The sequence below is a fragment of the Hylobates moloch genome, unplaced genomic scaffold (genome assembly GCF_009828535.3).
Source record: "Hylobates moloch isolate HMO894 unplaced genomic scaffold, HMol_V3 SCAFFOLD_8, whole genome shotgun sequence".
In the NCBI taxonomy this organism is placed as follows: domain Eukaryota; kingdom Metazoa; phylum Chordata; class Mammalia; order Primates; family Hylobatidae; genus Hylobates; species Hylobates moloch.
In genome coordinates, this window is record NW_026652283.1 from 117,607,072 (window position 1) to 117,661,734 (window position 54,663).

The following is a 54,663-nucleotide window of genomic DNA, read 5'->3' on the forward strand; positions in this document are numbered from 1 at the left end:
TTTCAAACTCCTGGCCTCAGGTGGTCTGCCTGCCTCAAGCCTCCTAAAGTGCTGGGATTACAGGCGTGAGCCACCGGGCCCGGCCTGTATTTTTTATCAGCCACAAATCCAGCAACAACCTGAGGATTCAGCTCATAAAATAGGCCTGGTGTCTTGGTGATCTCACATAACCAAGATGCTATCCCGTGGAGAACTGCATCCCCCTAGATGCCCTCCAGTCTTGGTTTGGGCTGGAGTCAGAGCCTGTATACAGTATTTTGAATTTGGTTTGCATTGCTGGTCAGGAACTCTAGTGCTTTGCATAGCCCTGGTTTTGAATCATGTTACAGCAGTTCTTGGTGTAGAGGTAACTAGAAGAACCAGCAATGATTCCACTGTCCTGCCAAGGGTACAGTACTCCCCTTCCCAACTGAGGTGGCATGGGGCTAGCTCTTCCCCAAAGCACTGAAGTTTGGCTTCTGATGTGACTCAGAAGTTAGGAACCAGAAGCTACATCAAATAAGCTCTGAAAATCTGAGGAGCATTGTTGGAAAGGTTTGTTATGCTCATCATGGCACTTAAGAGATGCTTAACAAAGGATACCAAAGCCACAAATTCATAACCACTTAATCTTCCAGTTTCAACTAGAATATATTCATAACCTCAATAAAGTTCTACCTGCTCCCAAACTGAGTTGATTCATTCCATGTGCACTGTCTCCCTCACCTCCATCCTATAGGCACCTGCAACTCCCTCCCTGCTTCTGCATGGAGCCAGCGGGGATGTGCTGGTGAGTGACAAGGAATTTCTGGGGCCTCTCGACATCAGCTTAAGGCTTTGTTAGAAACACCTGCTGGCTGGGTGTGGTGGCTCACGCCTGTAATCCTAGCACTTTGGGAGGCCGAGGCGGGTGCATCACCTGAGGTCAGGAGTTCGAGACCAGCCTGACCAACATGGAGAAACCCCGTTTCTACTAAAAATACAAAATTAGCCGGGCGTGGAGGCGCATGCCTGTAATCCTAGTTACTTGGGAGGCTGAGGCAGAAGAATTGCTTGAACCCAGGAGGCGGAGGTTGCGGTGAGTCGAGATAGCGCCATCGTACTCCAGCCTGGATGACTGAGCGAAATCTCCATCTCAAAAAAAAAAAAGAAACACCTGCCTTGCAGTGTTTGTGATTGGGAAAGAGCTCAGTGTTTTAATACACCTCAGATCACCCCATGGATCGTCACTTTGTTACCTCGGTTCAATAGTTTCTCCTGGATTCTTGTCACTTTGTTACCTCGGTTCAATAGTTTCTCCTGGATTCTTGTCCAAGTGACATGACAGGTGGAGGTAACAATGCCTTCTCAGTCTTTACCTAGACGCTCCAGAGCGAATCACTCCAGAACAGAAATTAGAGTATAGGTAGGCAGCCCAACCTTTGCATTTAAAAAAATTTTTTTGAGATGGGAGTCTCGAGATCTTGGCTCACTGCAACCTCTGCCTCCTGGGTTCAAGCGATTCTCCTGCCTCAGCCTCCGGAGTAGCTGGGATTAACAGGCACCACAGCTGGGATGCCACCACACCTGGCTAATTTTTGTAGTTTTAGTAGAGATGGGGTTTCACCATGTTGGCCAGGCTGGTCTCAAACTCCTGACTTCAAGTGATCCACCTGCCTTGGCCTCCCAAAGTGCTAGGATTATAGGCATGAGCCACTGTGCCCGGCTGCCACTCCTTTTAAAGAAAGCAGTAATTTGCCCTATTGAATGTGCCTCAGCCATACTCAGGTGGTCCACAGACCAAGAGCACCGCCGTCACCTGAGAGCCTGTTAGAAATGCTCATCAGACTGTGAGAGGGCCAGACCTCTGACCCAGCATATGCATCTCCCAAGACCCCAGGTAGTTTCTCAGGTACATTCAAGCTCAGAATACCTTTCCAACTGCTCCCTGATTAGAAAACTGCCATAGAGCAGCACATCAAAAAGCTTATCCACCATGATCAAGTGGGCTTCATCCCTGGGATGCAAGGCTGGTTCAACATAAGCAAATCAATAAATGTAATCCAGCATATAAACAGAACCAAAGACAAAAATCACATGATTATCTCAATAGATGCAGAAAAGGCCTTTGACAAAATTCAACAACCTTCATGCTAAAAACTCTCAATAAATTAGGTATTGATGGGACGTATCTCAAAATACGAGCTATCTATGACAAACCCACAGCCAATGTCATACTGAATGGGCAAAAACTGGAAGCATTCCCTTAGAAAACTGGCACAAGACAGGGATGCCCTCTCTCACCTCTCCTATTCAACACAGTGTTGGAAGTTCTGGCCAGGGTAATTAGGCAGGAGAAGGAAATAAAGGGTATTAGGAAAAGAGGAAGTCAAATTGTCCCTGTTTGCAGCTGACATGATTGTATATGTAGAAAACCCCATTGTCTCAGCCCAAAATCTCCTTAAGCTGATTAGCAACTTCAGCAAAGTCTCAGGATACAAAATCAATGTACAAAAATCACAAGCATTCTTACACACCAATAACATACAGAGAGCCAAATCATGAGTCAACTCCCATTCACAATTGCTTCAAAGAAAGTAAAATACCTGGGAATCCAACTTAAAAGGGATGTGAAGGACCTCTTCAAGGAGAACTACAAACCACTGCTCAATGAAATAAAAGAGGATACAAACAAATGGAAGAACATTCCAGGCTCATGGGTGGGAAGAATCAATATTGTGAAAATGGCCATACTGCCCAAGGTAATTTATAGATTCAATGCCATCCCCATCAAGCTACCAATGACTTTCTTCACAGAATTGGAAAAAACTAAAGTTCATATGGAACCAAAAAAAGAGCCCACATTGCCAAGTCAATCCTAAGCCAAAAGAACAAAGCTGGAGGCATCATGCTACCTGACTTCAAAATATACCACAAGGCTACAGTAACCAAAACAGCATGGTACTGGTACCAAAACAGAGACATAGATCAATGGAACAGAACAGAGCCCTCAGAAATAATGCCACATATCTACAATCATCTGATCTTTGACAAACCTGACAAAAACAAGAAATGGGGAAAGGATTCCCTATTTAATAAATGGTGCTGGGAAAACTGGCTAGCCATATGTAGAAAGCTGAAACTGGATCCCTTCCTTACACCTTATACAAGAATTCATTCAAGATGGATTCAAGCCTTACATGTTAGACCTAAAACCATAAAAACCCTAGAAGAAAACCTAGGCAATACCATTCAGGACATAGGCATGGCAAGGACTTCATGTCTAAAACACCAAAAACAATGGCAACAAAAGCCAAAATTGACAAATGGGATCTAATTAAACTAAAGAGCTTCTGCACAGCAAAATAAACTACCAACAGAGTGAACAGGCAACCTACAGAATGGGAGAAAATTTTCACAACCTACTCACCTGACAAAGGGCTAATATCCAGAATCTACAATGAACTCAAACAAATTTACAAGAAAAAAACAAACAACCCCATCAAAAAGTGGCCGAAGGACATGAACAGACACTTCTCAAAAGAAGACATTTATGCAGCCAAAAAACACATGAAAAAATGCTCATCATCACTGGCCATCAGAGAAATGCAAATCAAAACCACAATGAGATACCATCTCACACCAGTTAGAATGGCCATCATTAAAAAGTCAGGAAACAACAGGTGCTGGGGAGGATGTGGAGAAATGGGAACACTTTTACACTCTTGGTGGGACTGTAAACTAGTTCAACCATTGTGGAAGTCAGTGTGGCAATTCCTCAGGGATCTAGAACTAGATATACCATTTGACCCAGCCATCCCATTACTGGGTATATACCCAAAGGACTATAAATCATGCTGCTATAAAGACACATGCACACGTGTGTTTATTGCGGCACTATTCACAAAGCAAATACTTGGAACCAACCCAAATGTCCAACAACGATAGACTGGATTAAGAAAATGTGGCACATATACACCATGGAATACTATGCAGCCATAAAAAATGAGTTCATGTCCTTTGCAGGGACATGGATGAAACTGGAAAACATCATTCTCAGTAAACTATCGCAAGGACAAAAAACCAAACACCGCATGTTCTCACTCATAGGTGGGAAATGAACAATGAGAACTCCTGGACACAGGAAGGGGAACATCACACACCGGGGACTGTTGTGGGGTTGGGGGAGGGGGGAGGGACAGCATTAGGAGAGATACCTAATGTTAAATGACGAGTTAATGGGTGCAGCACACCAACATGGCACATGGATACATATGTAACAAACCTGCACATTGTGCACAAGTGCCCTAAAACTTAAAGTATAATAACAACAAAAAAAAACCAATAAACAAAAAATAGTAACATTTCAAAAAAAAACCTTAAAAAAAAAAAGAAAACTGCCTGAGAATTTAGGAATGCAAGCTCTTGGGCACCCCATCAGACCTACTGTGTCAACGTCTCTGGTCCCAGCAATCTGGCAATTCTGATATGAAGTCTGAGTACCACAGCCTTAGAACTCTGTTTCCAAAACTGCTAATAACCTAGAATGCTTCTTAACATGCCTGAGTCACTCTCTTCCTCCTATACACACCCCTGAGCCCCTGGGAAATGGCTCAGTAGATGGAAGAAGGGGCCCTCCCGGCACTTGCCTACAGGGATCCAGAAGTTCCCATATGGAGACGTCAACCTCTTGCTCCCAACCATTCTAATTGTTTATGGTCCTAGATTCAGATGGGTCAGAGGCTCCTCTGAAGAAAACTTAAAATATTCCACCATTAGGTAGGAACCAAATAGACTGTATGCCAGAGATGCTATAAAATTATATTAGAAGTGGGGAGTAGAGGGTAGTGTTGCTAGAGTTAGCAAACAAATACAAGATGGCCAACTACTTTTGAATTTTCAGATACATAAGTTTTTTGTTTTTTGAGACAGAGTCTCACTCTGTCACCCAGGCTGGAGTGCAATGGCGTGATCTCGGCTCACTGCAACCTCTGCCTCCTGGGTTCAAGCAATTCTTGTGCCTTGGCCTCCTGAGTAGCTGGGGCTACAGGCATGTTCCAAGCCCGGCTAATTTTTGCATTTTTAGTAGAGATGGGGTTTCACCATGTTGGCCAGGCTGGTCTCTAATTCCTGACCTCAGGTCATCCGCCCCCCTCGCCCCCTCAGAGTGCTGGGATTACAGGCGTGAGCCACCATGCCAAGCCATGCAAGCAATTTTTTTAGTCTAAACATATCCCATGCTATATTTAGAGTGTAATTCTACTAAAAAATAAGATTGTTGCCAGGGTACGGTGGTTCACACCTGTAATCCCAGTACTTTGGGAGGCCGAGGTAGGTGGATCACCTGAGGTCCGGAGTTTGAGACCAGCCTGACAAACATGGCAAAACTCCATCTCTACTAAAAATACGAAAATTAGCCAGGCATGGTGGCATGTGCTTGTAGTCCCAGCTACTCTGGAGGCTGAGGCAGGAGAATCGCTTGAACCCAGGAGGCAGAGGTTGCATTGAGGTCAGATTGTGCCACTGCACCCTAGCCTGGGCAACAGAGCGAGACTCCATCTCGAAAAAATAAAATTGTTTATCTGAAATTCAAGTTTAGCTGAGCATCCTGTTTTATGTTTTTCTTTTTTCTTATAGAATGATATTTGATATTTTATGTTTATATTGAGACAGGGTCTTGCTCTGTCATCCAGGCTGGAGTGCAGTGGCACAAGCATAGCTCATTGCAGCCTCAACCTCTTGAGCTCAAGGGATCCTCCTGCCTCAGCCCCAACACCCTCCAAGTAGCTGAGACCACAGGTGTGAACCACCATGCCCAGCATCCCGTATTTTATTTGGCAACCTTAGTAGAAGACACTGAGAAGGAAAAGAAGCTTTCAAAGAGCTTCAGAATGGAATGACAGCGAATACCTTTGTACAAGTCAGTGAGTAGAAAAATGTACATAGCTTTATAGATAGAAAAAATCTGAGATCACCCAAACCACACAGCTCAGGAAGTGGTCCCACAGGAAATGACCGAGTCAGGAGAGAAGATTTCCGCAGGCCCCAATGAGACCAAATCCCTTTCAAAGGTTCTGTCTTACGTGAACTTTGGCAGAATTACATCTTAGATTTCAACACACAGATTTGTAACAACCTACCCTGAAATCTCAAACCAAGTTTTGAGGCTTTAATTCCTTGGAAAATACTGTTGAGTCTAGCTCAGTGGTCCCCAAGCTTTTTGGCACCAGGGACCAGTTTCACAAAGACAATTTTCCCAAGGACAGAGGGAGGGGAATGGTTTTGGGATGAAACTGCCACCTCAGATCATCAGGGATTAGATTCTCATAAGGAGCATGCAACCCAGATCCCTCACACGCACAGTCACACCTATGAGAATCCAACGCCGAGTGGAGCTCAGGTGGTAATGTTCACTCACCCGCTGCTCACCTCCTGCTGTGACGCCCGGTAACTATTTAACAGGCCACGGAACAGAAGGTTTAGTGCCGGTCCTAGGCCAGGGGGTTGGGGACCCCTGGTCTGGCTGTATTCCATGTGGCAAGTTATCTCGGCTGGTGACAAATGTCTGCAGGGCTAAGCTGAAGTCTCCCTGGACCCAAACTGATTTTGATGTCAGTGGTCACAGCAATAAAGTGTGTTTACAACAATGCAAATCCAACATTGCAGCTCGAAACAACTCAAATTCAATGATTAAGCCACCATCCACCATGGGCTACAGAACAGTAGACTTTATGAGTACCAGTAGCATTAAAGGCTTCTAGAAAGTACCGAATGCCCTAGTACACCGAGTCTCAACTCGAGGGTCCACAGGCCTCCTTGCCGCATTGAGCTCCTCAGTGAGAGCACATCACAAGCTCTGCTGCACTGGGGTAGAGAGGAAGGTGAAGCCCCCAGCAGAAGTACTGTTCTGCCCCCCAAGCCAATCACGTGAAGACAGCTTTTGCCTTTCTTAAGACCTGAATATATAAACTGGTAATTTTAAAAACCAAAACTGCTGGGGGAAAAAATTAATTTTTTTTTATTTATTTTTTATTTTTTTACAATTTTTTTCTTTTTTTTTGAGATGGAGTCTCGCTCTGTTGCCCAGACTGGAGTGCAGTGGCGCAACCTCAGCTCACTGCAGGCTCCGCCTGCTGGGTTCAAGCCATTCTCCTGCCTCAGCCTCCTGAGTAGCTGGGACTACAGGCACCCGCCACCACGCCTCGCTAATTGTTTTTTATTTTTAGTAGAGACGGGGTTTCACCGTGTTAGCCAGGATGGTCTCGATCCCCTGACCTCGTGATCCGCCTGCCTCGGCCTCCCAAAGTGCTGGGATTACAGGCGTGAACCACCACGCTGGACCATCAACTCCATTCTTGAGCTCCAGTCTTTTCCAAAGTCAGGCAGGCTTTCAAGTCAACTGTACTTGACAAATGCAGAACAATTAAATTCTTTATTATAAAAATCTCAAAAATGTCCACCTTTACTGGAGGCCAGTCTTCTAAAATGGGGTCAAAGGCAATCCTGCTGTTTCTCTCTGAAAGCTAAACTCCCTTTAAATGAGAATACGAGAATACCCAGAATTTTATTCCCAGCCTTTGTGTGCAAAAGGCAGTTTGCATACTTAGGAAACATCTAACTGTTACCTAAACCATAAATATTTCTATGTACTCCATTCAACCCAATTAAAGAAAACAAAATGATGAGAAAAATAGGAGCCGAACAGAAAGAAAATTCACATCATTTTCTACTATTATGAACATTCAAATGTTGCTTCAAATTAAATACTTTTAATTATCATTCTGGCCAGGATCACACTAAATAGGATCTCATGACAGTCACATATACAGCCACTTCACCTAAACCGTGGCAAAGAATGCTCTGCCATGAGCCACAAGCAGCACAGTGATCACCACCCACAAGGACAGGTTGCTGGGGTGAGGCATCCTTTCATGTTTAGATTCTTCTCACCTGCATTTCACTTTCCTAAAGGTCCCAGCCACACAGAGTTCTTTTAGGGATTAAAGTAGGAGGAAAAAAATAAAGAGAAGTCAACATCCATCCTTAAAGAAAAAAAGTAAATCCATTTTATGGTGGACTTCAGCTACGGACAAATTTGGGATCAATGTTCTCCAGTCTGAACATAGTCTTCTGTTACCTGGGAGAGTGTGGTCAGGTACTGCCAGCTCAGAGCAGCCAAGAGCATGACAAACGACAGGTAGATGGGGGAGTAGTGGCTTCGGGAGATCAGCTGACAGTTGGGAAGATTCTGCGTCCGGATGGTGGAGATGATCTGCCTTGTTTTACTAGAAGATGGGTCTGAGTCGGGGATTCTATGATAAATCTGTTAAAGACACAGGAAAAAATGGTAAGTGCTATGTGCTTTACATTTTCCGTGGCTACTTACAACAACCTTCCACTGGCAGGTATTTTATACCCATTTCACCAATGAGGAAAGCGAGGCTCAGAGAACATGAAAGTAACTTACCCAAAGCCATCCCAATGATAAGGTGGGGATGTCAGCCCCAGCTCATCGCAAAGCCTGTCTTCCTGAGCAAACGGGAGGCATAGATGTGCATACTGCACCCAGAGGCCCTGGAGAACAGCGGCTGAGCCACATTGATCTTCACATCCCCAGCACCTCACAGTGCCAGGCCCAATAAACGTCAGCATAGTTCACGCAGACCAGCACAGACTAACATGAAGAAAGGGAAATGCTGGAAAGACTGGGCAAAAGCAGCTTAAAACAAGATGGAACACGCGGTACAGACCATAGCTTGACAAAGGAGGATGGAAACAGAAGCACGGAGCCCTATGAGCCAACCTGGAGACCTCCCTGTGCCTGCCTCCCCACTCCTCCACAAGCCTCTGAAGTATGTGCAGAATCCATCTCTTCCCATACATCCCTAGAATTACTGCCTGAGGTTAGGACCTCAGTGCCTCTCAGATGGCTATCTCAGGTCTCCAAAGTGAGTTTGAGTCTAAGCTTGAATTCCCAAATCTACCTGTCTGCTCTACACTGTCACCAACGAGATCTCAAACCTCTGCTTGATGCCTCAGTGGCACCAGCCCTATTACCTGCAGAATAAAGCCTGAGCTCTGTCATGTGTAGCGCAAGGCCACCCATGGTCCAGGCCTACTGCACCTGTCTAGTGTCATCAGCCCTTGCCCACCTCCCTCTCTACAGTCTAGTAACAATTGCTGGGCCAGGCACAGTGGCTCATGTTTGGAATCCCAGCACTTAGGGAGGCTGAGGCAGGTTGACTGCTTAAGCTCAGGCGTTTAAGACCAGCCTGGACGACACAGTGAAACCCTGTTTCTACAAAATGTACGAAAATTAGCCGGGCATCGTGGCATGTGCCTGTGCTCCCAGCTACTTGGGGACTGGGGTGGGAGGATCACTTGAGCCAGGGAGGGGGAGGCTGCAGTGATCCGAGATGCGATGCTGCTGCACACCTCTGTTCCAGTCTCATACCACTCCTTCTCTCTGGAATGCGCCTCCCACATCCCTTCAACTGGCTCCTACCTAGACCCCCAAGTCTCAACTTCAAGATTATGCCTTCTAGAAAATGTCTGCACCTCCAGGTTTAGCCAGGAGCCACCCTGTTGAACATATTCTTACCTTTCCACTTACGTGGAAATAGACCATCTGTCGTTTTCACCCTGACTACACCGCACCTACTACTTATTCACCTTTTTATCTCCAGCCTAGCCCTGTGCTGGCACACAGCAAGCCTACATGCCTGGCTAATTTTTGTATTTTTAATACAGACAGGGTTTCGCCATGTTGGTCAGGCTGGTCTCAAACTACAGACCTCAAGTGATCCACCCACCTCAGCCTCCCAAAGTGCTGGGATTACAGGCGTGAGCCACTCCACCCAGCCAAGACTTTTAAATATAGGCATCGATAAAGTAAAATACATAGTGATGAGATAATTATATTAGAAGTCATCCTCCTGCCTGCCCATGTTGCTTTACTGCTTGTCTTAGCCTTCCGCCTAAAAGCAGAACCTGAGGCAAAAGCTTGCATGCAGCCATCTATTTGGAAACAAGAGTGGAGAAATGAAACAGAAGGCAGGAAGGCCTATCAAGGGTGTGTTGAGTTGGCTTGATCTTGAGGGACCTTCAAGGAGCCTTATGAAAGGGAGCCCTGTGGAGCAGCGGGATGGCCCCGGGTTGTGGGTACCCACGTGCCAGGCAGTTCCTGCAGCTCGTCAGAAGCCCAAGGGCAGGAAGTGAGACATCTCTGGAGCAGAAGGCAAGGTCCAGCCCTACTTGAGACTGGTTGCTACAGCAGTGGCCAAAGGCCAAGATGAGTGGCACTGACACACAGGGTCTCACGCACTACTGTTGTAAATGACCTGACTGCCCTGATGCCATCAAAAGCCATATAATGGGCATTCACTACAATGACCCTGAGAATAGTTTATAAGGTAAGTAATGGTTTTGGTGTATAGTAGATTTTTTTTTTTTTTTTTTTTGAGATGGAGTCTCGCTCTGTCCCCCAGGCTAGAGTGCAGTCATGCAATCTTGGCTGACTGCAGCCTCTGCTTCCCAGGTTCACGCGATTGTCCTGCCTCAGCCTCCCGAGTAGCTGGAATTACGGGCACCTGCCACCATGCCCAACTTTTGTATTTTTTTAGTAGAGACAGGGTTTCGATCACATTAAGTCTGGCTGGTCTCGAACTCCTGACCTCAAGTGATCCGCCTGCCTCAGCCTCCCAAAGTGCTGAGATTAGAGGCATAAGCCACCATGCTCGGTGACATTTCACTTTTGAAAATTTAAGACTTACCTTCTCGGAGCAACTGTACAAGCAATGTACAAATAAAGGATGATAACATCAGCACCAAACTACACACTTATTCATTCCTGGGTTAATTCTGTGGCTCCTCTAACTGTATTTCTTCATTTTACTTTCTCATCTACTTGTATTTTGTTATCCTGTTGTACTTAGAACCATAAGCCGTTTTCTATCCTTTTGGGAAAAAAGATTTACTTACTTGGAATCAATCGCTGACACCCAAGTGAATAAACACAACAAACAAACAAAAACCCTTTTAGAGAACTCCAAGAGCACTTTCACATGCCCCTCCAGGAGACGAGTAAGGTGAATAAATGAAGAGAAATCTTGGTTGTGATGGTCCCTGGTAATACAGACACTCAAAACTTTTGAGTCCTTTGTTGATCATTTCTAATATATAAGCATGACAGCACAACGGGAAGAGCTGCAGTCACTGGTACTCAGACGTGGACTTAACCTACAACACAGCCGGTAAGGCCAAAGGGACCTTCTAGATGCTTCGTTGCTAGCCCAAACCCCACTCTCCATTTACCTGAAGGCTCACAGTAGGTTTTTGCAAACTCAATTATTCAGGTCTTAAAAACCTACCAGCCTCAGTCAAGGCGTTACATCTGCTTGTCAAGGTCAGGTCATAGCACACTTTTCATCTACATGCCCGGCACAGAGTTGAAGCCAAATACTTGCCGGGTTTGAGAAAGGGCCTTACTCTGTTGCCCAGGCTGGAGTGCAGTGGTGCCATCTGACATCACTGCAACTTCCACCTCCTAAGTTCAAGCGATTCTCATGTCTCAGGCTCCCGAATAGCTGGGATTACAAGTGTGCACCACCACGCCTGGCTAAATGTTGTATTTTTAGTAGAGACAGGGTTTTGCCATATTGGCCAGGCTGGTCTCGAACTCCTGACCTCAAGTGATCTGCTTGCCTCAGCCTCCCAAAAGTGTTAGGATTACAGGCATGAGCCACAGTGCCGGGCCTGATGATTAAATGACACAGGCTCCTATAAATGTTTACTGGACTGAAATAAGCTCTTGTGCAATGCTGTGCTACAGCAGCTCCTCTGTGAGTCCATGTGGTACTTCCAGGTCTCAGCAGTTCTACTTACAACAGCAGAATATGGAATCAGCTTGATAATCATTTAAAATTCTCGTCTATGAACATCTAAACTTCCATTAAAGCAAAAACATCATTTGGGAAAAAAAAGGCAGATTCTGATTCGATAGGTTTGGGTGGGGGTTGGATGTCTAACAGGCTCCCAGGTGATTCCTGGCAGCTGCTGGCTGGGGACCATCCTTGAACAGCGAGGCACCTGGGGCTCAAACAGCCTGATGATTCTCTGACTTCACCACAGGAGGGCACAGGAAGTGTGCAGAGACACGAACAAGATTCTCCCTGCCAAGGAATTCACCTTGGCAGAGAGGGGAATGGGGGTTTCTGGCTGTTTGGCTGAGCATTTATTTCTATCCCAAAATAGCAGGTTGATCTTCTCCCCAGCTGACAGCATGCAGCCTGGTTTGAAGCGGAGGCTGCTCCAGAGTAGGGTGAGGGCCCTGCAGAACACGGCCACCTGCTCGGGAAGACCTGACTGAGCATTGGAGACGCATGAGGAGGTCCCCTGGCAAGTCCCTTCCAGGTGCATGCTCGCCACAACACTAAGTCCAGAGATCGGACAGAGTCAGCGTTTCTTCCTTTCTTACTACAAAGGACAGACTTGGTCAGCAAGGAGAAATAGGATCAATGTTAATATGTGCACACCAGCAAGAGGCCAGACGAATTGTGGCTTCATACAAAATGTTTTCATTTAAAACTTTACTTGTAAAATGTCGTTACTGCTGAAACTAAAACCATTAACAGGTTCTACTGCTTAAGACTTAGAAATCTTCAAAGATTTCTCTAAATCAACTTAAGTATTAATATTAACATTTCTTCCCAAATGCATTGAGTTTTACTAGAATAACTTTAAACAAAACAACTGATGCCCTAAGTCAGAAGTCAGCAAACCTCTTATTCAAGGGCCAAAAAATATTTTTAGCTTTACAAGTCATCCCCTGTTGCAGCTCCTCAACTCAGCCGTTACATTGCAAGCAGCCACAGAAGACAGAAGCCAATGGGTGTGGCTGTGTTCTGATAAAAATTTATTCACAAAAACAGGGCTCAGCCAACTGCAGGTTGTCCACCTTTGCCCTCAAACTATGAATTACAACCAGGATTTAATTCCAATAGTTAAGGAAAAACCAAATAAATCTGAATTTTAATATACTAATGGAATTGGCCACAAAGTGTTTAAAAATTGGTTTCTAAAACTAGTGATCAGAATAAAACTGCAAAACCAAAACACTCTGAACTACTTACTACATAAAATGTTTCTAATTTATATAAAATGAATAAATAGTGCTTAATATGGCAGGATTCCATTAAGAAAGGGTAGTTGAACCCCTTAGAATTGGGGTTAACATCATGGATTCTGATGTCAGACAGACCTGGGTTCAAATTATGACCCTAGCCATGAGACTAGGGCCTCAAGTTTCCCTGAGATTACTCCTACCCAAATACTCGGTCACTACCCCAGGCACATAGCTCAAAATCAGTCCTGGCTACATGGCAAACTGGAGAGTCTCATGGGCAGCAATTTTTTTGGTCACTGGCTGAATACTTCCATCTAGTGACTACAAAACTTTAGGATTTTTAAAAGTGATTTGGTCTTCCCTTAGACTTCTATAGGTGCCTCTGATAGAAGTTCTGGACATCAGCATTTCTGTGTCAGATAGAAGGTAGGGAGGAAACATAAGAAGAATGTGCAATATGCAAGATAAATCAGAAATAGCTATTTTGTATAATTCTATTTAGATGAAAACACTGTTACAAACCACATTCCTGTAAACGCATAACAAGGGGACTAGGCGGATGTACAAAACCATGAACAGTGGTAACCTCTGGGGAGAGAGCTCAGGCAAAGGAAAAATGATGAGGGTCTTGTATGTTTTTATAAAGTCTACAGTGTTTCAATCTCAACAGGATCACACCTGAGTATCACAGCATCATCCTGGGCCTCTACTCACCAGATGCCAGTAGCACGAGACTCCTGCCAGTTAGGACAATCAAAAATGTCTCCAGACACTGGCCAATGTCCTCTGGGGGGCGAGGAGCAAATGACCTCCATTTACAAACCACTGCTCTAGGGCCTAGAGATTACTAGAGATTACAGAGACATTTGGTCTCTAAGAAATAATTTTTTTTTTTTTTTTTTTTTTGAGACAAAGTCTCACTCTGTCACCCAGGCTAGAGTGCAATGATGAAATTACATAGCTCACTGTAGCCTCGACCTCCCAGGCTCATGTGATCCACCGGCCTCAGCCTCCTGAGTAGCTGGGACCACAGGCGTGCACCACCCATGACAATTTTTAAATTTTTTGTAAAAATGGGGTCTTGCTATGTCGCCCAGGCTGGTCTTGAACTCCCGGCCTCAAGTGATCCTCCCACCTTGGTCTCCCAAAGTGCTGGGATTTCAGGAGTGAGCTACTGTGCCTGGCCAGAAATAAACTTTTTGAACCTAGTCAAATATTAGAGATTTGACCTGAAAAGGTATGTTTTCTTTTTTGAGACGGAGTCTTGCTCTGTCGCCCAGGCTGGAGTGCAGTGGCGCAATCTCGGCTCACTGCAAGCTCTGCCTCGCGGGTTCACGCCATTCTCCTGCCTCAGCCTCCCGAGTAGCTGGGACTACAGGCACCCGCCACCACGCCCGGCTAATTTTTTTTTTTTGCATTTTTAGTACAGACGGGGTTTCACCGTGGTCTCGATCTCCTGACCTCGTGATCCACCCGCCTCGGCCTCCCAAAGTGCTGGGATTACAAGCGTGAGCCACCACGCCCGGCCGTATGTTTTCTTTTTATAGGATGGTTTTGGTATTTGAAAAGAAATTTTCCAAAAAAAATTTAGGAAATAATTGCAACTTGATGGCTTTCCTTGGCCTAAATTCCCTACTGTGATTTTTCAACTGAGGCCTGTGGCATAAGCAAAGTACCAGACTAGGTGTCAGAACACATGGACAGGAGCCAGAGATCCACTCAATCACGCACTGCATCAGCACAAACAAGCTTCAACCTCACATTCCTCACCAGGAACAAGACGCTTGGTTGGCCTCCTGCATCATCTTGCAGCTCAAAATCTATGACTCTACTCAGGGGCTCCATCCTACAGCCTTGTTCAATTTATCTCCTCTCACCAGGGTACTACACAGCAGTGAGCAATCTGCTCGACTCCTGTGCATAGATTTTTTTTCCCTATAAAGGATATCAATTCGTGTCTCTTTAGGCCATAGGACAGAGCATGTTTAGATATTAGATGAAATATTGACATTACTAAATCATGAAAGTAGCTACAAATTATCCAAGTAGTTAAATAAAAACCCACCTCTTCCATATACTGATATATGATGGCTTTGACAGCTGGCATATTGGTGGCATCCATCATCAGGGTCACTGCTTGCCCTTTCCGAATCTTCACTGCCCCTTTGAACACCTGCTGGTTATTGTAACAGGCAGCCAAAGTGGCAATGGCCATCACCTACAGAGAAGAAGAAGAGAGGGGAAAAAAGAAGAGATGACGTTGTAAGCTATCATTATCACAAAAAGGTAAGAAAGCCTTCTGTTGAAAGGGTAACTGCTAACTGCTAATCAACTAAAATGTAATTAACCAAGAAAAAATACCCACGAAGAAAGTACGTCAAGATTTTTACCTTCCCCACTCCTCCCTTTCTCTACAACACGCAGAATTAAGCAGTCTAAAACAATTCTATAGTTTAGCCACAGAAGTTCCATTTTATTTGGAAAAAGCAAACACGAGTAAATCCAACATTTTCCATGCTAGAGCAATGGATTATCAGATCTGAAATATGTATTTCAAAATAATATATGGAAAGAATTTTCTATTGTACTTGTTTTTCTATTTTTTCCTACAACAAACATAATCATTACATATTTAAAACTAATGCCAGGGGGAGAACAACAGAAGGGGATTAATTTCCTGTGCTGAAAGGTAAAGTATTTCTAGGTAAATGGAAACATAAGACAGGGATATAGATTTTACTTTCACCCACCATTTGAAGTTGGTCATTAGAACAAGATCAAACCAAGTTCCCAAATCAGTTAAATGCTGTTACTTTGTTCACTTATTTGCAGTAGTTTCTGAAATACTTGGTAAAGGCAACTAAAAAGTGTAAGTTCCTAGCATACTGAGGGGCTAGGTCTACAGAACCAGGTTCTTTTTATCCTGGGTCTAGGAAAAGGACAGCAATAATTAGGTGCTTAATGAAGACTTTTAATGGTAACAGCTTCACCCATGTTTTACCCAGCACTCCCCATAAATCTAGGCCAAAGACCTTGACTTAACTGTGAGGATAAGAACCTAACTAGTTTAGGATAGCTGTAGAAAAGAGGAAATCCAGAAAGAAGGTTCTGAAAAGAAGCAGGCTTAACCTCAAGGCTCAGCTGAGAGGGGTGCTATGAAACTCCCAGCACAATAAACTGGAGTCATCTCTTTTTAAGGAATCATATCTTTGAACACATTACAGCAAAATCCACCCTTACTCCTACCCCACTCCCTTTAGCCCCATATCCACCCAGAGGAGCCCCGTTCCCTACCTGTGGAATAGCACAGAAGTTAAACACACTCTGGTTTCTGAGTCTCGAAAGGTAGGTGATGACATCTGGGATGTGGTGCAGTGCATTGGTTATAAGTTCATTTAGGCACTGCACAGCCAAGTCAATATTCTCCGGCTTAGTAAAATCCCCTAACTTCTTAACATACCTGCTCCAAACCTAGACAGATAAGATTAAGGAACAGGTCAGCGTGTGCATAGGGGAGAATTTACAAACAATATTAATATTAAAGGGTCTTTGTGCATAAGAACTATGATACAGGCTGGGCGCAGTGGCTCACACCTGTAATCCCAGCACATTGGGAGGCCGAGGAGGGTGGATCATGAGGTCAGGAGTTAAAGACCAGCCTGGCCAAGGTGGTGAAACCCTGTCTCTACTAAAAATACTAAAGTTAGCAGGGCGCGGTGGCAGGCGCCTGTAATCCCTGCTACTCAGGAGGGTTAGACAGAAGAATCGCTTGAACCTAGGGGGCGGAGGTTGCAGTGAGTCGAGATCCCGCCACTGCACTCCAGCCTGGGTGAAAGAGACTCGGTCTTGAAAAAAAAAAAAAACTATGATATACAGTAAAGTCTCTTAGCTGCAGACTCATCTTTCACCAAGATCAAGTTCACTTTAAGCTCCATGCAATAGCTATTTCTGACTAGCAGTAAGGGTCCAGTTGCAACCTAGGAGTGAGTTATGTATTGGGAAGCATGTCCCTAGGGACAATTAGGTGCAACACTGGACCACTTGGACGAACTCAGACTAAAGAGGCTCCTGTTAGAGCTATTGGTCTACTTCTGAAAAAAAAATAACCCAATATACAAAAACAGTTATAATTGCACTGCAGACTAAAGAGTAAACATTCTAAAGATGGCCAGGCCTCCAAATAATGACTAATATTATATTCCTACTCTGGTAAGAATGCTGCTGAAAGGCATACCTGGGAAATGGGCTGAGTCTATCCTCTAAGTGTATTACCTCCCTGAATCCTGGTAACTTGAAAGTAAAATAAAACCTTTAATTCTAACAGTGGGATTCAGCGTGATGATTTTTAATGATATTATTTAGAGGATTCTCTGAAGCTAGCAAAAGTTCTGGAAAGATAGTGTTGATGGTTATAGAACATCATTAATGTACTTAATGCCACTGAATGACACACTTAAAAATAGTTAAAATGGCAAATTCTCTATTATGTACATTTATTAAAAATAATAAAATGTTAAGTATATATACATACAGTTAAAAGAGATAAACAAGAAGAGCTGGTGAAACTAGAACTCTCACACTGCTGACGGGAATGTAAAATGGTGGAGCGACCTTGGAAAAGCGTCTGGCAGCTCCTCACAAGGTTCGAGCTGCTGTACGAACCAGCAATTCCACTTCTCAGTATAGACCCAAGAAACAGGAAAACACACATCCACACAAAACCTTATATGCAAATGTACACAGTACTATTCACCATAGCCAAAAAGAGGGAAAGAACCCAAATATCCTTCAACTGATGAATGGATAAACGTGGTCTATCCACACAGTGGAATATTACTGGGCAATAAAAAGGAATAAAGCACTGATGCAATGCCCCAGCATGGAAGAGCCCTGAAAACACACTAGCAAAATAAGCCAATCACCTACGAACACATATGGCATGATTCAACTACTATAAAACGCCCAGAACCTTTACTAAGCATTCTGTGCTAGCAGTTCATCTCATTTTATACACACCACCACCCTGTGGTAGAAATGATTCTATTTTACAGATAAAGGAAGTGAATGAGAAGAGCAGGGCTCTGCTCCCGTGTGTGCAGGACGCTGTGGCTCATGCTCATGAATCACATGTCCGTGGCTGATGTTCTGTCTGGGAGACAATGGAACAGTCGTCAGGTGCTGCCCTAGGAGCCAGGAGACTGAGACTCCACTTCCAAGGCAGCCACTGCCTCACTGTGCATCCCCAGACAATCTCCTTCCCTTCTCTGAGCCCTGTCGTCTGCAAAAGCGGGGTAGACAAGAGTGGTTTCTCAACCCTGGCTGCACACGAGTCACCTAGGAAACTTAAAAGGCCATGTCTGAGCTCAGGGTAGTGTTTTGGTTTTGTTTTGTTGTTGTTGTTTTTTTGTTTTTTTGAGACAAGGGTCTTGCTCTGTCACCCAGGCTGCTAGAATGCAGTGGTGTGATCATGGTTCACTGCAGCCTTGAACTCCTGGGCTCAGGCAATCCTCCTGCCTCAGCCTCCCAAGGAGCGAGAACTATAGGGGCTGTCACTATACCCAGCTAATTTTTAATTTTTTTTTTCTTTTTTAAATGGAGTGTCGCATCAGCCTCCCAAGTAGCTGGCACTACAGGCGCATGCCACCACACTTGGCTAATTTTTGTAATTTTAGTAGAGACGGAGTTTTGCCATGTTGGCCAGGCTGGTCTCAAGCACCTGACCTCAACTGATCCACTCACCTGGGCTTCCCAAAGTGCTGGGATTATAGGTGGGAGTCACTGTGCCTGGCCAGTTTTTACTTTTTTTTTTTTTTTTTAAAGAGATAAGGTCTCACTACGTTGTCCAGGCTGGTCTCAATATCCTGGCTTCAGTGATCTTCACGCCTTGGCCTCCCAGTGTTGAGATTACAGGCGTGAGCCACCTCGCCCAGCCCCCAGGGTAGTTTAAATGTGAATTTTTCTTAGGAGTAAGACTCAGCATCTTTTCAGATTTTTAATAATCACCTGTGTGTCTCTTCCTGTGAACTATCTGTTCTTATCTCCTTACCCATTTTTCTATGGGGCAGTTCGTCTTTTTCTTAACTTTTAGAACTTATTTTTATATTAGGAATATGAACCCTTTATCTGCTCTACGAATTGCAAATATTGTTTCCCTCTTTGTCACTTCTTTTTTCTTGAGATGGTTTCATTCTGCCACCTAGGCTGGAGTGCAGTGGTGTGATTATAACTCAATACAACCTTGAGCTCTTGGGCTCAAGGGATCCTTGTGCCTCAGCCTCCCGAATAGCTAGGAATACAGGTGCATGCCAACATGCCCAGTTAATTTTTTAAATTTAGTTTTATTTTTTCTACTTAATTTTTATTTTTGCTCTCTTTCAGCAGAATCATTTTCTAACAATTTTTTATAGACATGGTGTCTTGCTGTGTTGCTCAGGCTGGTCTTGAACTCCTGGCCTCAGCACTGGGATTACAAGTATGAGACACCACACTTGGCCTCACCCGTCTTTTTAAAATTTTAAAGTACTTGGCTGCGGGAAACAATTTTATGGAAAGCAAAAGGTAAATGCTGGAATAAATTCAGGAAACAGTGATAAACTTTTCTAGTTTCCTTCTGAACAAAATCAGTATCAAAACTTCTGTTGCCTGTCCATGTTTTAATTAAGTTAAAGATCGACCCTTGTCCCTTATTACAGACACCTGGAGTTTTTGTCTACCTGGCATCCCTTTCCCCTTCTTGCCACGGAATTCTTTGGGGGAAATCCAATGTGTGTGTACTGTGCAGATATAATCCAGGTGAGGCCAGAGAACTCAGCTGTAGAGCAATAGTAACTGATTCAGGGCTGAGCAGAACCAAGCCCCTCCTGTGTTTTTTTTTGTGAGACGGAATCTCACTGTCGCCCAGGCTGGAGTGCAGTGGCACGATCTGAGCTCACTGCAATCTCTGCTTCCTGGGTTCAAGCGATTCTCCTGCCTCAGACTCCCAGGTAGCTGGGATTACAGGCGCATGCCACCATGCCCGACTAATTTTTGTATTTTTTGGTAAAGACAGGGTTTCACCATGTTGGCCAGGCTGGTCTCAAACTCCTGACCTCAGGTGATCCGCCCACCTTGGCCTCCCAAAGTGTTGGGATTACAGGCGGAAGCCACTGCGCCAGGCCAAACAAAGCCCTTCCTAAGAACTTTTTGTTAAGCTAGTGCACATGGGTTATCATATCCACCACTTGGAGAAAGACTGTCTGAAAGAAAGCAAGGACAGCAAGGCATGAATATACTGATTACATGGTATAAATCGTGGGATTCAGCCAGTCTACCTGAAGCCAACTCATCCCAACCTATCCTATTTTCCATAACCCCTTATGTTGCCTGGGGGAGGTCTGAGTTGTTTTTCTGTCACTCGCAACCACAAGAGGTAAATGATTTTTCAGAGAATGTCTAAAGTTATTTTCCCCCAAAATACCCTGAATCTGTTACCTCTTGAGGCCAAAACTCTCTTCCTTCTTGCTGGTCTTCCAGATAGTCACGAATGATGTTTGTTTTCTGCAGAAACAGGCCCATAGAGTTGGCACGTTCTGTATCTTCACCAACTAAGGGGTCTTCAAATTCTGAGGCCGAGAAAAGACGGGAAAGGCCAATTCCTACCAGCCCAGCAACATAGTGGCAGTACTGTAAGAGATGATTTTTAAAGTACTTTAATAATGGAATTTTTACTGAAAGGGACACACTAGAGATCATTAGCTACAAAAAAGCAGGTTCGAAACAGAATGGGCAAGAATGCATTTTGATTTTAAAATACAAACATACATACCAGGATTTAAAAAACATCCAAGAAGGATGCGCTCAAAAGATTTAACAGCAGTCTCTGGCTGATGGGAATGTGATGTTTTTATTTTTTACTTGTATTTTTCTAAATTTCTACAATGCACATGTACTGCTACTGTAATAAAAAGCTATTAAAAAAACTAGTAAACTTTTTTATTTTTTTTTTTGAGATGAACTCTCATATATGGCCCACGCTAGACTCAAACTCCTGGACCCAAGCAATCTTTCTGCCTCAGCTTCCTAAACAGCTGCAATTGTAGGCAAATACCACCGTGTCTAGCTTTACAATTTTTTTTTTTTTTTTTTTTTGAGATCAGGTCTCACTTTGTCACCCAGGCTGGAGTGCAGTGGCACAATCCTGACTCACTGCAACCTCTGCCTCTTGGGTTCAAGTGATTCTCCTGCCTCAGCCTCCTGAGTAGCTGGGATTAAAGCGCCCACCACCACATCCAGCTAATTTTTGTAGTTTTAGTAGAGACGGGGTTTCACCATGTTGGCCACGCTGCTCTTGAACTCCTGACCTCAACTGGTCTGCCCGCCTTGGCCTCCCAAAGTGCTGGGATTACCGGCCCAAGACACTGTGCCCGGCCTAGCTTTACAATAAACTTTTTGATACATAAAACTGTGAGAGAAGGCAACGATAAAAGATGGAATATTCTGGTAACAGGAACTAAGACAATACTAACTATAGTTTAATCTTTTTTTGACCAATCTGAAAACATTTGAAGATCTGCAGGCCCTCAAAATCATCATTATATGAAAGAACAAATAACTATTATATGTTCTTGACAATGTTTTAAGAACTCTGCACATTCAGACGGGCACGATGGCTCATGCCTGTAATCCCAGCACTTTGGGAGGCTGAGATGGGCGGATCACGAGGTCAGGAGATCCAGACCATCCTGGCTAACATGGTGAAACCCCGTCTCTACTAAAAATACAAAAAAATTAGCCGGCCTGCTGGCGGCTGCCTGTAGTCCTAGCTACTCAGAAGGCTGAGACAGGAGAATGGCGTGAACCAAGGACGTGGAGCTTCCAGTGAGCTGAGATCGCGCCACTGTACTCCAGCCTGGGTGACAGAGCGAGACTCCATCTCACAATAACAAAAACAACAGAAAAAACAGAACTCTACACATTCAATCCTCACAAACATTTTATCAGGTACATAGCATTATGATCTCCATTTCAGATGAGGAAACTGAGGCACCAAGAAATCAATTAACTTGCCCAACATTGCCCATGTGAGAAAAAAAATCAGCCAGGCACGGTGGCACATGCCAGTGGTCCCAATTACTCAGGAAGCTGAAGTAGGAGGGTCGCTTGAACCCAGGAAGGTTCAAGGGGCTGCCATGTCTGTGGCAGGGGCTAAGGGTTCAAAACTAGGTAGTCTGACCTAAGTGTCAGGCTTTAACAACGTTCCTAAAACTTCCGTGTTTTTTCTTTTTAGTTTTTCTTTTAGAGACAGCGAAACTTCCCCTCTCTCAAAAGAGATTTCAGTAAATGCAACTCTTGATTGTCAAATACTTTTTTTTCCATGACAGCAATTTGTCAAAAGCTATCCTCCTCTGAAAAGGGTATCCTAAGACAACTTAACGCAATATCCACATACAATAATTGTCTATTAGTTAACTTAAGGAGCAAAAGTAAAGAAGGTAAGCTCTGGAGTGTCATTAGGAAGGGTAAAAGTTAGGCAATGATCAAAGTTCACGCCTGTAATCCCAGAATTTTGGGAGGCTGTGGAGAGGGGATTGCTAGAGCCCAGGAGTTTTAGCGAGCCTGGCCAACAAAGCAACACCTCATCTCTGTAAAAAATTTTTAAAAGGCTGAGTGTGGTGGCTCACACCTGGGAGGCTAAGGCAGGTGAATCGCTTGAGCCCAGGAGCTCAAGACCAGCCTAGGCAACATGATGAAACCAAAAAATTACAAAAATTAGCCGGGCGTAGTGGTGTGCACCTATAGTCCCAGCTAATCAGGAGGCTGAGGTGAGAGGACTGCTTGAGCAGAGGAGGTCGAGGCTGCAGCGAGCCTTGATCATGCCACTGCGCTCCAGCCTGGGTGACAGAGCAAGACACTGTCTCGAAAATCATAAAAATTAAAATAAATTAGCCAGGCATGGTGGCAACATGCCTGTGGTCCCAGTTACTGAGAAGGCTGAGGCAAGGAAGACTGCTTGAGCCCAGAAGGTCAAGGCTGTCTTGTCTGTGCCAGTGCATTCCAGTCTGGGTGACAGAGTGAGACCCTGTCTCAAAAAAAAAAAGTAGTCTCTGACTGAAAGTAATACAAAGCCAGAGAATAATCAGGGGGCAGAATGAACAGGCGAAGAGAAAGCACTTGAAATTTGTTCTAGGAGAAAAGTAACATGAAAAGAGTAAAATCTTGCTCAAATTAGGTAGAAAGAAATTAGCTTTGGACAGCTATACAAAAATCTTAAAAAGAATTACTAGAATTTTTAAAAAAATTAGTACATCTATAGTACTACCCAAAAATATATTTTAAGATAATAGTTTTTTTGGTAGAAATACTCCTAAAATGGAGACTTATATAATTCATCTTCCTCCAAAGTAGAAGAAAAAAAATAACTCCTTGAAATATTTGGCTGGTGCAGTAGCTCATGCCTATAATCCCGATATTTGGGAGGCCGGAGTGGGAAGACTGTCTGATGCCAGGAGTTTGAGACTAGCCTGGGCAACATGGCAAAACCCTCTCTCTACAAAAAAAATACAAAAATGAGCCTGGTATGGTGGCATGCACTGTAGTTACAGCTACCCGGTAGGCTGAGGTAGGAGGATCACTTGAGCCCAGGAGGTTGAGGCTGCAGTGAGCCGTGATCACACCACTACACACCAGCCTGGATGACAGAGTAAGACTCTGTCTCAAAAAAAATTTTTTTTAATTCAATTTTATCTGATCAGAACTTCTATTCAACAACCTATAATTAAGTTTCCTGAATAAATCTGCACAACAGAAAATGAGTTACTATCATAACCAGTGCTGGTTCTTGGCCAGAACTTTTAACTTCAACTTTATTTTCTTTCAGATGGGGTCTTGCTCTGTCACCCAGGTTGGAGTGTAGTGGCACAATCATGGCTCACTGCAACCTTGAACTCTTGGGCTAAAGCAATCCTCCCACACCTCAGCCTCCAGAGTAGCTGGGACCACAGGCACATGCCACCAATGCCCCGCTAATTTTTTAATATTTTTGAAAGATGGGGTCTCGCTATGCTGCTTAGGCTTGTGTCTAACTCCTGGGCTCAAATGATCAAACTCCCACCTCAGCCTCCCCAAGTGCTTAGATTACAGGTAAACCATGGTTCCCAGCTAACTTCACCTTAAGCGCAGAAACTGATTTCCAGCACTCATTGTATGCTGTTAACTTGGGAAGCACAAACCAGCAGTTCCAAAGATATTGCTGTCAAGTTTTGAGGTTTGAAAAATTAAGAGTCCCAAAACCTTGGACCTACACTGACGTGGTGACTATGTAGCAGCATCTTTTTGGAGATCCTAATTTAAGCACAGTTAAAGGTATCAAATACATCAACACTTTAGATGTCTGAAATGTCTTTGCCTGCTAAATTTGACTGGCTTTAAAATAAATAAATAAAATGTCTTTGCTTCCACAGAAGTGATGAGTAACTCTTGCAAACACCATTCCTATGAAAAATAGGCAAGACTCCTAACCCTACCTTATGTTTTGATGTGTAGTTTAATCTTCATGGTCGATTACATCCCTTTGTCTAGATAAACACTTCTCTCCAGTCCCCTACTCCTAGCCTGGCCGATATCCTACGTAGCTGCTGGTTTGGAATTAACTCTGGAATAAAGTGTTTATGACGAGACATTCAACCTAAACAGATGAACTGTAAAACCAGAGAGGCTGGAAGTACTGGACAACTTTTCTGGTTCTGAGCTTCACTATGAGGAATGCCAGCTCTGTCTAATACGTCACACACAGACACTGTCTTATGAGACTAACCTTGTCCCACTCCTGTTCTGAGGTCACATGCTTATCCAAAAACTCTGCCATCCCAGTTCCCATTCTCCGGCAAATGTCGGCAATCACTGTTTGGTATTTCTCAGCCAGATTTCTAAACTCGAGGGAGATCTGAAATGCAAACCGTCAAAACAGAAATCACGAAATATGTACAGACATGGCACCAAAGATCACAAGGCAAACAATGGTGGAATTAAGGAATTAATTATGCCCCTGCAGTGGTTCATCTATAAGCCTAACTTAGGTCATACTTTTTTTTTTTTGAGATGGAGTCTCGCAATGTTGCCCAGGCTGCAGTGCAATGGCGCGATCTCAGCTCACTGCAAACTCTGCCTCCCAGGTTCAAATGATTCTCCTGCCTCAGCCTCTCCAGTAGCTGGGATTACAGGCATGCACCACGACGCCCAGCTACTTTTTGTATTTTTAGTAGAAATGGGATTTCACCATGTTGGCCAAGCTGGTCTCAAAGTCTTGACCTCATGATCCACCAGCCTTGGCCTCCCAAACTGCTGGGATTACAGGCATAAGCCACTGTGTCCGGCCTCATGTTTCTTATTTCATAAATTTTATAAATATTAAAACAGAAGGGTCTAAAAATGCTAATGTTTCTAGACTCAAAAGAAGATGCAAAGTCTCACTACACATTTCATCTTTCCAATGTATAATGAGATGCTTCAACACAAAGCTGGGTATAAAAATTTTTGGGAGAACAGCCTGATTAGACAAACCTCATTATGAGAAAGATTCATTTGTGCAAACATGGATCAAGCACTTCCTATGTAACAAGTATCATTCTAGGCACTGGGGATATACATCAGGGAAACAAACAAACTCAGACCCAGGGTTGCTTCCAAGATGCCCAAATAGGAACAGCTCTGGTCTACAGCTCCCAGCAAGATCAACGCACAAGACAGGTGATTTCTGCATTTCCAACTGAGGTACCTGGTTCATCTCATTGGCACTGGTTGGACAGTGGGTGCAGCCCATGGAGGGTGAGCTGAAGCAGGGCAGGGCGTCGCCTCATCCAGGAAGCGCAAGGGGTCAGGGGATTTCCCTTTCCTAGCCAAGGAAAGGCGTGAGTGACTGTACCTGGACGAACAGTATACTCTGCCCAAATACTGCACTTTTCCCACAGTCTTCACAACTGACAGACCAGGTGATTCCCTCCAGTACCTGGCTCAGTGGGTCCCACGCCCACAGAACCTTGCTTGCTGCTAGCCCAGCAGTCTGAGATCAAACTGGGATGCTGGAGCTTGGGGAGGGGAGGCGCCTCCCGCCACTGCTGAGGCTTCAGTAGGTGGTTCTATGCTCATAGTGTAAACAAAGCGGCAAGGAAGCTCGAACTGGGTAGAGCCCACTGCAGCTCAGCAAGGCCTACTGCCTCTCTAGATTCCACCTCTGGGGGCAGGGCATATCTAAACAAAAGGCAGCAGACAGCTTCTGCAGATTTAAATGTCCCTGCCTGACAGCTCTGAAGAGAGCAGTGGTTCTCCCAGCATGGTATTTGAACTCCAATAATGGACAGACTGCCTCCTCAAGTGGGTCCCTGAGCCCCATGTAGCCTGACTGGGAGACACTTCCCAGTAGGGGCCGACAGACACCTCATACAGGTGGGTGTCCTTCTTGGAGGAAGCTTCCAGAGGAAGGATCAGGCCACAATATTTGCTGTTCTGCAGCCTCCAATGGTGATACCCAGGTAAACAGGGTCTAGAGTGGACCTCCAGCAACTCCAACAGACCTGCAGCTGACAGGCCTCTCTGTTAGAAGGAAAACTAACAAACAAAGGAATAGCATCAATATCAACAAAAAGGACATCCACACCAAAACCCCATCTGTAGGTCACCAACATCAAAGACCAAAGGTAGATAAAACCACAAAGATGGGGAGAAACCAGAGCAGAAAGGCTGAAAATTCCAAAACCCAGAACGCCTCTTCTCCTCCAAAGGAACATAACTCCTCGCCAACAAAGGAACAAAACTGGATGGAGAATGAGTTTAACGAGTTGACAGAAGTAGGCTTCAGAAGGTCAGTAATACCAAACTTCTCCAAGCTAAAGGAGCACGTTCTGACCCATCGCAAGGAAACTTAAAACCTTGAAAAAAGGTGGGACAAATGGCTAACTAGAATAACCAGTGTAGAGAAGTGCTTAAATGACCTGATGGAGCTGAAAACCACAGTACAACAACTTCAAAAAGCATACACAGGCTTCAATAGCCGACTCGATCAAGCAGAAGAAAGGATATCAGTGATTGAAGATCAAATGAATGAAATAAAGCAAGAAGACAAGATTAGAGAAAAAAGAATAAAAAGAAACAAACAAAGCCTTCAATAAATGTGGGACTATGTGAAAAGACCAACTCTACGTTTGATTGTTGTACCTGAAAGAGAGGGGGAGAATGGAACCAAGTTAGAAAACACTCTTCAGGATATTATCCAGGAGAACTTCCCCAACCTAGCAAGGCAGGTCAACATTCAAATTCAGGAAATACAGAGAACACCACAGAGATACTCCTTGAGAAGCACAATCCCAAGATATATAATTGTCAGATTCACCAAGGTTGAAATGAAGGAAAAAATGTTAAGGGCAGCCAGAGAGAAGGTCCGGTTACCCACAATGGGAAGCCCATCAGACTAACAATGGATCTCTCAGCAGAAACCCTATAAGCCAGAAGAGACTGGGGGCCAATATTCAGCATTCCTGAAGAATAGAATTTTCAACCCAGAACCTCATATCCAGCCAAACTAAGCTTCATAAGTGAAGGAAAAATAAAATACTTTACAGACAAGCAAACGCTGAGTGATTTTGTCACCACCAGGCCTGCCCTAAAAGAGCTCCTGAAGGAAGCACTAAACATGGAAAGGAACAACTGGTACCAGCCACTGCAAAAACATGCCAAACTGTAAAGACCATCAATGCTATGAAGAAACTGCATCAATTAGTGGGCAAAATAACCAGCAAACATCATAATGACAGATCAAATTCAAACATAACAATATTAACCTTAAATGTAAGTGGGCTAAATGCCCCAATTAAAACACACAGACTGGCAAATTGGATAAAGAGTAAAGACCCATCAGTGTGCTGTATTCAGGAGACCCATCTCACGTGCAGAGACACACATAGGCTCAAAATAAACAGATGGAGGAAGATCTACCAAGCAAATGGAAAGCAAAAAATAGCAGGGATTGCAATCCTAGTCTCTGATAAAACAGACTTTAAACCAACAAAGATCAAAAGAGACAAAGAAGGCCACTACGTAACGGTAAAGGGATCATTTCAACAAGAAGAGCTAACTATCCTAAATATATATGTACCCAATACAGGAGCACCTAGATTCATAAAGCAAGTCCTTAGAGACCTACAAAGAGACTTGGACTCACACACAATAATAGTGAGAGACTTTAACACCCCACTGTCAATATTAGACGGATCAACGAGACAGAAGGTTAACAAGGATATCCAGGACTTGAACTCAGCTCTGGACCAAGCAGACCTAATAGACATCTACAAAACTCTCCACCACAAATCAACAGAACATACATTCTTCTCAGCACCGCATCGCACTTATTCTAAAATTGGCCACATAATTGGAAGTAAAACACTCCTCAGCAAATGTAAAAGAACAGAAATTATAACAAACTGTCTCTCAGACCACAGTGCAATCAAATTAGAACTCAGGATTAATAAACTCCTTGAAAACCACAAATCTACATGGAAACTGAACAACCTGCACCTGAATGACTACTGGGTACATAAGGAAATGAAAGCAGAAATAAAGATGTTCTTTGAAACCAATGAGAACAAAGACACAACATACTAGAATCTCTGGGACACATTTAAAGCAGTGTGTAGAGGGAAATTTATAGCACTAAATGCCCACAAGAGAAAGCAGGAAAGATCTAAAATTGACACCTTAACATCACAAGTAAAAGAACTAGAGAAGCAAGAGCAAACACATTCAAAAGCTAGCAGAAGGCAAGAAATGACTAAGATCAGAGCAGAACTGAAAGAGATAGAGACACAAAAAACCCTTCAATAAAAATCAATGAATCCAGGGGCTGGTTTTTTGAAAAGACCAACAAAATTGATAGACCACTAGCAAGACTAATAAAGAAGAAAAAAAGAATCAAATAGATGCAATAAAAAATGATAAAGGGGATATCACTACCAATCCCACAGAAATACAAACTACCACTGGAGAATACTATAAACACTTCTATGCAAATAAACTAGAAAATCTAGAAGAAACGGATAAATTCCTGGACACAAACACCCTCCCAAGACTAAACCTGGAAGAGGCTGCATCTCTGAATAGACCAATAACAGGTTCTGAAATTGAGGGAATAATTAATAGCCTACCAACCAAAAAAAGTCCAGGAACACAGATTCACAGCCGAATTCTACCAGAGGTACAAGGAGGAGCTGGACCATTCCTTCTGAAACTATTCCAATCAATAGAAAAAGAGGGAATCCTCCCTAACTCATTTTATGAGGCCAGCATCATCCTGATACCAAAGCCTGGCAGACAAACAATAAAAAAAGAGAAATTCAGGCCAATATCCCTGATGAACATCGATGCGAAAATCCTCCATAAAATACGGGCAAATCAAATCCAGCAGCACATCAAAAAGCTTATCCACCAGGATCAAGTCAGCTTCATCACTGGGATGCAAGGCTGTTCAACATACACAAATCAATAAACATCATCCATCACATAAACAGAACCAATGACAAAAACCACATGATTATCTCAATAGATGCACCAAAGGCCTTTGACAAAATTCAAGTTTTTCATGTCAAAAACTCTCAGTAAACTAGATATTGATTGAACGTATCTCAAAATAATGAGCTATTTATGACAAACCCAAAGCCAGCATCACACTGAATAGGCAAAAACTGGAAGCATTCCTTTTGAAAACCTGCACAAGACAAGGATGCTGTCTCTCGCCACTCCTATTCAACACAGTATTGGAAGTTCTGGCCAGGACAATCAGGCAAGAGAAAGAAATAAAGGGTATTCAATTAGGAACAGAGGAAGTCAAATTGCCTGTTTGCAGATGACATGATTGTATATTTAGAAAACCCCATAGTCGCAGCCCAAAATCTCCTTAAGCTGATAAGCAACTTCAGCAAAGTCTCAGGATACAAAATCAATGTGCAAAAATCGCAAGCATTCCTATACACCAATGACAGACAAACAGAGAGCCAAATCATGAGTCAACTCCCATTCACAATCACTACAAAGAGAATAAAACACCTAGGAATCCAACTTACAAGGGATGTGAAGGACCTCTTCAAGGAGAACTACAAACCACTGCTCAATGAAATACAAGAGGACATAAACAAATGGAAGAACATTCCATGCTCATGGATAGGAAGAATATCGTAAAAATGGCTATATGCCTAAGGTAATTTACAGATTCAATGCTATCCCCATCAAGCTACCACTGACTTTCTTCACAGAATTGGGAAAAACTACTTTAAATTGCATATGGAACCAAAAAAGAGCCTGCATAGCCAAGATAATCCTAAGCAAAAAGAGTAAAGCTGGAGGCATCATGCTACCTGACTTCAAACTATACTACAAGGCTACAGTAACCAAAACAGCATGGTACTGGTACCAAAACAGATATATACACCAATGGAACAGAACAGAGGCCTCAGAAATAACACTACACATCTACAGCCATCTGATCTTTGACAAATCTGACAAAAACAAGCAATGGAGAAAGGATTCCCTATTTAATAAATGGTGCTGGGAAACCTGGCTAGCCATATGTAGAAAGCTGAAACTGGATCCCTTCCTTACACCTTATACAAAAATTAACTCAAGATGGACTGAAGACTTAAATATAAGACCTAAAACCATAAAAACCCTAGAAGAAAACATAGACAATACCATTCAGGACATAAGCATGGGCAAAGACTTCATGACTAAAACACCAAAAGCAATGGCGACAAAAGCCAAACTAGACAAATGGGATCTAATTAAATTAAAGAGCTTCTGCACAGCAATAGAAACTATCATCAGAGTAAACAGGCAACCTACAGAATAGGAGAAAATTTTTGCTATCTATCTAGTATCCAGAATCTACAAAGAACTTAAAAAAATTTACAAGAAAAAAAAGCAACCCCATCAAAAAGTGGGCAAAGAGTATCAACAGACACTTCTCAAAGGAAGACATTTATACAGCCAACAAACATGAAAAAATCTCATCACCACTGGTCATCAGAGAAATGCAAATCAACAACCACAATGAGATACCATCTCAAGCCAATTAGAATGGCAATCATTTAAAAACTCAGGAAACAACAGATGTTGGAGAGGATGTGGAGAAACAGGAATACATTTACACTGTTGGTAGGAGTGTAAATTAGTTCAACCATTGTGGAAGACAGTGTGGTGATTCCTCAAGGATCTAGAACTAGAAATACCATTTGACCCAGCAATCCCATTACTGGATATATACCTAAAAGGATTATAACTCGTGCTACTATGAAGACACAAGCACAGGTATGTTTATTACGGCACTATTCGCAATAGCAAAGACCTGGAACCAACCCAAAAGTCCATCAATAATGGACTGAATAAAGAAAATGCGGCACATATACACCATGGAATACTATGCAGCCATAAAAAAGGATGAGTTCATGTCCTTTGCAGGGACATGGATGAAGCTGCAAACCATCATTCTCGCAAAGCATCACAAGGACAGAAAACCAAACACCGCATGTTCTCAGTCATAAGTGGGAGTTGAACAACGAGAACACATAGACACAGGGAGGGGAACATCACATACTGGGGCCTGTTGTGGGTTGGGGGGCCAGGGAGGGATAGCACTAGGAGAAATACCTAATGTAAATGATGAGTTGATGGGTGCAGCAAACCAACATGGCACATGTATACCTATGTAACAAACCTGCACATTGTGCACATGTACCATAGGAGTATAATAAAAAAAAGAAAAAACTCAGACCCTTGAAGAGCTTAGATTCTAGTGAGCAGATCTGCCAACCATTTTATCTCATTAGTTACCCAATTTATATTATGAAGCTATAGAGTCTCTCTCACTATTAAGGCTATACTTTTAAATTCATTAAACAACTCAATATGAGGCATGCTGCCCAATACTTTTTCCATAGTCCAAGCCCTAATGTAGGAAAGTTGAATTGATGTTTTTAAAATTTATCGTTACTGCCCAAACATCTTGTTTTAAGTTCAAAGAATTGTTTATAGTTAGCAAAATACAATATAAAAACACCATGGGAAGTCTTAAAACACGAGAGCCTACACATAATACTGCAAACAGTGAAGAGATTTGGTTAAACATTGAAGTGTGCAATATACTCGGTCTGTTTACAGGAAAGTTAGAAAAACTTCCTCGGAAAACACCTAAAATTAAGGGCCCAGAGGAAAACCAGGTGGCCGGCTGATTGCAACGCACCAGGAATTCACATAATTTAGGATTTCTGATTAACATCAACTGTCAACACCCCCATGTCCCTCCCCCGCCCAAAAAAACCCCCATACAATCAATCTGGTCTTTCCAGAAATCTTTCCAAAAAGTTGTTCTTTGCAGAACAGCTGTTCAAACCAATGCCAAAAGGTAATTCCTTCTTGTGGCTGAAACAAACTAGTGATTTTACAAGAGGTTATCAGAATCCCTGAATCTCCATAGGACTCTGCTCGTTCCACAGACCCTTGGGGTTAGACCAGTTCTATTTATTAGAGAGGAAAGGCCAATGAGGGTGGGAAGGAGCTTAGACTCCTCCAAAACCCTTTTACTTCTGAACTTCACCTATCCCTCCAACAACTTTTTGTTGTTTATTAAATAATTGTACAGTTCTAAAAGTAAGAACAAAAATATGCAGGAGAAAGTGACAATGAAGAGGTTTACATTTTTCCCAGAAACCCAGAGGACGGACAGGGCTTTGCTGACTCCACACTCAGTGCCCAGTTTCGTATGTTTCCCGGGTACAACAATAAGCCCTGACATCTGAATGGAGCCAGGAGGGCTTTCTCCCCTTCCAGGTCATTCTGTTTCACAACACAGTAGATTTCTATGGTCTCAGATCACTTTCTGGTGATTCCAAGTACAGGAAGAAAGGTACCAGAGCGAGTCCACAGGGATAATGGAGAAAGGCCAAATCCCACAGAGGGGGTAAGAGTAGCAGGGAATACAAATACAAATTCCTCTGATTATAAACCTTAGAGGTAGTAAAGTATGCGAGTGACTAAGCACAAGAGATCTGACGCCAGACCTTCCAGATTCACTGATTCTGCTACTTAACTTCAAGGGTAATCCTAGGCAAAGTACTTTATTTCTCTATGCCTCAGTTTCCTCATCTAGATAAAATGTAGATAATAACAGTACATTATGTACTAGGTAATTTCCCTGTTAAACGATGTTATAGATAAAATAACACAAAGAGTAAATAAACGATGAAATATATTTAGTAACTAACTCAAAGTAAAATGCTCAATAAGTGAATGCTACTATTGCTATTATCATTTAAAAATAAGGCTGTATTATTACTTAAGCTATGTTTACAGGTAGAGTTCTAAGTCTTCTGGCTTTCCAGTAGTACCAGGTGAGAAAGATACGTGGTCATGTACTGTATAATGATGTTTCAGTCAACGGAGACTGCAAATACAATGGTGGTGCCTTAAGACTGTAACATCGTATTTTTACTATACCTTTTCTATGTTTAAATACACAAATACCACTGTGCTCCAATTGCCTACAGTATTCAGTACAGTACCATCCTGTAGAGGTGTGCAGCCTTGGAGCAATGGGCTGTACCACAGAGCCTACGTGTGTAGTAGCTATGCCATCTTGATATGTGTAAGTACACTCTATGATATTCACATAATGACGAAATCATTTATCAATGCATTTCTCAGAATGTATCCTGTGGCTATTAAGTGATACATGACTGTGCTCTAATCAAACCCATAACATAATGAGAGTTCTAGAAAGCCTGAGTTGAACTGATATCAACTAATGATCAATGAAGTATAAAGCATGAGGTTCAATCTACTGTACATCGAGGCAGACGGAGGTCACCTGGTTAGAACACTGTATTGAGGCTTATTCCTAAATTCTGCAAGGCCTGGGATAAGAGGACAAATGGAGGCCAACATACTCTATGTAGCTAAAAATTTAAAAATGATCAATCGAGCTAATAACTTGTTAAATAAAATATACTCTATCCTCCTGCATTGACAAACATATCTTCGTAACAACGTGGTTGATTCAGGTTTGAACTTAACATTCTTAGTCCCTCAGAGTTTTATTCCAGAATGCAGCAGGGCACAGACAGCTGATCCTCATATCCCAGGCTCTTCTCTTCCACTGCTTCCTGAATTCCGCTCTCTTCAGCACTGGGAGGCACCTCACATTCATTTGAGAGGTTATCCCAGCCCTCAGTGCCAGGATCCATCCACAGCACTCCCCAACACAGCCCTTGGCCATCACTCAGGCCCAAGGGCACAGTCAATGGTGGCATGTTCCCACGTGGAGGAGATGGATGGACTTTAGGAAACAGACTGTGAAGACGCGGACGTGGGCTCAGGGATTTGGGGCAAGGAACTCCAGATGTCCAGAACGTGGTACAGAAGAAGAGCCCAAGACAGCTGAACAAGTACATTCCCATGGCCCCAATGACCCCTCACCCCTTTGGGAGTGAGGGGGCCCTCTAAAGTGAGGAGTTCCACGTGCCCAAGTCTAAGAGCAGTACTGTGTGAGTGAAGCCAAGCTATCAGTCCTCTTTTACACTACTTGTTCCATCCTGGGACCTCTTAGCCAAAAGCTGATTGCAGGCCTAGCCCCACACAACTGGTTTCAAAGAGATACGGAGCTACATCAGCACACACACAATAATTCCTTAAGAAGACAAGGCACTATTAACTCCCATACAGTCCCATCTCAAGCGGAATCACAGACTGGAGGGACCTACAATTCAAGCAGCTTAAAATTATATATGCACGCAAAACACACAACTTAGTGTATCTTTTTACGCGTAAGGATACAAAAGGTGAACAACAGTGAAAACAGCAGTGCCTGGCTTGCGCCTTCTGCTCCCTTTTACTCTTCCGGGGGCAACTGTGATTTCAACAGGATGGAATCTCTAAATCTACTATCCAAAAAAGAAAACGATGAGTTCAGTGTTCACATCCGAAACCTTCCAGAAATTAAGCATTATTTTTCCACTGAAACACTGTATGAACACAGGAAGACACTGAAGTTTCACAAACATGTTGGAATATCGTCTGAAAATTTGACAGCGATAGTCCCCAAAATTATGTTAGCATTCACACTTTCATATTCTCTCACTTCTGCTGAGTGGATAGCGCTGCCTTGACTTATGCAATACCTAAGACATTTATCCCATGCCCCAGAAATTTTTTAATTATTATGAATCCACTCAAGTCAAAAGTAATTTGGCTGTTTTTGGAGGCTAGGTCCAGCTAGAATAATATTAGTTGTTTTTAAGTGAGAATGCACTTCCATTATAAATGGGGTATGACTACTTCCTCTGCTTCAGCAGAATTCAGAGGCCCATCAATGAATGGCCACAGATTGCCCATCAAAGGAAACCCAACCTCTGGTCATCAGGTGTCCTGTGAGAGCCAAATCACCAGGACCTTCCCAGGGTTACAGTTCTAATTCTCACCCAGTTAGTCGTCAGAAATTTTCTTTCTTCTCTTGAATTGTACTGTATAAACTCGAATTATTCTTCAGCTATTTTCTTCTCATTTGTATTGTGTTGTACCATATTTGGGGTATGGTACTGAAGGTCTGATCTCAGCAATCTGAAATAGGCTTTGCACCGCAAGAGATTTCCCCCCAATTTTTTTTTTTTTTAAATATTGCTCCCATTATGCAGAAGAATCAAAGATTCTTTTGTTTGGTGGAGGACTCTCTGTCCACTTAGCTCCCTCCTAACTCAGCTATAGATTAGGTTTGTTTCAATAACATAAGGACTGTTCTCCAAAAGCTCTGGCAACTGTGGACAAAAAGGGCTCCTTTGGGCTATTACAGAACATGTGACTTTGCTAAATCAAACCTTTATTTATAAGATATGGAAGAATCAGTTATTTGTGTGATAAGACCGGGAAATTCTAGGATAGGAGGACCTAGGCAGATGTCGACATAAACTTGAGGGACTTTATAAAGCTTAGGATTTTAACTGTAACCCACTTTCCTCCAACAAAATAGAACAAATAGCTAATATTTACAGAATACTTACTCTGTACCAGGCACTAAGTACTTTGTATGTGCGAAATTAATCCTCTCAGCTCTAACTTCACAAACGAGGAGACGGAGACACAAAGGAGATAAGGAACTTGCCCAGGATCACAGGTGAAGTGGCAGAGGCTCACCCTGCTTCTCAATCCTCACCCTAGCTGCCAAAAGACACCACCCCCTATGCCAGACTGCTACCCATCTTGAGCAGCAGTCCCATGCTACCAGGCTCAGGGTAGTCAAGAGGCCAGCAGTGTTACAGGTAGGCTGCATTATACACTCAGCAGGCTTTTGTGAGCTAGCCTGAGAATCTTTTACGACACTAAAATTTGAGCGAGTCTTCCCAGAGGAAGAAACACTGGACTTCCAATACTGATAATAACAGCAGTAGCTAACATTCTAAGAGCATTACCTACGATAAATCTTTGAATCCTCAGAATACCACGAGGTAGGTGTTATTATTACCCCTATTTTATAGATGAAGAAACTGAGGCACAGAGAAGCTTTGTAAATATCCAATAGTTTAGTAAGTGGGACATTTGAGATTCCAACCCAGGCAGCCTGGCTTCAGAGTCTTGGCTACCAGAGTTCTTAACCATCACATTATGCTGCCCTCAGACTGCTTATTTTACCTTTCTCCGCAGGTATGTAGGCTACCGGACAACCACATTAGCAATTATAAACACAACAGTCAGCAGACAAGATGCGTAACCCCACTCACCGTTGGGAAGTCCTCCAGCACCTGGCGATCCTTCTCCTTGCTCTCCATGAACCGCCAGTCTGGTTGGTAAAGGAAAGAGTGAAAGTTGTGTAACAGCGGGACCTTCTTTTCCACACTGATGGTCATGTCATCTTCCAGTGTGTCCAGAGCTCGGAGAACCAGATAAAATATGCACACTGCATTGCTGTTAAAAAGGAAAAACTATTAATATATTGGAACAAACAGCCAAAGATTTTTTAAAATAACTTGTGCCAGGCCACTTTCTAAACCCATCTACACCCTTAACTCTAAAGAACTATAAGGATATCCAAAGCTTTTCATAGTTAACGAAACTTACACTAGTTTTCCTTCCTTACATGAGAGTAATTAACTCCTGTAGTTTATTAAAAAGCCTACTAGTTGAGCGTCACTGCTACGCCCAGAAGTGAGTTGCATTTAACCAGTGTAGAACTATAGAAACCAAAAGACCAAACGTTTAGACCGAACTAATATTTGGCAAATAGAAAAGAAAGTCAAAAAACACAGTAAATTCTCAGTATAAATACGATCATAAAGGCAACTGGTGTAAGTTCATGGGTGTAATCTGCACAGAGACAGCTTCAAAAGAATCAACCCAATATGCTAGAAATAGAAAGGCAAAGTTGGATAAGAGAAGCCGAGAAAATACACGACCTGCTCACAGACAGGTTCAGCTGCCAGGACTAAAAAAAGTTAATAAACATCACCCCCTGCCCCCCTTCTCTGAAAGGCTGGGCCCGCAGGGACTCTACTAGATGGCAAAGAGCCTGGAAAGGCTTTCTAAAGTAAACACATAGGGCAGGGCTATGTTCTGGATAAGCCACAGCAACGAGGCTGCAACGCTGAGCGCTATATCAAAAGGTAGCTTCCAACACACTCAAAGGTCCCTGGACAAGCTTTCCTCCAAGCCAGAGGCGCTGCCTCCATCACTCACCGCATTTCCCCATCCAGCGCCTGGATAACAGCTGCGAAACTGCGACTGGTCTGATTGAGATACTTGTAGCAAGTTTTCAGGCTGCTGCTGAGCGAGTCCTGCGGGCAGACAAGACACACGGCGGTGGCAGACGTCGAGGAGCAGGAGTGGGAGTGGGACTGGGGCAGGCGGCTCCACAGCCTGCCGCCCTCTCCCCGGGGCCAGTCCTTGCAGGGCCAGGCGGGAGGAGGCAAGCAGCAGCCCCGCGGGGCGGTGCCTGCGCCTGGGCCCCTGGGCGCCGCGGCGGGACTCAGCACCAAGGTGCGCTTGAAGAGGGCCATCGCCTTGGTGCCGCAGGCGGCTGCGGCCATGGGAATCGCGGCCCCGCGGAGTTTTTCCTCCATAGACTCAAGCAGATCTGGGAAGCGCCCAACGAGGGGCGGGACGGGCTCGCCCTCTACTCGAATACGCGCTGGGCCGACCCAGAACGGGCCCGCCCCGCACGTGGAGGCCGCGGCCCGGCCTGCAGCCCCGCCCCCGGCCTTCCGCTCCGCACCCCTTCGGCACCCGGCGCCTCCTCCCGCTGTTGCCCTTCTCACCAGAACCCACTGGCCACTAAGGGAACCCAGCGCACTTCCGAGCAGCTCGCTTGTCGTCCCAGTGAGAGTCTCCCTAGACCAAGCTCTACTCAGGCTCCGCTGAATCCTCTTCCCAACAAGGCCTGGACTTTGTACTCAACGCGTCTGTCTTTGCATCGCCCAATTTTACCAAGAATCCTGCTAAATTGATTTGACCAGAATTCCCCAACTACAATATCTGATCACCTTGGACACCCGATCAGGTTCCACATCCCCGTCCATCCCTCAGGTGATGTCTGATAACTCTGGCCTGCCTTCTGTAAGAATGCACACCACTGTGTTTCCTCGTAATAATTTTCCATCCACTGACATCTGGCTCCCCCGCCATCAATTCCTACTTTTCCTTGTATTCGGAATAGAGCAGTTCTGTACCGCTGTCTCTCTCCTCTTACTGCAATAGTTTCTCTGAATAAAATCCATTTTGCCGTTTTACTACCACTGTCCAACTCTGGTTTTTCTGACACCTGTTAAGCCTCTACTATTCTCTAAAAGCCAGCCATTCCTTTCAAGATGTCTTCTCATCTTTCCCTTCGAAATTAATGGAATGCAGTGCACTGACCTTTACTCTTCCCTAAAGGCAAACAAGGACTGTGTTTTTCCAAAAGGGAAAAAAAGCCTTATTTTAAATGCAAGCATATCAGAAAGAGTTGCTGTTTGTAGTGTGTATTTTTTCATGGACTATTTTTTAGAGCAGTTTTGGGCCCACAGGGAGAGGAAAGTACGGCAGGTTCCTATTTGCCCCTTCCCTCCCCTCGCCCCACAGTCTCACAACAAGTTCTTTTTGGGAGATGGGAATCACTTCTCTAACAGGGCCAGGTGCGGTGGCTCACGCCTGTAATCCCAGCAATTAGGGAGGCCAAGGTGGGAGAATCACCTGAGCCCAGGAATTTGAGGTCAGCCTGGGCAACAGAGTGAGACCTCGTCTTCATAAAAAAGTTTTTAAAAAAATTCTTAAAAAACCAGGTGTGGTGGCGCCCACCTATAGTCTAGCTACTCAAGACTACTCAGGAGGCTGAGGTGGGAGGATCACTTGAGCCCAGGAGATACAGGTTATAGTGAACCATATTGTATATTGTATACTGCAGAGTGAGACCCCATCTCAAAAAAAAAATAAAAACAAATATCTAATAGGACTGGTTTAAGAAAATATGGCATATCCACTGCTAGGAAATTCCATAGTCACTTCAGAATGGTAACAGTGAACCCTGGGCTCTGGTGGGGGGTTTAAGTGAACTATGTTGTTTTTATTTGTGTATATTTCCTATCATGAATACATATTATTTTGCCAAAAGAGTCAATCTTTTAAATCATATAATCCTGAAAAAAGTCATTTTATTGCCATAAAAAATTATTAGTAAAAACCAATATTTACTGGGCACCATAATATTAGTAAAGTTCAGTGTCTGGCACATAAACATATTCAGTAAAGGTGTCACAAATAAATGAAGACATTCACCGAGTATTTTAAAACAATTCACCAACTCTTTCCCTCTCAAAATATGGAGAGGCAAGATTTCAGAGTGAAATCTGGACTGAGCTCTGGACTGAGCTCCAGATCAGCTCTTCACATAGCCTGACCATTACCAGGCTACACAGGAGGCAGCGTTTTTAACTGCACTGCCAAATGTCATGCTCAGTCCAACTAACAGTTTGGGGGCTGATGTTAAGCCAGGAGTTTAAATCAATGCCAAGACACAGTCCCCCTAGATTTGAACCCCAACACTCTTCAAGAACACTACCCCTCCTTTCCATACAGGCCTCCATTCTGAAAGGGAGCAAGCTGAGCCACTTACTCCTCTAGCTGGTACCCCTGCTGCTTTTTCCTGTGACCTATTTGTTTCAGTGCCTTACCTTGTAACAAGTTTCTTCAAATCACCAAGAACAAAACAGGAAGACACAACTAGTAGGCACACTATGGAAAACACCACTCACCAAAAATTTCCACCACTTGATTCGCATGAGCTAGGGGAGTAAGAAGGCTCAGGCTACTGCTGCCTGTCCCTCCTCGGTTTTCTATTGCAGTCTGAGATTCAGTGCACTCCCAAGAGCTCCCAAGTGGGAGAAAACAGGGATGGAGGGAATTTAGAGGAAGGGTGTGGGGTGGTCAGGAGGACAAGACCAGACTCCCAGGAAGGGGCTCCAGCCTCAGGCTGAAAGTTCCACAAGTGAACAGCTACCAGCTACCAGGCCTCTACGCAGCCTTCCTCACTTTAAAATAGAATAGGTTTCTCCAGGAGGGGGAATAAAAACCAAACTTGAGAACTGAATTTACATAAATTTACATAATCAGATTGATAACCACCATTTATCAGGCACTTAACTCCATGCCAAGGACAATATCACCTGTGATCCTTACTCAATCCTTTAAGGTCTCACAGGCCAACAGTCCACTGAAACATCTGTGGCAAGACCTGGGGCAGAATTTAGCATTTTTGGTGTTTTAGAAAATAGGCAATAAAATGCATATACAACCCCAGTCAGTATGAAGCAGCATCTCATGATTACTTCTTTAGCAAAACATTTGAATATTTATACTAAGTGGGATGAATGAAGCCTCAACTTCAAGTCAGGTTTTGCTGCCAAGTGATTTTGAGCCAAACTGACCAAAAATTGTTTTCAGACCGTCTTAGAGTTGGGAAGTTGTGTTTAAAAAATCGCTACCATACATACATCCCTATTTTACAGATGAAGTAACTGTGGCTCAGAGATTAAGTTACCAAGGTTGTTCACCTAACTTAATAGCGTCAGAAATTGCACTTAATAACAGACTTAAGAGAAGATATTGGTCTAAGTACCAGGATTTAGATTGGATAGAAGCCAGATCTGCCTGATTACAAACAGCCTGCTTTTTCCATTAGTCAGCTTTTGGGTGATGCCACACAACTCGCAGGCAGCATATGCCCCTAGATTTACTGATATGTTCCTAAAAATTCAGTATAACTCAAGTTTACTAAACCCTGAAATTCTATAGCCAAATCCTTCTGTGATAGCAGATATTGAGGGCTGATTATTTCTAAGTGTAAATTTTTTCCCTAGTTTGTAGAGAGAAACTGATTGATTGCAGTGGCTCACACCTGTAATCCCAGCACTTTTGAGGCTGAGGTGGGAAAATCGCTTGAGCTCAGGAGTTCCAGACCAGCCTGGGCAATGTGGTGAGACATTGTGTCTACAAAAAAATTTAAAAATTAGCCAGACATTGGTGGCACGTGGCCTGTAGTCCCAGCTACTCAGGATCAGGAAGCCGAGGTGGGAGCATGGCTTCACCCAGGGAAGTCGAGACTGGAGTTGAGTCATGTTCAGGCCACAGCATTCTAGCCTAGACCACAGAGGGAGGCCCCGTCTCAAAAAAAAAAAAAAAAAGGCTGTGTGCAGTGGCTCACGCCTGTAATCCTAGCACTTTGGGAGATCAAGGCGGCCAGATCACTTGAGGTCAGGAATTCAAAACCAGCCTCGCCAACATGTTGAAACCCCGTCTCTACCAAAAATACCAAAAAATCAGCCAGGCATGGTAGCAGGTGCCTGTAATCCCAGCTACTTGGGAGGCTGAGGCAGGAGAATTGCTTGAACCTGGGAGGCAGGGCTGCAGTGAGCTGAAGTCGCGCCACTGCACTCCAGCCTGGGCAACAGAGCGAGACTCCAACTCAAAAAAAAAAAAGAAAAAAAAAGATAAACTAAGATAATGTTAAGTGAAGGGAAATATATTTTCCAATTTGCTTCCCCTAATTAAAAGTTCACTCAGTTATTTTTTTAACGGCTCATGGGGATTTAAAAAGTGCCCAGAAAGACTACAACTAACAAAACAAATAATACTGTACCATATTATCAGAGCTAAAAGAAATAGCTCGTCTCCCTTTTTAAAAAAATTCAAAATGTACAGAAACAGTATACTGTGAGTCTTTCTCTACCCACTTACCATGACCACCCACTTTCGCTCCCAACAAGTAACCAATGCTACCATTTTCTCTAATGGTCTCTTTCTGTAGAAAGGAAAGAGACATAGAGGAATGAAGTCTGTGGACCCAAATGAGGTCTGACTGCACTCAGATCACTTGCCCTGCTAGTATCTTCCTCTGCACTGCTTTTCTCCACCTGAAAAACTGTACATTTGCTTTTTTGGATTGTCTCTCTCCCACTAAAAAGTTTTACAAAAGCAAGATCTTCACCTATCTTGTTCACTGTTGTATCTCAAGCACCTAAAACACTATCTGATATACAATTGGTGGTTAAATATTTGTTAAATAAATGAATGCCACATCCAAATATAAAAAGTGACATCTGCCCTATCAAATAATAAAAGTTATTCTGCAGCAAAATAATTAAAATAATGTAGCACTGGCAAAGTAAAGATGGAGCAAATTGAATATTCTACAAATAGGCTGAAAGATGTATCTGTATTAAAGATAGCACGTGAAAAATAACACCAAATGAGGGTGTAGTCTACTGGGGACAAAAACCAAAAATTTATTTTCTAGTGTGTTTACTGAAGCACATGGACACTGAAAGAAAGACTCCGGTGTTTAGGCACCTATCAAGCCTCGGCCTGAGTCACACTGGCTACTGTCCTGTTGGCCCAAAAAAGTCACAGAAATCAGCCAGGCTGGTCCAGACCAGAACTTGGCTGAATGTGTCTGTTCATTCAATAATCACGTACGAATAATTTTCTTGTTGGAATAAAAACACCTCCTATGCATTCATTTAATAAATAGTACAGGCATGAAGCAGATAAAATCTAAGTAAAACCAAGTACTGACCTTCCACCAACCACCTAGCTAATCCACAGACGTATAGATAACTCATTAGAACTTGGAAGCGTAGATAGCGCTTCCTGAGTTTTAAAATCGCCTGAGGATGAAGCGATGGACGGAGGCAAGGCGGGGAGAGCTCTGGAGGAGGTGGTGAAACTGAAGGAGTAAGATTCCATTCCACAAACGGTGTTCATGTGATGTTACCTGCAGTCCATTTCGCTTACCAAAAAACTCACTCGTCCTCTCCCACGTAACCCACCCACATCGCCTCAGAGGTGTAACCCTCGGGTTAGAACACTGGTAAGCGCCGATGCTCATGGAGGGGACGAAACGGGGAGCGCAACTGCCGGGAACCACGCAGAAGCCGCTCAGGCCCACGGCGGCTTGTGGGGGCAGGGACAGGCCCGCCAGGAGGGCCGCGTCCACCCGGGCCCGACATGGGGAAGGCTCGAGGGAAGGGGGACGGGAACGCCCAGGTGTCGGCCCTGCTCGCCGCGCCCCTTGCCCCAGATCCGGGCCCGGCCGCTCAGCCCTGATGCCGGCCGAGCGAGCTGCCTCCCCGCCCCGGGAAGCAGGGATGCTCGGCCCACCTGGTCCATCTTGGGCATCACCTTCCGCTTGCCCCCGATCCGGAAGCGCACCAGGTTGTAGAACTCTTCGGGGTGGCCCAGGCATTTCACGAACTCCATCCTGGCGCAGGCGGCGGGCTCTCGGGCGCGACGTTCACCTCTGCGGTCCCCAGGCTCTCACCGGCCGGCCGGACCTGTGAAGTAGGCGCGGTGCGGAGCTGGCCGGACAGGGGGCGGGCCCAGTAAGACGACGCCCCGCCCGCCACTCCGCCCACTTCAACGGACCTCGGGCGCTAGCGTGGCTACCTGCGGGCTCGCGGGGTGGGCTGACGGGCGCTGATTGGCCAGGGTCGCTCGCACTAGGAAGACCCCGGCCAATCAGTGGCGGGAGGAACCTGGCGTGACAACACCCTAGAAGCTCATTGGAGGCCGAGAAAGAGGCCGACGAGCGGGATTGGTGTGCTGATGGGGCCGGCCCTTTGTTTTCCTCCGCTTACCCCGGCTGAGAGCGCGAACGCTGTGGGGACTGGCTGTGAGGCGGTAGGGGTTAGGGTGCGCAGGGGCCCAACGGTGGTGCGGCGTCAGGAGAGCAGTGCAGGGCGACGTGCTCCCCGCTTGGTCAATAAGTCGCACAAGTGTCCGGCCTCGGTGGCTCCTGCCAGCCGGGTGAGCTCTGCAGCCGCTCCCCGTAGAGCCTAAGACCGTGAAAAGGCTGGCCCAGCGCCAAGCGGGGCGTCTTTACTGTAACACACCCGAGCACAGCCCCACTCGCCTGCCCGCCACCGCCATCCAGCCCCAGGAAGCCCCGCACACTCCTGGAGCTTCAGCTGCCCCCTCTGTAGTGTTTACTTGAGATCCGGCTTAGTCCTAGAAAAAGTAGCTGAAGCCTTAGAGGGTCTGTAACAGGAAGGTGGAAACTTCTCTCACCCTAGATCTCTCCAGCCCTAGAAACTACTGGCTACCCGGCCGGGCGCGGTGGCTCACACCTGTAATCCCAGCACTTTGGGAGGCCAAGGCGGGTGGGTCACAAGGTCAAGAGATACAGACCATCCTGGCCAACATGGTGAAACCCGTCTCTACTAAAAATACAAAAAAGCCGGGCGTAGTGGCGGGTACCTGTAGTCCCAACTACTCCGGAGGCTGAGGCAGGAGAATGGCGTGAACCCGGGAGGCGGAGGTTGCAGTGAGCCAAGATCACGCCACTGCACTCCAGCCTGGGCAACAGAGCAAGAAAGACTACATCTCAAAAACAAAAAACAAAACAAAACAAAAACAAACACTACTGGCTACCTAAGCCATCCTGCAGTCTGTTTTAACACAGCCACCAGTAATCCTTTTAAAACCCGTCAGGTCTAGCGGAGCACGGTGGCTCATGCCTGTAATCCCAGCGCTTTGGGAGGCCGAGGCGGGCGGATCACCTGAGGTCCGGAGTTCGAGACCAGCCTGGCCAACATGGTGCAACCGAATCTCTACTAAAAATACAAAAATTAGCCAGGCGTGGTGGCAGGTGCCTGTAATCCCAGCTACCTGGGAGGCTGAGGCAGGAGAATCGCTTGAATCCAGGAAGCAGAGCTTGCAGTGAGCCGAGATCGCGCTATTGCACTCCAGCCTGGGGGACAAGAGCGAGACTTCGTCTCAAAAACAAAAACAAAACGTGTCAGGTCCGTTCACTGCCCAAAGCTGTTCAGTGTCTCTCCAGCAAAAGCCAAAGTGCCCACCGGGATCCCGAGAGGCTGCAGTCTTCCACCCAGATTACCCCTCTGGCCTCCCTCTCTTATGCTTTCGCTTTCTCTGGCCCCAGGACTTTTTGTCTAGCTGTTCACTATTCCTGCGCTATTCCCCAGATACTGGCTTGGCTAACTCCTGTGCCCCTCGAGTCTGCTCACACCTCATCTAGACCCACCTGTTTACTCTCTCTCACATTTCCACCACTGCTAATCCCAGTGGGGATCTACTTGCCTATATTTACCATATTCTAATACATCATTTACTTATGTATTAGATTACAGAGTGTTTCCCCTGCTAGTGTAAACTAAAATTAAAATCCTAAGCCCCTACCACTGGACAGCCCTCCCACTCCCCACCTCGGCCAAGGGAACCCCAGAAAAATCTTAAAAACTTAGTTTCCAGCCATGATGGTGTAAAAAGTAAAGTAGAGGTTCCTCTTCAAAGACTTTCCTCCCCATTTAATTAGGAATAAATAGTAACTTCTGTTAGAAGCAAAATTTATTCAAAGACCTGTGCTAACATTCTTAAATATCTGCTAGCCATGATAAAGAAATCAATGTACTTCACATTCTTAGCTCTCACAATTTAACCTAAATATTTGCCCTGGCACGCTTATACTGGTCCAAGAAAGCATTAGGTCATAGCCTGTTCGTCTTCCTTATTTGAAGGTGTTTTTACCTTTCTCACCATTCCACAAGTTACTTCCTCCTTCTTTGTTCTCCTCTACCTTTGCCTCTTTTAAAAAGTTCTAAATTGCTAGCCAATCGGGACAAATACAGAACGTGAGGTCCCGTTCCAGCCAATGGAAACTGGACACAGCAGTAGGGTGTACATGTCAGGTTATAAGTGACACTGTCTCCTTTGTTTGGTATACTCTTGTAGCAAAACTGCTGGCGAGAGTACCCTTTCTGCACGAAGTAAAAATGGCCTTGCTGAGGAAATTAATGTTCAAGTGCTTTTTTTTTTTTTTTTTTTTTCCCCCTCAGACAGAGTTTCACTCTTGTTGCACAGGCTGGAGTGCAGTGGTGCAGTCTCGGCTCACTGCAACCTCCGCCTTCTGGGTTCAAGCAATTCTCCTGCCTCAGCCTCCCGAGTAGCTGGGATTACAGGTGCCTACCATCACACCTGGGTAATTTTTGGATTTTTAGGAGAGACAGGGTTTCACCATGTTGGCCAGACTGGTCTCGAACTCCTGACTTCATGATCCGCCCGCCTCAGCCTCCCAAAGTGCTAGGATTACAGGTAAGCCACTGCGCCCAGCCTTCAAGTGCCTTTTTTTTTTTAATTTTTTTGAGATGGAGTCTCATCCTGTCGCGAGGCTGGAGTGCAGTGGCACGATCTTGCCTCACTGCAACCTCTGCCTCCCAGGTTCGAGTGAGTCTCGTGCCTTAGCCTCCCGAGTAGCTGGGACTACAGGCGTGCACCACCACGCCCAGCTAATTTTTGTATTTTTAGTAGAAACGGGGTTTCACCATGTTGGCCAGGATGGTCTCAATCTCTTGACCTCGTCATCTGCCCGCCTCGGCCTTCCAAAGTGCTAGGATTACAGGCATGAGCCACAGCGCCCAGCCTACAAGTGCTATTTCTTTACGGCACCAGGGAACAAGCATTTCAAATAATGGGACAGGAGATCAGACAGCCCTCACTGTACCCCCTCCCTTTTGGAGTTCATACACAACTGACCAGCATTAACGTTAAAACAGAGATCATAAGACTAATAGAACAGACTCTGTGGCAATAAGATACCCAATTATAAACAGGACCTAAGGCCGTGCAGGCAATGGTGAAGTCATGCACCCCTACAAGTAAAGAATCAACTATGCTCTAACTGCCACAGGGTTCTTCTTTTTCTCCAGCAGCTAAACAACACTGGCCTTGAGATAAGCAATAGTAAAACACTTGCAGTTCCACCAGCCATAACTACAGCTTTGACTGGTCAAGAGACTGTTTTCAGTAACTTTCTCCTGATAAGACCACCGACTGTGGACTGGTCTGGCTGGTTTACAGAGACTGTACACTCAAGGTGCCTTCCTGTCCTAAAAAGACCTTGTGACATATAGGGCCTAATTGTAATGCATTCACATGTTGAGTCTCTATCCCAAAGTGAATATGGGTCATATATTACATCCATGTTTGTTCAATGTGTCAGGTCCACCATCATAAGTATTCATAGCTCCTCTTGTAACCTGTTAAATATGTATGTTTGGCCAACCCAGTCAGCATAAAGCTCCTGCTTCAACCCCTTCTCCTTCAAAGTGCCTGTCTTTGGTCTAAGCTAGAAGCATGCTCTAACCCTTTAGAAGAAATAAAAGTCTCTTCTCCCTTTCTAAATTGATAACTCATTTTTTAAGTCAACACTAGAAATCTAAGCTCAATGATGACAGATCTTTGTTTTGCTCACTAATGTCCCCTCCTCAAGCATCTAGAATAGTGCCCAGCACATACTGGCTCAATGAATATTTACTGGGTGCTCAATGAATATTTATTGAATTGAGCTGCGTGTAGGACACAATGGTGCCTAAACAGTGCAAAGTTAACATGGCCGTTTCTTAAATCTCTCTCCCATTGAGTCTGCTTCTCCTGTGGGTAGAATTAACAGCCTCTCAGTTTTGTAATCACAAAATCCAGGTGTCATTGATAACTCCCTTTCTCTCCTTATATCCACCCCTTTAAAATCATTCATCAAGTCCTGTGGAGTTCAAGAAAACAAATATTTTTCATTTTAATCTCTCCTCTCTGCTCCATCTTGGTTTAAGCCACATCTTCTTTCCCAAACCATGTTGAAGTTGACTTCCCTCTGTCCTTTCCCATATGGCAGGTAGAGTTATTTGTCTAAAACACACACTGGGTTGGGTGCAGTGGCCAACACCTGTAATCCCAGCACTTTGGAAGACCGAGGCAGGCGGATCACTTGAGGTGAGGAGTTTGAGACCAGCCTGGCCAACATGGTGAAACCCTGCCTCTACTAAAAATACAAAAATTAGCTCGGTGTTGTGGTGGGTGCCTGTAATCCCAGTTACTAGGGAGGCTGAGGCTGCAGAATCACTTGAACCCAGGAGCCGAGATCACGACACCACACTGCAGCCTGGGCGACAAAGTGAAACTCCATCTCAAAAAAATAAAAACAAAAATAAAACACACATTCGATTATAATCCTTCCATTTTAAATTCCTCAAATGAAATGTCTTTGAATCAATGGATTGATTTAAAGGAAATCAAGACTTCTGGCATAGAATAAAAACATTCTTGCCATTTGGCATCTACATCCTTTGTTAGGATTTCAGCCTCCTGTCCATCCAGTCTTGTACTTTCACACCCTGATCCAGTCCTAGCAGCACTTACTGTTCCCCAAACAGGCTACAGTACTTCACATCCGGCCTTGGCCCAAGCAATTCACCTGCCTGGAATACGCTTCCTACTCCTTGCCTAGCCACCTGCCACGCCTCCATTACAGCTCAGGTGAAATCTGCTTCAGGAATCCTTTTCTGGTGTTTCCTGGCCTCTCCTTTATCTGTTCCCCTCCCCCACCATTTTTGTTTTGTTTTGTTTTGTTGTGTGTGTGTGTGTGTGTGTGTGTGTGAGAGAGAGACAGACAGGGTCTTCTGTTGTCCAGGCTGGCTCAAACTCCTGGGATCAAGGATCTTCCCATCTTAGCTTCCCTACTAGCTGTGATTATCTGTTCTTTAAACTCAACAAACATTGGTTGAACATCTACAATGTGGCAGCAGACATGGGAAAAGACAAAGATGAGTAAGATAAGGTTCCACACCCAAAGAGCTTACAATGCAGAGGAAGAGACAGACGTGTTATGTGATGGTACTATTTGTTAAGAAACACAGTTGGAGCCCCTAATCCAGGTCCCTCAGCCTGACTTAGGTGCCCACTTGGAAGCTGAATATACAAATGGACAACAGCCAGATCCTATATAACAGAACTGTGGCTTAAACAACCGCTGCTGCAAGCAGTCCAAGGAAATCAAACTGAGGTAGAAACTGAGATTCGACTCCAGAGGTGGGGCTCAGACAGCCGACCAAATTGAGAACTAGCTAAAACAGGGAGGGGCTGAAGCAGTCTTCCATAAGACACGCCCACCAGTGTGCCATATCAGTTTACCATTGCCGTGGCAATACCCAGGAGTTACCACCCATTTCCATGGCAATGACCCAACAACCCAGAAGTTACTACCCTTTTCCTGGAAATGTCTTCAGAAACTGTCCTTTAATCTGCATGCAATTAAAAGTAGGTACAGATCTGACTGCAGAACTGCCCTGAGCTGCTGCTTTCAGCACACTGCCTATGGAGCAGCTCTACTCTGCAGGAGCAGTCACGGAGCTGTCACATTGCCTCTTTAACAAAGCTGTTTTCTTCCACCCTACCACTGGCTCACCCTTGAATTCTTTCCTGGGGAAAGCCAAGAAGCCTCATGGGTTAAGGCCCAATTTGGGGCTTGCCTGTCCCGCATCAAAACCACAACCTCAGCAGCAATCAGCCCCAAATGGTCAGGACTCTTGCAACTCAGAATCAGCCACAGAAAGACAAACACGCTCCTCAAACCAATCACTGAGGACACCTATCTCTATCAGCTGCTTCCAGCCTCCCCAGGCCAGAAGCCTCCAATCAGAGCACTCTTGCAGCCTTCCCCTTTTCCACCGTAAATCGTCCCACTCCCCTGCCTGCCTCTGATCGTCCACCAAGTGCAAAACTCCCTTGCTAGAGCAAGCTCTGAATCAAGAGCCTCACTTGTTTGTGCTCACTGGGCTGGTCTTAACTTTCATAGACCTCAGTACTTCTACCATGTTCAGTGGTTCCTCCCGTCGTGAACTTTCTGTATTCTAATAATCTCTTGTCTGTTTCGCCACCTCACAGTGGCCCCCTCAAGGGCAAGCACTGGGCCTACACAGTATCTGGCAGAGTGTTTACAGCGTAATCACGTCTGTCCTAGAAAGCTCAGAACACAGACAGTCCAGTCACTTATCCTCCATCCTCACACAGCACTTTTTCCATTAACAGAAATACTTTTCACACTCCCAGTAGGATTTGGCTTTGTGTTTTGTTTATCCTTGTATTCCCAAATCCTAGCATTTAGGAGGCATTTAAGAAATATTTATGAAACGTCTAAAGCCACTGTGAAAGCATACGTTAAATCCCACGTTTTTCACAATGTCATTTATCACCCCAACCCCAACTCATGAGCTAAACCAATCTTTCACCTTAGAATCTGTCGAGTCCAAGTGTGTCCAGAATTGGTGGGTTCTTGCTCTCATTGACTTCCAGAATGAAGCCGCACACCCTCGCGGTGACTGTTACAGTCCTTAAAGGCGGCGTATCTGGAGTTTGTTCCTTCTGATGTTCGGATGTGTTTGTGGTCTCGCTGGCTCAGGAATGAAGCTGCAAACCTTTGCAGGGACTGTTACAGCTCTTAAGGCGGCGCGTCTGGAGTTACTTGTTCCTCCCGGTGGGTTCGTGGTCTCGCTGGCTTCAGGAGGGAAGCTGCAGACCTTGGCGGTGACTGTTGCAGTTCATAAAGGCAGTGTACACCCAAAGTAGGAGCAGTAGAAAGATTTATCACAAACGATTAAAGAACAAATCATCCACCACACGGAGGAGGATGCCAGGGGAATTCCTATTGCTGGCTCAGGCAGCCTGCTTTTATTGTCTTATCTGGCCCTACCCACATCCTACTGATTGGTTCATTTTGCAGAGAGCCGATTGGCCTGTTTTACAGAGAACTGATTGGTCCGTTTTGACAGGGTGCTGATTGATGCGTTTACAATCCCTGAGCTAGACTCAAAAGTTCTCCACTTCCCCACTAGATTAGCTAGATACAGAGAGTCCATGGTGCATTCACAAACCCTGAGCTAGACACATGGCCCTGATTGGTGGGTTTACAAACCTTGAGCTAGATACAGAGTGCTGATTGGTGTATTTACAATCCCTTAGCTAGACAAAGATTCTCCAAGTCCCCACCAGACTCAGGAGCCCAGCTGGCATCACCCAGTGGATCCTGCACCCGGGCTGCAGGTGGGGCTGCCTGCCAGTCCCGCGCCATGCGCCCGCACTACTCAGCCCTTGGGCGGTCGATGGGACTGGTTGCCGTGGAGCAGGGGGCTGCGCTCGTCGGGGAGGCTTGGGCGGCGCGGGAGCCCACAGCGGTGGCGGGGAGGCTTAGGCATGGCGAGCTGCAGGTCCCAAGCCCTGCCCTGCGGGGAGGCAGCTAAGGCCCAGCGAGAAATCGAGCACAGCAGCTGCTGGCCTAGGTGCTAAGCCCCGCACTGCCCGGCCGGTGTGGCCGGCCGCCCGCTCCGAGTGCGGGCCCGCCGAGCCCACGCCCACCCGGAACTTGCTGGCCCTCAAGCGCCGCGCGCAGCCCCGGTTCCCGCCCGTGCCTCTCCTTACACACCTCTCCGAAAGCCGAGTGAGCCGGCTCCGGCCTCTGCCAGCCGAGAGAAGGGCTCCTCAAGCACGGCCAGAATGGACGCCGAGGCCAAGGAGGCACCGACAGCGAGCAAGGGCTTCGAGGGCTGCTAGCATGCTGTCACCTCTCACAAGTATCCCGCCTCTCCTTACTTTGATGGAAGCCTAGATTCACACACCCCCCCCCCCCCCCCATATTTCCATGCCCTTCTTCACGGTACTGTCGAGTAAAAACCTCTCCTCCTTCCAGGCAACAGGCACAGGCACAAAAGGCGTAACAGCCACTGGTCACGCTCCACCCTGCTGTCTCTGTACCATCTCTTCTTCTCTCTTTCAGTCCACTTACACCATATCATGCCTGCCTTTTATTTATTTAAAATTTTTATTTATTTATTTTTGAGACAAGGTCTCACTCTGTCACCCAGACTGGAGTACAGTGACATGATCTCGGCTCACTGCAGTCTTGACCTCCTGTGCCCAAGTGATCCTCCCACCTCAACCTCCCTAGTAGCTGAGACTACAGGTATGCATCACCATGCCTGGCTAATTTTTGTATTTTTTGTAGAGATGGGGTCTTGCTATTTTGCCCATACTGGTCTCGAACTCCTGGGGTCAAGCAATCCTCCTGCCTCAGCCTCCCAAAGTGCTGGGATTACAGGCGTGAGCCGCTGCACCAGGCCCTACCTCCTTTTGGAACCAGCCTGAAACCCACTGAGAGCCTACTGCCAGGGTGAGTTAGATCTCACTCACTGGGAGAGAAGCATGGGAGTGTGGGTTGTTACCTGCCCACATTCCCCCTTCCCCACCTCTTCCATGCGGAACACGTTCCATGGAGTTCCAACCGCACCACCCACAACCCTTACTCTCAACTGCTACATGCTAGTATTTTCCCAATTATTAGTTTTTTCTGTAAGTCACTGCAGTCAGAGACACTATTAGCAAGGCTGCTCCAGAGATCCTCCTAAGGCAGGGATGAAGGTCATTTTTTCATGTTTCACTCTATAAACTTTGTATTGTGTGACTCCTTTGATGTCTGTAATTTTAAAAAATAATGTTTCTCCTTGTCCCTTTGGTCTCCCACCATCCTTACCCTGACAAACATCCACGTCCATTGTGGGGTAATCCAACATCCAGTGCCTTCATTTTTTATCGTAAACCACTGGATGCTGTCAGGGAAAGTCAGGAAATGCACAAGTGTCCTGAGCCTGCCATGTGGCTCTACAGCCCTTCCCTCTAACCCGACGTGATCACGTTTCCCTTACAGCTGTTACGAACCTGCCCACTCTTCTGTACCCCAAAGGCCTCACTTTTAGCAAATTTTCTAGGGACCTGTTACTCTTTCTTTTCCCACCCTAGTCCAATCATCTTTAAGCGACAGCTCTGGTGTGAGCTTTCTCTCTCTCCTGGTTTTCTCCCCTGAACTAACTATACATAAATCTTCACGTTATATTCATCCTTTGCTCTCCTCCCTACCCTTCATTTTTTTTCACATTTCTTACTTTTATTTCAACATTTAAAATATTCATAGATGGAGTATTATATTCAGACATCTCCATGGAAGATGTATGAAAACAAAGCATACAGGCATTTCACAATTACAGAATTACATATGTGTGATTATGTGACTGTTTACCCTAGAGTTTATCTGGAAAAACACCATTAAAAAAAAACCTTTTGAGTGTTTCACTGGATTAATTTCCATAAAAAATGAACTGCAAAGAATTTCAGGATACCTAAATATTAGTACTTTTTAAAAAATTCAAACTTTTATAGTATTTTGCTAACATATCTCCTATAAGGAACACTTAATACTGAATTCTTTCTTTTTACCCTCAATAGCCAAGTCAGAATTTCTTCTACTTATTTCATTTTTCACCCAAGTCTTTGTTTCTAAACACATTATGTAGAATAGATTTGATCGTCACAGCATCTTGAGTAGCTAATGAGGTAGGAGTATTCTTAAGTTCTTAGGCACTGATAAAGCAAAGCAAAAGACAATCAGATTACAAAGTTTTTCTTTTTTACTGGTTGTTCTTTAAGTACAATGCCAAGAGAACTGGAAATTGGTCAAAAGCTGCTCACATTTTAAAAACAAAGAGGAAAAACCCATTAGAAAGCCATGATACACATAGAGTCTGTTAAAGGGAAAAACCTGAGTACTGGAATTAAATTCATTTTGACACTGTAACGTAAGATACCTATGCCTAAAAATGCCAAGCTTTCTGCCTTGGAAAAAAAAATCTTACCAAGGAGACAAAATTTAAACAGAAAACAAAATTACTCTATATTTTCTTTTCAGAACAAGTTAATTCGCTTCTTTTAACCCAGTTCTCTTTTCCTATACACAAAAAATTGATTAATAATTTCAGTATTCTGCATATCCAGTAACACATTTAAAGGAAGTTAGCAGTCAACTTACCAACTGTGCCAGAGAAACACTCCTTATATGGAGGCTTCATTAACATAATGCTAAACAGCTAGAGAACATGTAGGTAATAGATTTCAGCACCGTCTGTTAACAGTGTTTCAAAATGCATACTCCCCCTAAATTCATATAAACCTAGGAAACTTACCCATCATTCTCTCTGTATCTACACCAAAAATCAAAGTTCTGTATTCTAACCACTCTGTGTGCCAAAAATAAGAAATACTTAAAAATCTATCCAATTAAGTTAATAGGATACAAACATGTTCCCCAAAAAAGACGGGAAGTTACCAATCAAGCATGACGTGTCTAAAATACAACTTTTGGGGGTTTCTCTGAAACTATTCTGGTT

At 44.5% G+C, this 54,663-nt stretch overlaps 1 protein-coding gene across 3 annotated transcripts; it reads right to left on the reverse strand.

The window, feature by feature from the left end:
• Positions 1-7,705: 7,705 nt before the first annotated feature.
• Positions 7,706-44,022, reverse strand: FDFT1 (farnesyl-diphosphate farnesyltransferase 1). 3 transcript variants are annotated; one of them, XM_032162451.2, is made up of 8 exons: positions 43,766-44,022; positions 37,814-37,911; positions 36,862-37,045; positions 24,873-25,001; positions 20,552-20,743; positions 16,376-16,552; positions 15,147-15,299; positions 7,706-8,281 (listed from the first exon to the last, which is right to left on the reverse strand). In XM_032162451.2, the coding sequence occupies exons 1-8, from the start codon at positions 43,862-43,864 to the stop codon at positions 8,060-8,062; spliced, it is 1,254 nt and encodes a 417-aa protein (XP_032018342.1). In that variant the 5' UTR covers positions 43,865-44,022; the 3' UTR covers positions 7,706-8,059. The 3 variants fall into 3 exon arrangements, with proteins under 3 accessions (XP_032018342.1, XP_032018345.2, XP_058298152.1); XM_032162454.2 differs by lacking the exon at positions 43,766-44,022 and having other exon boundaries at positions 37,814-38,178; XM_058442169.1 differs by lacking the exons at positions 24,873-25,001; positions 36,862-37,045; positions 37,814-37,911 and having other exon boundaries at positions 20,552-20,682; positions 43,787-44,014.
• Positions 44,023-54,663: the final 10,641 nt, after the last annotated feature.

Excerpts from the sequence above, each read along its gene's own strand:
- FDFT1 (XM_032162454.2), bottom strand. The coding sequence starts at position 38,163 with ATGGCCGCAGCCGCCTGCGGCACCAAGGCGATGGCCCTCTTCAAGCGC. Across the intron at positions 20,744-24,872 it reads CAGAACAGGAGTGGGACAAG|TACTGCCACTATGTTGCTGG; the intron begins GTTAGTCTCATA and ends CATCTCTTACAG. Across the intron at positions 8,282-15,146 it reads TATATCAGTATATGGAAGAG|ATTTATCATAGAATCCCCGA; the intron begins GTGGGTTTTTAT and ends TGTCTTTAACAG.